At 33.8% G+C, this 72,089-nt stretch overlaps 2 protein-coding genes across 7 annotated transcripts in view; both read right to left on the reverse strand.

Moving 5' to 3' along the window:
- Positions 1-1,037, reverse strand: part of LOC106868190 (transmembrane protein 70 homolog, mitochondrial) — a 2,620-nt gene extending 1,583 nt beyond the window's left edge. Inside the window, exon 1 of the mRNA XM_014913351.3 lies at positions 880-1,037. Coding sequence (XP_014768837.1) covers positions 880-1,002 — 123 coding nt within the window. The 5' untranslated portion in view covers positions 1,003-1,037. The remainder of the gene's footprint in view (positions 1-879) is intronic.
- Positions 1,038-39,128: 38,091 nt separating this feature from the next.
- LOC106868191 (uncharacterized) lies at positions 39,129-58,675 on the reverse strand. 6 transcript variants are annotated; one of them, XM_089351150.1, is made up of 4 exons: positions 58,576-58,675; positions 56,260-56,342; positions 53,405-53,527; positions 39,676-42,055 (listed from the first exon to the last, which is right to left on the reverse strand). In XM_089351150.1, exon 4 carries the CDS (start codon positions 41,995-41,997, stop codon positions 40,156-40,158), a length of 1,842 nt encoding a protein of 613 aa, XP_089207276.1. In that variant the 5' UTR covers positions 41,998-42,055; positions 53,405-53,527; positions 56,260-56,342; positions 58,576-58,675; the 3' UTR covers positions 39,676-40,155. The 6 variants fall into 6 exon arrangements, with proteins under 6 accessions (XP_014768839.1, XP_089207276.1, XP_014768840.1 ...); XM_014913354.3 differs by lacking the exon at positions 53,405-53,527 and adding an exon at positions 55,351-55,421; XM_014913355.3 differs by lacking the exon at positions 56,260-56,342.
- Positions 58,676-72,089: the final 13,414 nt, after the last annotated feature.

A 72,089-nucleotide genomic window follows, 5' to 3' on the forward strand; every position in this document is an offset into this window, starting at 1 on the left:
ATCTTTACATTTTCTTAGCTAAGGGCTCTTTGATATTATCAGGTTGAATAAAAAGTAAGCAACGTTTTGAAACATGAAATTCATCGCAATATGTTTCAACAATGCAGAAATTTTATTCATCAAAGTAAGTACCATTACTATCAAGACATTTTTGCCAACGAGTTACAAGTTTGTTTATTCTAGTAACATAAAAATCTGGAGTTCTGGAACTGATGAACTCCTTGAACGCACTTTCAGTATCGGTTTAATTTTTGAACTCCCGCTCTCGCAGGAAACCATCAAGGTGCTTGAAAAGTGGTAGTTGGTAGGAGAAAGGTCTGGGGAATAAGCTGGGTGGGGAAGAACTTTGTAGCCAACTTCCCTCAACTTCTGGAGCGTCATTAAAGTAACGTGTGGTCGAGCATTGGAATGAAGAATGATTGGCCCTCTTGCGTTGACCAGTCCGGGATGGAGGTGTAGTAGTTGTGATACTCACAGACCATGTATGTATGCGATTAAAAAAAAAATTTTTTTTAAGAATCGGATCCTCCATAACCAGAAACGTGGGATTCCGTTTAAAAAAATCAATATATATCCATTTTACCCGAAGTTATGACGGAAAAATTGGATCTTGTGAATTTTCCGAAAGTTCCCTCTCCACCCCCAGGGTCGTCAGCGTGCATTTTTTTCATATTCGTTTTCCATACACTTGTTAACACCCACCAGGCTGGTTATTATTATTTTTTTTTGTTCGGAGGTGAAGGTCTTTATATTAACCCCCAAAACAATGTTTCAAGTGTATTAGCATTCTCAATTGAAAAGTGATTTGGTTTCACTACAAAGTGGTTTGTACACTATAACTGAGAAATAAACTAAATATATATATATATATATACTTACAAATATGTTACAGCCACTAGTTGTTAGAATTCTATTCAAAAAGGTTGGCGCCGTATTCAAGCGAAGCCTGACCATCAACATTTTGTCCTCTACACGAAGTCGAACAACCGGTGAAAGTTTCATAAAAAATATTATACCGGGATTAAGTAATCTAGCTTCAAATATTCACAGGAAACTAATTAGAAACGAGAAATACATTTGTCGAAATGTGTAAAAAAAACATAACGTAATCTCTAGAAACAGTATAATGTTTTTCGGTGTGTATTAAAGTCATTTTTTCCTTTTAAACGTGGTGTATATTAATGTATCATAAGTTACGTAAGGAACTGAAAACTGTTTCAAAGGTTATTCAAAACAACTAAGAACGTAATGTTTTGATTTCTTGAGTATGATGTACTGCATTAGTTACTACAAGTTTAGTGGAGTGTAAAATCATCAAATGTGATAGGGATACATTGGAGAGCTAAATTATTCATACAAGTGCAAAAATATTTTCAAAAATGTATTTTGCTTCATAATATTTAACAGTTGCTCGTCTGCATAACTTTGACGTTTGTTATGGAGCATGGATAATGGATAGTTAACCGAAAACACATCTATATTCGTTTAGTGCTGCATTCACTTACTACTACGAATTGAATTTTAAAAGAATAGAATAAATTTTTTTAAATCTCAACCTCTCAGTTAATCTCTTTCGGTATTAATATTTCTAAGACAATAAAATATTTATTTCGGAATGGAAAAAATATGAATAAAAGGAAATCAGATGAGGCAGGCACGCTACCTCAGTTACTCATGATGCCAGGAAAAACTGATGTTCCTCTCCTTAAATTTTTGAGACAAGTGAAAATACTGATGATATTAAAGCAGGAGTTTGTGAAGATGAGGCGCTGGAGCAGTTATGGTCAGCGAGGCAGAACACAAACGAAGTCAAAAGCACTTCATGGTCAACTGCTCAGAACCGACCAATATCTCAAAAGACTGCCTGAAAATTTTTTAAATTACATTTTTGGCAATGGAATATTTAAAAAAAAAAAAACAATATCACATTTTCACGGCTGTTACGGCTTACTTTCGGTTTGTGATCACAAAGGGAAAGTGGAAAATCTACCCGGTTATGTCCAGGCGGACGTGTCGAATAAGAACATCCCTCCCATTAACCTTTCTTTCTCCAAAATTTTTTTACGGATTTCTTTATTTTCAACCATGAAGATAAAGATTGCGAATTTTTAATCCTTGGCCCCTATCCAATTTTTTTCGTGATTTTTTTTTCTTTTGTTTTTTTTTTTGTTTTTTTCTAAGTCAGGAGGATCCCACATTTAAAGAGACAAAGATCGGTTAATGTTTACAATATTACCCAGAAACGAAATTTTAAAAAATTGTGCAACGGGTGTAAAAAAAAAACGTGTAGGTAACGAATATGAAAACAAAAAAGCGTGGAAAGCAATGGGGGAGGGGGAAAGAACTTCGGAAAATTCACAAGATCCGAGTTTTCCCTCAGAACTTTTAGGAAAATGGGGATTTTTTTTAGTGAAATTTTATATAAATACCTTTCAAACGGCATAGATTACGATTATAAAGACATTTGTGAGTAAAATCTTTTCCGAGGGGGTGGGGAGAGAACTTCGGAAAATTCACAAGATCCGATTTTTTCCTTCGTAACTTTAAAGAAAACGGATATCTTTTAATGAAATTGTATATAAATACCTTTCAAACAACATGCATCACGGTTGCCTAATGTGCCATAAACACCTTATTTTGTTTGGAAAAAAAAAGGTGGGGGAACCCCAAAAAATGCATTTTTGAAGAAGTGCAAAACTGCATTAGCCCCTTTTCTTTACCCATATTTTAGGATAACATTTTGAAGAAATACGTTTTCTAGAGTGTGGATTACATTACATTGAAAATTCAAAGAAGTTTGAAAAGAATAATAAATGAAAATACTGAAGTTATAAAAATTAGTGGTAACAAAGTCAGGACAGGTGGGAAAAAGAATGATACAAAATCCTTACAAAAACCACATTAGTGTTTGTGTGTTTGAGAAACAAGTAAAAGTATAAAATTAAAACAAAATATCTTTTCCATACCTCTTAAAAATCACTGGATATATTAATCCCAGATTGCAGATTGTGACACTGTAATTCATTCATCAAAAAAGAGAAAAACATTTTCCAATAATTCTGGTTACTCCCCACCCCATTTTTCCGAACAAAAATAAGGGGTTTGCGGCACATTAGGCATCTGTAAAGCATGCTGTTTGAAAGGTATATATATATATATATATATATATATATATATATATATATATATATATATATATATATATATATAATAATAATAATAATAATAATAGGGACAAAATCGAAAATTACAGGTAAAAACTCAATTAAAATCAATTTATAAAAAATTAAAATTAAATTGAGCTTTATAGATAAAATATATATAAAATATATAGTTTTAGGGAAAATAACCAAGTTTCAAGAACTCATCGATGAAAATCCACTATCACATATAGAAAAATTAATAATTAAATGCACAATAAATGAGTATAATATAAAGTAAAGTAAATATCATAAGATAAATATAATATTATATTATATTACTTTACTTTATATTATACTCATTTATTGTGCATTTAATTATTAATTTTTCTATATGTGATAGTGGATTTTCATCGATGAGTTCTTGAAACTTGGTTATTTTCCCTAAAACTATATATATATATATATATATATATATATATATATATATATATCATCATCATCATTTAACGTCCGCTTTCCATGCTAGCATGGGTTGGACGACTTGACTGAGGACTGGTGAAACCGGATGGCAACACCAGGCGCCAATCTAAATTTGGCAGAGTTTCTACAGCTGGATGTCCTTCCTAACGCCAACCACTCAGAGAGTGTAGTAGGTGCTTTTACGTGTTACCTGCACGAAGGCCAGTCAGGCGATACTGGCAACGGCCACGCTCGAAATGGTGTCTTTTATGTGCCACCCGCACAAGCCAGTCCAGGGGCACTGGCAACGATCTCGCTCGAAAATCCTACGGAAGCCAGTCAGGCAGTACTGGCAACAGCCACGCTCAAAATGGTGCATCTTATGTGCCACCCGCACAAGAGCCAGTCCAGGGGCACTGGCAACGATCTTACTTGGCTTGCCGGGTCTTCTCACGCACAGCACATTTCCAAAGGTCTCGGTCAGTAGTCATCGCCTCGGTGAGGCCCAATGTACGAAGGTCTTGCCTCACCACCTCAGCCCAGATCTTCCTGGGTCTACCTCTTCCTAGGGTTCCCTCAACTGTTAGAGTACGTGTACCTTTCCTACATTGGACACTAAACTTCGCTTGCAAAGACTTGTTGAGGCAAGTGAAATCGAACTAAATTCGACGACTGGCACCCGTGCCAACGTCGTCTCCTTCATTGGACACGAAACTCAGCTTGCGAAGACTTATTGGGGCAAGTGAAAGCGAAATCGGGATAGCACCTGTGTCCAGCGTCGCCTTTCTGGCACTTGTGCCCATGACATGTGTAAGGATTTTCGAGCGAGATCGTTGCCAGTGCCCCTGGACTGGCTCTTGTGTGGTGGCACATAAAATACACCATTTTGAGCGTGGCCATTGCCAGTACCATCTGACTAGCCTTCGTAGGATTTTCGAGCGAGATCGTCGCCAATGCCCCTGGACTGGCTCTTGTGCGGGTGGCACATAAAATACACCATTCTGAGCATGGCCGTTGCCAGTACCGCCTGACTGGCCTTCGTGCGGGTGACACGTAAAAGCACCCACTACACTCTCTGAGTGGTTGGCGTTAGGAAGGGCATCCAGCTGTAGAAACTCTGCCAAATCAGATTGGAGCCTGGTGTTGCCATCCGGTTTCACCAGTCCACAGTCAAATCGTCCAACCCATGCTAGCATGGAAAGCGGACGTTAAACGATGATGATGATATATATGTATATAGGGTCATTCTTTATGTTATTTGTCTTATTTGTCTTGTTTTCTATTTGTGTCTTTCATTGTTCAAAAAAATAATTCGTATTCCATGTACTCATGCTTCATATTTTCTTGTTGTACACGTTTCATGCCCACATATGCATATATATATATATATATATTATTTATATTATTATATGATTGAACGCCACGCATCCTCTTCCAAGTAAGTTTTATCTTAATAATTCTGATGCGCACTCTATACAATCTTTTTACTCTTTCATTTTTCTCTCTTTCTCTCTCTTATTCTTTTATCTCCTCTTCTCCCACTATTCTATCCCATTACTCTGTCACTCTCTCTCCCTCACTCTTCCTCCCTTGCTCACATGGCTCCCACGTGACCATCAGCCATCTTTCTTTCTTGTCTAAAATTGTTTCTTTCTCTCCATTGTAGCTGGAATAAGGAAGACGTGTTCTTGTCTGTCTCCTGTCCGAGCTTGATTTACGCGTTCGCCACCACAACCTCATTTAGGCTTAGCAGCCCTTCCTGTTTGTTTTCACTGTCCTGTTTGTGTTATCAATTTTGACCCTCCGCAAAATCCCAAATTTTATTTAATTTGCTTTGCGGGAGCAACTGTTTTATTGAAAGCGCATATTGTTGTTAAATGCTCGAAATATGAGAGTAGAAAAACAGCCAACAACTGATGAAAGGTCGTTCTTTATGTTGTCTTGTTTTCCATTTGTGTCTTTCGTTGTTCAAAAAGATAGTTCATATTCCATGTACTTGCACTTCCTATTTTTTTATTGTACACATTTCGTGACATCCTATGCCCACATATGGATATATATATATATATGTATAGATGTAAGTATGTACATATACGTATGTATATATGCATATATATATATATAGATATATATATTTCATTAAAGATATTCATTTTCCTTAAAGTTACGAGGACAAAAATTAGATCTTGTGAATTTTCCGAAGTCCTCTCCCCACCACCTTTACCCATTGCTTTCCGCACATTTTTGTTTTCATATTCGTTTCCCGCACATTTTTTTACACTTGTTGCACTATTTTTTTTTTTTTTTCGTTTCCGGGTAATATTGTAAACATTAACCCAAAGACTTTTTTTTAATTTCTCTTTTTTCCAAACCATCAATGTTATTTGCCTGTGACAATTTTTCCGCTTTCAATTTGTGACCATGACCCAAAAGAATTCTACTGAGAGTTTTTTTTAATCATATTCAGCAAGTTGCCAAGTATGAATTGTTTGAACTAATTCTACCTCCCAGAACTCATGAATAGAAGATATAAACAAAGTCTGGTATACTTACAGTACTTGTGTAACAATAAATTAAATATAATTCTCTTTTATTTTCTGCTTAGCACCAGAAGAATAAATCTCTACCAGCATAAAGGATACAAATGATCTATGTTGAAAAGTGGTTCTCTCAATCTTTCATCAAATGGCATTTTACAAGCAGCTCCTCTTTCACCAAATGACATTTTACAAACAACTCCTCTTGTTTTGCAAAGAAAAATACATCATCATCATCATCATTGTTTAAATTCTTTGCTTGTCCTGTGTATCACATGTGACACACAGAATCTATACCACTGGCATCCATGCATGATACCTAATAAACATTAGCAATTTTTTTTCAACCACCAGAATAACTTGGGATTTATGAAAGGGAAGCTTTATATTACTCAGAATATATGAAACAGGGCTAACTAAAAGTCCAAAAACAAGCAAGGATGTTTAGCACAAATTTATGAAAATGCTTTGTTCAGGCAAAGGGTTAGTGCTTGCAAGGGTTGGATGGGGTTTACTGAGGCAGATTTTCTACTGCCAGATGCTCTTCCTGTAGTGAACCCCCTCATCTGTTTCCAAGGAAGATAATACTTCCTCCATGGCGTCTTCAAGGAGTGCTTCTCCAAAGATATTATGAATCGTATTTGCAAAGGGAGATTTGCAAAGGGAGATTTGTAATTTACTTTGTCTGTTGAGGATCTTTACAAGTATTTTGGAATTCTTCTTTTGTCAAGCTATAATAAACTACTCTGAAAAGCTATAATAAACTACCTTACTACAAATTTCATACTTGACAACTTAATAAATGGTTGTTTGAATCAGATCTAGCCTCCCAGTACATGTATATGTTACAATTATAGTTTGCATCATATATTTGGGAAGGGAGAATAGATTAAGGAGTACTTTGTGCCACACACGTTTTTTTGTTTAATCCTTATTTTGGTATATTTATGTGTGTATACATATGAATGTATATTATATAATAAAAATTTACATTCAAATATATAAGTTTTACTGTGAATGATATACAGATGCAATGAAAATGGATTGAAAGCCTCATTATAAAGAAACAAGTGACATAGAAAGTAGAAACATTTAGGATGTTCCTTATTCTTGGTATAATTTTCAGTTAACAAGTTAGCTTTAACAAATGTTTCAAATATCATCTTTGTCCAACTTTTGTAATATTCACCTATGCTATTCACAGAAGAAAAAGTGTATTCCAATTTTCAAAAACATCCATTTTCTGCCTGTTATTAAAGGAAAGGTAATATCTAATGGAATAATGATTTCATACATTGTTTTGCACTTGTGTTAAGGTACAAAATAATAGTTTCAGATTTTGGCACAACGCCGGCAATTTGAAGTGGTAGGAGTTAGTCAAGTACGTTATCCCCAGTGCTCAACTGGTACTTATTTTATTGGTCTGGAAAAGATGACAGGCAAAGTCAACTTTGGCAAAATTCAAACTCAGAACATAAAGAGCCAGAAGAAATTCTACTAAGCATTCTGTCTCACATATTGATAATTCTGTGAGTTTGCCACCTTAATACCATCAGCTTTCTACCTTTAATGAAATTGTTTTTTATGATAGATTTAATTCAACATTTAATGGTGCACATTTCAGTATTTAAACTTCTTGTGTCTTTGTGTGTGGGATGGGGGTCACTTTATGCATACATTTACTGTAATATAGTATTTTCTATAAGTTCATTTTTGTCAGGTCCCATGAGTGCCAGATTAATGTGTTTCTACTGGATGTGAATGTGATTTTTTTCTAAAATAATGTACTGAAAATGGAAAATCAGTTGAACTTTTCAAGTCAATAACTTGGCAGAATCGTCTTTAATGAATCATTTTTGTGAAAGTGTCTATATCTTTTCACCATCTCTTTTAAATAAGCTAGTTGCCCTGCTAAATACTTGACTGTCAAATAGAAATTGTTACTCATGTAATTGATATAGATTGATATTCTAGCATCATAAACATTGGTACCCACAGGCTTATCAGCTATGAATTGGATCCAACTTGAATTTTGTTGTGGGCAAGATAATGGCCACATATTTTTAAAAACTTATTTAGACCCTCTGACACATGAGTTTCATTCCAACCCGTAGTTAAGTATTGTAAAACAATTCTTCTGTACCCTTTTATAGCTTGTATCCTTTTCCACTAAACGATATTTTACAAATGTCCTCTCCCCTTGTTTTGCCAAAAAGAAAAAAATACAAGATTATTTTAATCAAAGAGAAATTGATTTACAGTGTTTTTTTTTCTACTATTCCATCCAGCATGTGTCTCTTCTTTTAGATATTTGCCTGGATAATTGCCTCCATGTTAAAATATTTATGGAAATTATTAAAGGTGAGGATTTATATAATGAAATCATAATAGATCTTGCGTACTATCAGTCATGTTTCAACTCACTTATAATACAATGTCCACCTCATTTTAATCCCAACAAAGATTGTTTTGAAAATGTGTTTAGAATATAAATATATGACTTGGTTTGTTCCTAATTTTATTCCTAAAATGTTCATGACCCCTCTAAACAATCAGCAGCATAACTACAGATGTGTAAGCCCCCATATTTGTTGCTCATAACTTCCAGAAAAATGGATACATTTTAACGAAATTTTCAACAAATACCACTTAGATGCTGTGGATCCAAAGTATAGAGGGATTTATGGCAAAGAATTTTCCGAGAGGGTAGGGAGAGGAGTTTCAGAAAATTCACACAAACTGACTTTTTCCCCTCGTAACTTTCAGGAAAATGGGTATCTTTTAATGAAATTTTAAACAAAAACCTTTCAAACAGCATAGGTTACGATTATAAAAAAAATTTGTGGAGAAATGTTTCCTGAGGGGGTGAGGAGAGGAGTTTCGAAAAAACAGAGTTTTGGATCAGGAAGATCAAATAAGTTTTGACAGGGATCTTTCCCATTTGTTTTTAAACCACAGCCTTCGAAATTTTTTCTACAACTTCCCCCACCCTCATCATCCCACTCCAGACCAATTATGATCAATTTTTTTTGCACCATGGGAGAAACCTTTTCAGTAAAAAATACAAAAAAATTGTAAATATTTTCAGAGGAAAAAGTGAATGATTTAAGGGAGATTTGGCTGTCGTTTCTGGCACATCCTAAGACAACCCTCCTCGTTTCTTTCTCACTCTTGAATATATTGATGTTTTCCAATATTTTCTCCACATAAATACATTTATATGCTAGAAAAAAAAAATTTGAAAAATTATGATTTTTTTTTCAACCTCACTTCCTGCCCACGATTCTTTATGGTTTTCATCACTGTTTACAATTTTGTTCCAATTGCTTTCAAATTTGGTGTATGGATTAAGTTTTGTACACTAATTATGAAAATAAAATTCACTTTCTCTATAAATCCATAATTAAAAAGTTATTAGCCTTTAAAATTTGCAAAATTTGGATATTTTAGTGAACCAGAAGGGAGTATTTTACACATCACCATGGCAAAGAAGTGTTTCCATAGTAACCAAAGATGCTGCGCATGTGCATAAGGAGGAGAAGAAGATAACAGAAAGATAATTTATTTTATAAAATCCTAGAGTGTATTCCAAACTTTCATTCTTGAATTTTTTTCAACTAATAAATGTCTCTTTTAAACAATGTGTTGACTGTTATTTCTAGCAACTCTTGTTGGTTTGTTTGTAGCTTTTAAATATTTAATTTGCTCACGAATATTTTCATGTTAACTTTGTTTGTGTATATTTTAATGTTTTGACTGTTATTTCTAGCAACTTCTGTTGGTTTGATCCTAACTTTTAAATATTTAATTTGCTCGCAAAAGCTTTCATGTTTTTCACTGTTTACTGTAGCTAGTTTAATGTTTTGACATGCTGATGCCCCCACCCACCCCATCCCCTTGATGATAGAAGTGGGAGCGAACGCACTGTTTTCTGATTGGCTGGAAATTCTGAAAATTATCAAACTTTGAACACCTGTAACATTTTTGCAAAATTTTTCTGGAATAAATAAATAACAAATTCAGATTCAGCATTAAAAAATTACATCTATATGATACATTAAAAAATGTTTTTAAAGATAATTGTAAACAATGATGAAAACCACAAAGATCCGAGGTATGTAAATGATAATTCATTTTAAGAGCATACTTTTCTGTTAGAAAATGTTTTTTTCTTACACACACACACACACACACTCACACACACACACAGAGCTTCCCTTGGTTGAGGTGGGGGCAAAATGGACCATGCGTGTGTTACTTCGGCATCATCATTCCAGAAAATGTGTTTAATGGGAGAAAAATATTCTTTTCTACTCTAGGCACAAGGCCCGAAATTTTGGGGGAGAGGGCTAGTCGATTAGATCGATCCCAGTACGTAACTGGTACTTAATTTATTGACCCCCGAAAGGATGAAAAGCAAAGTCGACCTCAGCGGAATTTGAACGCAGAACGTAAAGACAGACGAAATTTTGACAGGCGTGCTAACGCTTCTGCCAGCTCGCCGACTTAATGGAAGAAAAATATTGAAAAAACATCAATATATGTGAGAGTGAAAATAGAGGGTGGTTTGGGATGTGTTAGAAACAACAGCCAAATCTCCCTTGAATCTGAATACACCTTTCCCTCTGAAAATATTAACAATTTCTTTTTTTCTACCCCGAAGGCTCCTCCTATGGTTTTTAAGTTAAAAACAATTGGCTAAAATTGGTCCGGAGTGGGATGGGGGGTGGTGATGAAAAAATTTCAAAACTCATTTTCATAAAAAGATGCGCTCCATCATTTCGAAGGCCGTGGTGAAATAAAAAATGGAGAAAATCCCCGTCAAAATGGAGTAGTTCCAACTTATTTGGTCTTCCTGATCCGAAACTCTGTTTTTTCGAAACTCCTCTCCCCACCCCCTCAGAAAAAATTTCTCAACAAATTTCTTTATAATCATGATCTATACCATTTGAAAGATATTTGTATAAAATTTCATTAAAAGATATACATTATGAGGGGGGAAAATCAGATCGTATGAATTTTCCGAAACTCGTCTCCCTTCCCTGTCGGGAAAATTCTTTGCCATAAATTCCTATATAGTTTGAATCTACAGCATCTAAGCGGTATTTGTTGAAAATTTCGTTAAAAAGTATCCGTTTTTATAGAAGTTATGAGGCAACAAAGTTGATGGGGTACACATCTGTACTTATGGCCAATCAGTGTCACCACTGCTCGTCAATTCAAAACGCTCCAAAGGGAAGTGCCACCTAAGCTAGGGACCAAATGGTCTGACTGAAACATTGCACCATTCATGGCGGTAGTTTTAAATTATAAAGACGAGAACAATTATTGTACAAAAAACAGTTTTAAAACTAGGCCTAGTAATGATAGTTTATATCTTGTTCTGAGACATTCATTTGAAATTCGGGTTTCTAATAGAAGTTCAAGGCTACAAATGAAGAGAACTTTTAAATTGTGTAAATTGTGACATTCACAACTTTCTCAAGGGAATTAGTAACCGCAGTGAAGTAGAATGACTGTTCTTGAAAGCTACTATCTGTTGCTATTTCAATGTAGCATATGAGGAAAACGTTTATGGCTTGAGCTTCTATTGTATGATCATACTAGCTGCTAGAAACAGCTACAAAAAATCTCTCTCAAATCACCGCCCACCCCTCAAAGGAAGGCTATATTAAATAATGGGAAATCTTTCAGTATTAGTAGACGACGTCATTAATCTTCTATGATATGACGTCGTCTACTAATACTGAAAGACTGCCAAATAATATTTGTTCTAGATATAGTATACCTGGATATATTAACCAACCTGGAAAAGACGAAATGATCATGCCTGGAACACCTTTTAACATAGATTTGCATGGTCCCAGTGGACTTAAGGATAAACAACCTCCCGTCCATAAAATCTATTTTTTCAGAAGCGTGTGTTGTTATTGAGAGTGCCCAGGTATTTGTCGATAATTTTATGGGAATATGTATGTAAACGTAAATTATATACGAGGAAAGGCTATAATATTGATGATGTTAACTAATAATTTAATAAAATATCAAACGGAGACCTTCTAACAATGCGAAAAGGACTTTTTCCGTTTCGCATTGCTAAGTCTACTTAGTTATTAGTTATATTACTTCTGTATTAAAATGTTTCAAGCAAACTACTGTGTTCTCCAATTATTTAATACAGATTATTAACAACTATATATATTTTAATAAATGTTCGTACGACTTTCGACAAGATACTTTTCATTTTCGAAATCGTAGCTTATCATTATTAAATTGTAACTTGAAGTACACAACAAATTCAATAGAGTAAAATATGCAAGTATTCACACAAATGCGTGAAATAACCACATTGACACCTATGCATTTACATTCTTCGATTTCGTTTTTGTTTCACTTAAATACCCATTCTAAATATATACATTTGAGTGAAGAGAAATGTTACGTTTAGATACTACATCGACGGTATGTCAGTGTGAAGGCAGTAGCTAGCTTTAATCTAACATCAATTAAATACGTTCTTTCAGCGTGACTCAACTAATTTTTCTTTGTCATTCATTCTTTGAAGATAAAATCTAAATCAACGTGTTGCTTGAGATATATTTACTTCTTGAGAGTGACGACTGATGTAGAGACAGCGATGAACTTCCCAGTTAGCGAAGTCCATCACACAATCTCCTTTCTCGTCTGAAAAGTGGCAGTCATTAAAGCCTTAAAATTTATGGTATTTGTTCCGACTCACTATGCACTGAGTTCAAATCAAATTGAACTTTACTTTGTTGTTCATTCTTTTAGAGTTAATAGCATAAAGGAGTAATCCGATATAGCGGTGAGGTTGTTGGATTGTCGCACGAGAGGATTCTTTATTATTTGAGTCTTTGGGAGAGTTAATCGCCTTGCTCGGTACAACATCCTTGCCAAGCACTGTGGGTGCTTTTAGCAGGCTTCTTTCTCTGACAAACATTCGTATCAGCTCTCTGGGAAAAAGTTCATTTCTCCCGAACAAAACGTCTTTCTTTCATATATATATATATATATATACATACATACATGCATGCGTGCGCGCATACTCACACATGCATACGCGCGCGCACACATACTCATACATACACACACGAGACTTTATTCCAATGGAACACACCTTTAACAGTTATTTGGTTAATTATGGCTCCACAGGCTGGAATCCAGGAAATTGCACCATTTCTATGTTTTATAAATATATCACTGCAAGTAAAAGTCGTTCTATATGAGGACTAAAACCAACGTGGAGACAAGAAAATTACCTCCATTCTGTCACATTTCTTGTTAATAACTGGGGGTGGGGGAGACATGAGTTTAAAACTTCAGATGTGTTTATGCCGTACATGCCTTTCCCGAGGCAATAGTTTCGATAGTGAAAATGAATCAGGAATTTGTTCTGTTTCTCTAGTTTTCACCATTCAACAGAATTAGCACAAGCACATAGATGAGTCCCAGATGGGCCCTGAACAAGTTTTCCGGCTATGACCACGCCGTCTTGCTTTCGGGAATAGCGCATCAAGGACTACGATATTTAACGTACCCTCCCTTTTTCCTTTACAATTGTAGTGTGTGATTTGGTTGCTATTACTAGCAAGTCGAGCAACGTTGGCTCGTTCCATATGGAACAATGTATAAGGAATAGGGAAATCGGTTAAATCTATCCTCAAATATATCAAGAATTTATTGTACTGAGAAGGAAAGATAAAAGGGGATGTCGACTCCTGTAGAATTGGAAATGGCGTCATTGACATCTATCTATCTATCTATCTATCTATCTATCTATCTATCTATCTATCTATCTATCTATCTGTCTGTCTGTCTGTCTGTCTGTCTGGTTGTCTATCTATCTATCTAAGGTTTAAACCTTAAAACTTTAAAACTTCGTAACTCTGAAGCCTTCAAAATATTTTGAGATTCTTTGGGACTTCTCTGAGAATTTTTGATATTTTATGCATTGTTCCAGAAACTCTTTTTTTTTTCCGAGGGTTTTTTGAATTTTGAGTAGTCTATTAAAATCCTTTCACACTTTTTCGTTTTCTCAATTTTTTCAAATTTTACCCTTTTTTTCATTTTCCACTTATTTTTTTTTTTACCTTCTCTTGTCTTGTTCATAAATACTTTTAACTTCCTCTGATTTATTCAGATACAATATTTCACCCTCTTTTACCTTCCTAACCTCTCCTACTAACGGCGTTATCCTGTTGTCTTTCTATACTATATGACACCATCGAGTTTAAACACCATACATCTATATATATAAAAATGAGAATGTGTGTCTGTCTGTCTGTCTCTCTGTCTGTGTGAATCCCTAAAACTCGAGAACTACGCAACCAATTTCATTCAAATTTTACACATGCCTTACTTAGGGTTCCAGTTGTGTTTTAGTCAAAAAAAAATATTAACTTCTTGCAGAGTTCGAGCACACGGCAACATAATATCTCCTCTACTATTTAAGTATTACGTGTCAAAAGTGAAACAAAAACACTCATGTCAAATACTTTCACTTTAAAAATGAAACTATTCCACTAACTGAAACAATCACATTTCGATACTGTAGTGACAGATACTTTCACAGAGAGAGAAGAGAGAGAGAGAGAGAGAGAGAGAGAGAGAGAGAGAGATGTATATGTATACATATAGATGTACACGTATATGTATATATATATAGATCTATACATACATGTATATGTATACATATGTGTAGATGTATATATATAGATGTACATGTAATATGTACGCATATATACATATATACATGCATACAGATATCTATACATATATACACCCATCACACACACATACACATGCACACAAACACACACATTAGTCATTTGTTTTCTTATCCAAAACTACGTCAAAAGTACTGAATGGATCTTTATGAAATTTGGAAATTATATTCTTTGCATAACGGCCATAACTCCCATGAAAATTCATATATTTTTGATGTTGATGAAATTTTAACCCGAACATAACAGATGAGCATTATTTAGAAAATGATGTCACACGTTATCGAGGCTACCATTCTTTCTGGATGTGCAAAAGGGGATGACGTCTTTATTCCAAGAATTCCTCTTACTCCATCAGGAGCAGACATTCCTTTTACATTCAGAAGACTACAATTCCCCCTTCGTGTGACTTTTGCCATGTCCATAAACAAATATCAGGGTCAAACACTGTCTGTAGCTGGTCTTCTCTTGGAAGAGCCCTGCTTCTCACATGGACAACCGTATGTTGGCTGCTCAAGAGTGGGCAGCAACAAAAAACCTATTTGTATATGCTCCACAAGGGAAAACAAGGAACATAGTTTACAATGAGGTGTTATAATCACAACAGCAAGAAAGTATGTACATGATCACCTTCTTTTACGAAACTTCATTGACTTTCATATATTTATATTGATATACATATATATACGTGTGTTTGGGTGCGTGTGTGTATATACATCTCTATATATAAAGATGATGCGTAGTCTAGACGGCGTTTTTAGATTTCATTATTCTCTTTAACCCGGGCAACGCCGGGTATTTCTGCTAGTATATTATATTTGAAGAACCCTAACTTTAAGACTTCGCTCGAATTAACAGAAACATTTTTATCCATATATAAACAAAACACTCATATAAGAGCAATGTAGTTCGCTTGAAGCATTGTAATATCAAAGAAGGTTTAAAAAAAGAGAGAAAATAGAAAGCTTCTGACAATGCGGCAAGTTTTATAAAACCTTTATATTTCAGGCGCAAAGGCCCATCTTCAGAAGAAACACAATCTGGAAAATGTCCAGTTATGCAGGTTCCGTTAACCCATTCAAATTCCATGAGGATTTCCCAGACTGTTTTTATTCTGAAGAAGGGCCTTTGCGCCTGAAATATAAAGATTTTACAAAACTTCCCCGCGTCGTCAGAAGCTTTCTAAAACACCTATATGTATAAAGTTTTAAAATGCATGCTACGTTAGTGTATAATTTAACTCGTATATATAGATATGCATGTATGTGTTTGACACCTGCTCCTAGTAGTTGAAGCACAAGACAGAGAGAGAGAGAGAGAGAAGTGAGAATGTATGAAAGAAAAAGTTAAGTGAATGCAAATGTATATTGTGAAACATTTGTCTTAAAATCATAATGCTGTTGGGTATGGGTTCCTGTTACATCTCAAACGAATCTCTAGAAGAGAAGGATTAAAACCCAGGGTATTTATAAGTACCTCTTAATAATCATATGATAATTAACAATATATCTGTGTTCGTGGTCACACTATAGGGAAAGACTCATGCAATAAATGGAGAAGTAGTGAGTGGTGGTCAGAGACGTTAAATATAGATGAGGGGAAAATGAAAGAATTATAACGACAGTATTATAATGAGAAGTTTTGCAATAGCTGGAGTAGCAGATATTCTAATAAGTATGAAACTAAATTTTTGTCCGAAATTTTACGAGAAATACATCTTCGTATAATTTCATTGTCAGTATTCAAAAAGAAAAAGAAAACAATCAAAAATAATTGAAAACAAAAATGCTACATGTTAATTTTCCTGCCTCCACTAAAATCTGTGCACGTATAGGAATAGGCTGAACTGTAGAGAGGATGTATTATGGTCAGAATATCACACTGTACCTCTTACGACTCACCACTGCGTGACTCACTGTGCATTATTGGTCTCAGGCTACGCAGAAACATTGCATAACTGAGATGGATACGTAAGATATATCCGGTTGCTCTACTTGCATGCCATAGAACTAGAACTATACAGTCAAAGCTGACACAGGACTACATAACAAAGAGAGACCGTTGTGGAATGGATAAAGACAAAGCGAGAACCTATGTAAGAGACATAAAAAGTTTGTTGCAGAAGAATGTTAGCAGTTCAACAAAAGTGACTGAGAGAATAAGTATCAGACTATAAAAAAAAGGTACTGGAGTCGATTCGTTTGGTTAAAACTCTTCCAGGTGGTGCCCCTGCGTGGCCACAATCCAGTAACTGAAACAAGTAAAAAATAAAGGATATATTGGAAGGGACATTTCATCTAGACATGTGACTTGCGAGTACACTTCATTGACAAGGTTGAAAAAGGCTGAAATGCATCTGACATTCTCATTAATCACTACCGAGACGATCATTCATCTTGCTCTACTATATATGTATTTTTAACACAGTATATCTAGGAATATTACTTTCTCAATGGTTTGTCTTTCTTAGGCAGAAGATGCTTAGAATGTATTTGTGTGATATAATTCACAATTCATCGAATGCGAAGCAAATATTTTATTCACTTAACCATAATGGCACATGAACAACATAGACGTTGTTCGTACTTCTACAAAATTTGGAACGTAATTTCTGATAGTGCAATGACATTATGGGATATTTCACAACAAAAGAATAAAAACGTCCTACATGTGGACAATCACTGCATTTCATTTTATTCTCGCATATTTAGTCATATCTCTTAAACAAACAACACGTGTTAATTATTAATAATTTTCTCAATGGAATACAAACTGGAAAAACAGGGTATATAAAAATGAATTCTCTGGCAAGATGACAATGTTTAGCAATATGTGAATGGTTTTGTCAAATAAATATGGCAGGACAACTTATGAATAATTAGGCATCTCTTTTTTTTTTATCGTTTTCTCTTTTTGTTGTTTGTTTGTTTAGAAAACTATGCCAGTTTATGGCTGCGTGGGAAACATATATATATTTATTACAGAGCAACCTGTATTTTTTAACAAAAATAGTTCTCATAAAATCATTTTTATTATTATTATTTTCCAATTGATATCTCTCTTCAAACCTATCTTTAGTCATGCATAACACAAAATAAGAATGATTGGATGTACTGGTGAGCGCTGTGAACCCACATACCTGTGGTTGCATGGTGCTATAAGCTTCTCCAATTTATGTGTATATATATATATCGGCCTTCGCCATGATTGACCGCTAGCTACTAAAGCTTTTTCTTTTTTTATTCTCTCTCTGTTTATTTTCTCGTGTTCCTTTCTGTTGAAGAGCGTAGGCTCGAAATGTAAAAGACTTTCTCACCTTCCTGAGCGTTAAACTAATACACCTGTTTGTTGTTTACACACCTGTCTTCGTCTTTTGTAAATTCCAACTATATATATATATATATATATATATATATATATATATATATATATATATATATATATATATATATATATATATATATATATATATATATAGTGACCGCGTGGCATCGTTGGCGATTTTCTTTCTCCGTTTTCCCTTCTTTGGACTTTTCCTATATTTCTGATGAAGAGCTCCGCTCGAAACGTGAAATCCTCTTTCTTTTCTTTTCTTTCCTGAGCGTCCAATAACACTGTACTTATTCCACATCCTCGCGTTGTTGTTTTTTCGTGTTTTTTCTTGCTTGCTCATGTTTGGATTGACTATATATATATGTGTGTGTGTGTGTGTGTGTGTGTGTGTTATATCCTTATAGATAAACGAATACACAGCAACAGTGTAATAGTATAATCGAAACAAACAGCAGTAACCGCACGGAACGTAACAATCTTTCAAGAACCAACAATCCAACACACTGACTCGAACTTTGAACCCAATGTACTCTCGCACAACATCTCTCCTTTTGAGATTTCGACTTCCAAAAGAATAAAGAATTTATATATATATATTATTTTTTTATATATATTTCGTTTTGGGATTTGGTTTGCAAGATTCTTTATGTGAATTCATGTGTTGAAGCATATTCTGTTGTATCTGGAGAGAGTCATTCTCTTTTAGTGCCTTATAATTTAACCCACTCACCGGTAAAATTTCCACTCATTTACTTATTTATTTTTCTAAAATTTTCGTTGCGTCTTGCAACCTTTTCAATAGTTATTGACTCTGTCCGTTATCCGAGCTGCGTTCTTTTTGCTTGTTTGTGCGCATGTGTGTGGGTCAGTGTGTGTGCGCATACACATGTGTTTGTATGTATGTATGCATATATATATATATGTGTATGCATGCATGTGTGCATGATTAAATGTATGTGTGTGTGTGCGTATATATATATATATATGTATTTATGTGTGTACGTTTGTATGTATGTATTCTGCATGTTCATGTGTTAGTATGTTTTGTGTGTTTTTATGCGCGCGTGTGTGTGTGTTTGCATGTGTTTGTGTATGTTTGCATGTGTGTGTGTGTGTGTGTGTACTTCTGTCTTCTTGTGTGTGCATGTCTGAGTGTGCCGGTGTGTGTGTTGGGTGGGGTGGGGTGTGTGACTGTGTACTGTGTCTGTAATATGAACAGACAAGCACACATACACAAATGAAGACTCAAACACATGACCATACATACACACACACTTCACACAAGGACACATATGGAGACACACGTCCACACATATGGAGATACACATCCATACATATAGACACAGTACACAGTCACAACCTCCCCCCACACACACACTGACACACTCAAACATGCACTTTATCCGTCTGTATGTCTATGTTTACTTTCATATCCATATGCCTACATACATGTGCACGCACACACACACACATACATCTATCTACGTAACAGCCCACTAACTACTCTACCTGTATATAAATATAAGCTGTGGGTATGGGGGTATGGTTATCTACTACGTGTATTTCCTATTTAGTACTGGGGATGTTTCATTTATGAGGGCGTACTCCTGTATTTGTCTGAGTGTTGGGTCCTTCGGGCGTTTGGATAAAATGCGGATGTTAAGTTGACCTAGGTTGCCTCCTCTTTTCGAGTCCGTCCAACTGTTCATTTAGGGTCTCAATTGTCGAGAACCGTACTTTTCTGTTTGCTTTAAATTCAGGTTTTCACTTACTTGGAAATAGGCTTCCGTCTTTCTACATAGACCTAAATGCACTGATAACACTTGCGGGAGTATTTTTTTCAATTTTTTCTTTAGTTCTTTCGAAGACTTGTTTTTAACGAGACAAACATTTATGTTATTGCAATAAAGATTTATGGGGGGAGGTACCATAAATCGAATAGTTCTAACCAATCTGTGCCAGATTAATTGTATTATCCACAACAAATAATTTTGCTTCACATGTCTCTCCTTGAAATGTGATGTCGATACGTTTTGCCCATAGAATGTAATTTATCGCCCGTTACACCACGCGCTATTTTCGCTGCTTTACGTAATCTCGGTTTACCAATTTTTTCCCAAGTAACCGCATTTATAATCAAGATGTCACTACCTGTGTCTGACTGTAATTTGGTATTCACATTATTTACTGTCACTATATATTGTCCAATATGGTTGTGTTTTTTTTTTTTTAAGATATTAAAGATCAGGTTGCTATATCTAGCATGTTGAGCAACCACATTGAGAGGCAACGAGCTGGCAGAATCGTTAGCATGCCAGGCAAAATGTTTAGCAGCGTTTCGTCCGTCCTTATGTTCTGAGTTTAAATTCTGCCGAGAACGACTTTCCGTTGCAATCACTCTTCATTGAAAACACATTAGAACTTTTTGTTTGAGCCTCGTAGTCTTGTTCTACAATGAGAACTCCTATCCCAGCTTCTAACAACGTTAGCACTTTTTGTTTTTAAACGGACAATCCTTTTTATAGTATAGGCCTCCACTATCATAACACGGATTGAATTTTTGCAGATATTTATCCCCCTAAGGGATCTGTAGGAGACTTCCGACGTCTTAATTCCATTGCAGTTGCGGACAGGTATCCAATACTCAACCTACATATTCGAGCACCGCTTGGCACTTTCAAACAATCAGACGCCCGTTTCAACACGTCCATATCGACCTAGTCGGTCCTTGGCCTGTCAGCAATAGATTGATTCACTTACATCCTCACAAGTATAGACCGCTTTACGCGCTGGCCAAGGCTGTTCCTTTACGTGATATTGCAGCAGAGTCTGTCACCCAAGCTCTCATAGCCAGTTGGATTTCTCGTTTCGGAACCATGTGGTTGGGAAGCAAACTTTTTATCACACAGTCACACCTGTGCCTATACATATGTGTGTGTGCGCGCGCGCGTTTGTGCATGTTTGTGTGTGTGTATGTATATATATATATATATATATATATATATATATATATATATATATATATATATATATATTATTTGAAAAATATAGTATTAAATAGCCATCACGGCTGATCTGACGATATAGAGGGTGTTATGCAACATTAAGGTTCAGACACGTGACCTCATCTCTTCCTCTTTTCTGCACTGATACGCAAGCTGTGAGGACGCAACTTGACTGGCTCTTTCTTATACCACAAGCCAGTTTGCAGATAGGAGCAGAGCAGAGCACAGAAGACCATGGCCTATACACATCAACCATTTTATTTATTATTCCATTGTGTATATGCGTGTGGCCACAATAAATGTGTTTAAAGTTACAACCTTGCTTGTATATGTTCATCCAGGTTTACTACCAAACGTGATCACAGCCTTCTGAGAGTCATATTAGGTGGCTCAACAACGACCTATACCATCTATAAACTCAACAGAAAAATATCGAGGGATTTTGTGTGGGTGGGACACACAGCGCTTCTAGAGATCAGTTTCGCTGACATGGGTGAATCTTCTCAAGAGCATCATATCACCAGGACACACAGATGATGATGATGATAAGTCAAGCAACTGAGAAGATAAACAGGTAAAAACAAGAGATTTCGTTAAAAAAAAATAGCAAAAGACAAACACAAACGAAAGGCTATAGAAGCACGTGTGATTACAATGAGATCAAACTCGAACCACATTATTGAAAAACGAACCTGTTATCCACACATCTTCCATGCTCCTGTAATTCATGGCCATTAAAACCTAAGTATATTAACTTCCTGGCAGCTGCTCCATTGAATAACATCATCTGTGATGGCTCTAATCGATCTTCAGAAATCCCAACACTTGAACTAAGAAGATTATTGAATAAATATGAGGGAATCCCACTGATAACTCTCGATTAGACTTTGATAAGCCATCTGCACATAAATACCATTGATTAACATAAGTATTAAAAACTCTAACGATCAAAATATTTTCTTTAATGGGGACAAACATACAAAGATCTCTCAAACATATTTCAAGAAGTAGCATTTACAAGAAGTAGACAAACTTCCATTATGATTTAAATGTCATGGTTTACTTTTTCTTTTCTTTTTTCCTCCTTTCTCTGTTATTCACTTTCCATAGGTATGACTAGAGATTGGGGGATGGAAGTAGTGAATAGTGAACAAGTGTGGTGAAGTGGTTGACGATACATATAAGATGGAGAAAGTTAAGGAAGCATTGATGATGACTAACAGTACAGAAGAGAGTGAGAAGTAGTGGAGTAGAAATAATATAGTAGACCAAGAGAAGAATGGGAGAGAGGGAGATGACATGTGGATAGGTAGCATGAAAGTAAAGGGAAAGGTAGACAAAGTGCTGGGGAGAGTGAGAAATGTATGGTGGCTGGGGGAAATTTGTTTGCACAGAAGGGTGATCAGGGTAAAATGTGAGAGGAGAGGGAGAATATTAAGAATTAATGATGGATGATAAGGGAAGTGGTTCTAAGAAGTGAGAATGATAACTGGCATCACAGAAAAGATAATGAAATCTGCAGTTCTGCTCTCATCTAATTACAGAAGCAAAATATTGCAGTTATGATGGTAATGGAAGTGTCAGTGAGAGATGTGATGGGGAACACCTGAGGAAATTTGGCCAGGAGTACAGTTGCATATATATGTATGTATGCATGTGTGTATACACACAGATATATACATTTATTCTTTTATATGTCTCAGTTCAAAGGCTGGGGCACTGCCAGTTACATACACACACACACATATCAACATCACCATTTAACGTCTGCCTTCCATGCTGGCATGAGTGGCACGGTTTGACAAGTGCCGCCCAGGCAGAAGCCTGCACCAGACTTCTGTGACTGTTTTGATAGGATTTTTACAGCTGGGTGCCTTCCCTAACACCAACCAACCAGCAGCGTAGACTTAGTGCTTTTTACGTGGCACAAGCACATGCAAGGTGAGTTTTGGCAAGATTTTTACTGCTGGATGCCCTTCCAAACGCCAACCACTTTACAGTGTGGACTGGATGCTTTCTAAGTGGCACTTGCACTGACAGGATCACTAAATAACTTACAAGGCAAAAATCTTTTGAGAATGGAGGGGGCATTGGAGGAGGTGATCATACGTCAGAAGATGAAAGGTTATAGTGAGACAGAAACAGGTGTCTTGCTGTAGAGGAAGTACAAGGTTACCTGGCTGGGGAGAGAGAGAGAGATCAGGAATGAGGACAGAAACAGGTGTGCTGTTGCAAAGGAGATACATGGCTACCCAACCTGAGGGAAGCACAGGAGAAGAGAGAGTGGGAGACAGCAGAATAGGGATGGTGGCAGTGTGCCAGGCATGCTCACAAGGGACAGTGATCAGTATATAAATGGGACGGTCGAGTAAAGGCAGAGAGAGATATAGATGATGGCAAGTGCCGGAGCATACCCTTGAGGTTCAAAGGTCATAATATGAGGTAGGATATTGCCAAAGAAGCATAATCAGAGAGTAGAGAGGGGATGTGAGTAGTGAAAACCTGGGTATATAGAGTGGCGGGGACTACTGGATAGCAATGATACAGAGAAATAGGGCCATGTGGACAGGATTGGGGATAGGCATAGTGCATGAAGGAGGAAATGGGAGGAAGAGAAGAGATGTAGTTTGGTTTGTTGTGGTAGGGTATGTGAGAAGTTTTCTTATGTGTGGGTAGAACACAACACTTCTAGAGCTCAGTTTCACTGACATGGGTGGATCTTCTCAAGAGCATTATATCACCAGACATCTCGGTCCGTTGTCCTTTCCCCATGAGGACCAACATCGTGATATATATATATATGCACATACATACACATACACACACATATATATACATTTATATATATATAGAAAGCTAAATTACAACAGGTATATAGTCCATATTTTGTATTATAGTGCATTGTTGTACCATTCAAAACTTTTTATTCTTTACAAACAATACACAATGCTTCAAGCGAACTACAATACTCTCCTATATATATATATATATATATATATATACATACATACATACATACACATGTATATACACACACTGTGTTTCCAGAATTTCAGTTTTGCCATGATGGGCAGGTCTTCTTGAGCACTGCATACTCCCAGTCATCCTGCTCCTTTGTCCTCTCCTTCATGGGGTTCAAAGTCCTGAGATCAACCTTGAACATATTTTTGGACTAATTTTGTAGGCAATCCATTTCACATATATTATTCATAAAATAATTTACTGATAAATTATGAAATCAAAGCCTTAATCCGTTATTGACTGTCAGCATTCATATTCTTCATAAAACATTTGAATCATAATCATCATCATCACTTAATGTTTGTTTTCTACACTGGCATGGGTTGGACGGTTTGACAGGAGCTGTACCAAGCTACATTGTCTGTTTTGATATGGTTTCTACAGCTGGGTGCCTTTCCTATCATCAAACACTTTACAGTGTACTTTTTACATGGCACCAGCACCAGTGCTTTTTATGTGGCACCATCACCAGCAGAATCACCAAGTATCTTGCAAGACAAAAACCCTTTGACTGGGAGAGTGGGGTAGTATTGAGGAGGGGTAGTTTTGCACCAGTTGAGAGAATAAAGGTATAGAGAGAGGAGAGATAGGTATCTTTATATACATGGAACCTTAGTTGGAAAAGAAAAATGTGTGAGTTAAAGAGTAAGATAAGGAGAGTGATAGTGAGAGGGATGATGGCAAAGATGTGTCAGGACATTTCCTTGAGGGATACTGAAGGTGGTGAGAACAGGTAAACTGAGTGAGTGGGTAGAATAGAGGTGACTCTAGCAAATGATGGAGAAAAACCTAGGTGTGGCTTGGGGGGTGGAGGTTGCTGTAGATATGTGAGGGCATTGAGGGTGATAGTAGAAATGCAAGGTGTTAATGATGGAGAACAGCAATAGTGGGGAGAAGGTGCAGAAAAGAGGTGATCGGTGGAGACAGTGGGTGGGGGAGGATAATGGGAAATGGAAGTGGTTTGGGTTGGGGAAGAAAGGTAACTGAGAAATGTAGTATGTGCCTATTCTGCTCTCAGGTGATAGAAGTGATGGGTGCTAGGGAATAAAATGTGAGGGAGAAGGTTGACAGGACAGAAAGGATGGAGGTAAGCATTACCAAGGTGGTTTTAGGATATCAATTCTGCTGCAGTGGATGAATCTTGTTGAGTACAGCAAGGCACCAGATAACTCGATTCTTTGTCATTTCCTTCATAAGGCTCAACATCTTGAGATTTGCCTTCAATACTTCATTCCATGCCCTCTTCGGTCTCCCTCCTCCACAAGTTACATCCACTTTAAGTGATCGGCACTTCTTTATGCAACTATCCTCACCCATATGCATCACATGAGCAAATTAGCAGAGTCTTTTCTGAATGATAAATATTTAAAATTGTGATCTATATATTTCTGATAACTATTTTTTTAGAATCCAAAGCTTGGTGGGGCAGTTACTGTACCTTGTTTATAGGGACTGTGGGTTCAAATCCAACCAAATGCATATTTCTTTGATTTGGAAATATGAATGTAATATACAGCATATTAAGATTTGTTAAAACATTATTAATGTAGCTGTACCATAGCATCATAATACAAATGTCTTTAATATAATTTCAAAGTTAGAATTGTTTAAAGCATTTGCTATATACATTGTTCTTTAAAGGGAATCATGGATAAATTGTTTCTCTTTCTGGAGTACATTCACTTCTTAGCAACTCTCAAAGTAAAAGAAGTTGACAAAGTGTATAACAAAGAATATAATTTTCAAAGATGGATTTTTTTTTAAAGACTGCATCTTCAGTACTATCTCTGTGAAAATTACCTGTCTATAGAATCAAATACTTTAAAAAAATTTTAGTGAAATTGTATTTCATAGTTTTCTATAAACTTCCAACAGGCTTTTAGTAGTTTTTAAAATAACCATAGAATTTCCAGTATCTTACAATTATAGCTCATAAATATGAAGACAAATCCAAATAAGAATTTGTTGTTTAGCTCCAAGACAAAAGATCAATGATCAAAGGTATTCCAGCCATTTTTTTTATCAGTCGGCATTATTCAATGTCTTGATTTTTATCTTGGAGATATAGTTTGGCAGAAACATTTTGCTGCAGAATATAAATAACAGGCTTAAATGGGAGTTTTAACCAAGGTTGAATAAGGTTCAGTAATATTGTAAAAAAGTGATCAGAATAAGCTCCTATCAGTGTGGCACCATATTAAAATATTGGATTGCCTCACCTAAGAAATTTTGCATATGGCCAATATTGTGGCATTGTAAACATGTCACAAAATAAGAATCCACATACACATACAAATATAATGTTGGTAAGAAACATTAATATGAAAGAAAGTTGCTGGAAAGGGAAGGTAATTAGATTTGCAGTATCATCAAAATTATTGGAATTTTATTATCTAAGGAATTTTCTGCTGGTTTCTTTGTCATTGAGATATAGCTTAATAACATATTTGATATTATAGTTAGCCTGCTAAGATATAGTATCTATAGAAAGAGGACACTGAAGTGAATTCCTTCTTTGGGTAAACAGGAAAACTAACATCTTAAGAAGAGGAAACAAACTGTTGCTTGTTCCTTTCCAATAAATACAATTTTGTTTATGTGAAATGGCAGCAAGTGAGAACCTGAACTTGGTCAAAGTATAATATTATTGTTGTAATTAATTTCAACCAACTTGAAAATGATTTGATCTCATTACTCAAATGAAATCCTTCTGAAATATCTTGCAGTGACCTTACTGCTGTGTGGTATGTACAATAATTCAATGTTGAAAGAATTGAGAATTGTTAATGAACAGAAATAACAGACTAGATGACTCAAAATGTTTTTATAATGTTTGGTGTATTGCTTAAATAATCTTCTTTATAGTAACTGAACTTTAAATATACTGCTGCAGTGATTGTATATATGTAAAATGGTGAAGTACTGAGAAAATAGAAGTGAAATGATAAGGAGTTTGAATTCTGCCAGTGTTGACTTTACTTGTCACTCTGAGTTTCAATAAAAATAAGCACCAGTAATTATAAAAATATAAGGATAATTATCACCTTTACTAATTAAAGAGTGTTAATTACATAAGATTTTCTGATCAAAGGCTTTCATTAAGTGATCAGCTCTGTTTATCTTCATGGAAGATTGGATTTATGGTGTTCATGCCTTTCCCAAAGGTATCAAATATAAGTAATGAAGTTAATTCCAGGCTTAATTTCTGGTTGTAACTGATTCACTAATATCTTTTCTACTATAGGCACAAGGCCTGAAATTTGGTGGGGAGGGAGATAGTTGATTACATCAATTTCAGTGCACAACTGGTACTCATTTCATTGACCCCAAAAAGATTAAATGCAAATTTGACTGACAGAATTTGAACTCAGAACATAAGATACAAATAACAGGCTTAAATGGGAGTTTTAACCAAGGTTGAATAAGATTCAGTAATATTGTAAAAAAAAGTGATCAGAACAAGCTCCTATCAGTGTAGCACCATATTAAAATATTGGATTGCCTAAGAAATTTTGTTTATGGCCAATATTGTGGCATTGTAAACATGTCACAAAATAAGAATCCACATACACATAAATGTAGTCTTGGTAAGAAACATAAGGGCTGTTAAGCATTTTGTCCAGATTACTAATAACTCTACCAAGTTCACAGCCTTAACTGACTCAGTAATATCAACATTTTAACATCCACTGTTCCATGTTTGCATGGGTCAGATGGAATTTGTTATATTAGATTTTCTATAGCTAGAGGGCCTCACCTGTTTCCAAGTAATATTTCCCAATGGCCAGGCGTTTTCACAAGATTGCAAACAAAAGCAACTGCATATATTACAGTGACATTCATTTTCATCTATCATGTGATGTCAAGACAAGGACAGACTACCATACATATACAATGAGCTTCTTTCCAAATCCACTCACAAGGCTTTATTCAGCCCAGCATTGAACCCAAAACCATGTGGTTGGAAAGCAAACTTTTTAAACACACAGCCATACCAGTGTTGTCTATTTTGTGTACAAAAAAATTGGCCTCCAGCTTGAGAAATCAATAATTGAGACAACTTATATTTAGCAGCAAAATTACTTAATGCTATATTAAAACCCCTTTTAGTTAGATCAATATATAGGGAATGACTACACAGGTCTAAGCATGTAACTAGTCTATTTTTCAACTAACACTAATAGTTATCTTATTTCCTATATAAATATTTCCTCACTTTCAAGTGATTTATCTTTTTATTTTACTTTTTTTCCCAACTCCTCAAATTTAATGTTGCTTGTTGAAAAGCCAATCCACATTTTGTCACTGGTAAGGCATGGCACTGCAACTGTTCTTCGATATCATCAGCTTGTAAAGAAGGAACACCATCACCGCAAAAACTGACAGCATTGTAAAAGTGATGAGTGTTCTTTTGGTTAGCAGTGTTAAATTCAGCTCCTGTCACTAGAGACTTGAAAAGGTCAAGTCTCAGTTAGTTGAGCTTCCTTTAAATATACTCCTTAAAGATTTACATGTCAATATTACCCAAACAACATAAAATAAAACACAGGAGTGGGTGTGTGGTAAGTAGTTTGCTTACCAACCACATGGCTCCGGTTTCAGTCCCACTGCGTGGCACCTTGGACATGTCTTCTACTGTAGCCTCGGGCCAACCAAAGCCTTGTGAGTGGATTTGGTAGATGGAAACTGAAGGAAGCCTGTCATATATATATATATGTATGTATGTATATATTTGTGTGTCTGTGTTTGTTCTCCCAACATCGCTTGACAACCGATGCTGGTGTTTACGTCCCAGTCACTTAGCCGTTCGGCAAGAGAAACCAATAGAATAAGTACTAGGCTTACAAAGAATAAGTCCTGGAGTCGATAGGTTCGAGTAAAGACGGTGCTCCAGCATGGTCGCAAATGACTGAAACAAATAAAAGAAATTACGTCCAAGTTTTTAGCTTTAATACTTTGGACTTACAATAAAAGAAAGTAAATCCTATTTGTATTTGTAAATTTTATTAAAAACATTGAGATTCAATGAAGGAAGAATGGTTTATGTCTTCCAATTACTATTCCTAACACTGTAATTCTCATCAAATAAACTCTGAACACATCTCGAGCGTTATACAACTGATTTTTAAAGATTGTCAATGTTGAGTCATCCCCTCTAAGTAAATGAAGTGAAATGAAATCACTTCATCAAGAGTGAAACTGTGTTATAGTCTCAATGTTCACTACTTTTTTAGTGAAATCATTATCATCGTTGTTTTAATATCCACTTTTCATCTGATTTGTTTGCATGGGTCAAACAAAATTCGTTGAGGCAGATTTTCTGTGGCTAGATGCCCTTCTTGTTGCCAAACCTAATGTATTTCTAAGCAAGGTAAAATTTTCCCTTGGCTGGACATTTTTTCATGGAAATGAACTGCTTCTATGACAGTAACACTCATGACTATCACAAGGTGCTAAGACAAGAAAATACACATACACATTTTAATGTTTTTATTTTTCTCTGTTGGATTTTTTTTTTCTTCGTGATCCTGTTAAAAGTTTAATCTCAACAAGTTGGGAATTGTTAGGTTAAAACTAAGCCACTGGCAGCAACATATTTGAATCTAGCACTGCACGCTGAAGAAAATCATTAACTGTGGCAGAGTGTTTTTACTTCAAACTACAGTAAATTAAAGGAATTTATTAGACCTGGGTAAAATGAACTTTAGATACCTGGGTAAAATGAACTTTAGAGACCTTGGTAATAGACACAGAACAATGCCACTGATGGGAATTTGAAAAGTGGGCCTTCAAATCAAACTGTTCAACACCCTAGTCAATAGCAAGTTGTGGCTCTCATTATTTGCTCAAGATTTCTATTTTTAACAAAAATAAAATGAAAGTATCTTTCAAGTTGATATTTTTATGCCAATTGTACTAAGCTATACATACATTTGTACAATTACTGTTGATGTTGTTTCTATGGTGCTTTAAGTTAGTAACAAGACTAGTGTAATAAAATCACATTAAATTTGAAAAAATATCTTACACAAATTTAAACTGGACTCCTACTTTTAAACATTTGTTTCTTCAAGTCTCTAATTACATAAAAATCATTGATGCTTGACATTAAAAAAATGTAAATTTAATTCTGCTTTCTATCTTCTCTCTCGTTTCAGTCATTGGATTGCAACCATGCTGGGGCACCTCTTTGAAGGGTTTAGTCAAACAAATTAACATGTCTCTTTTGCCAAACTGCTAATTTAAAGGGATGTAAACAAAACACTGGTTGTCAAATGATGGTAGTGGGGAGACAAACATAACACAAATATTTATATATACACACACAGAAAAGGCTCTTTTCAGTTTCCACCTACAAAATTCCATTCACAAGGTTCTGGTCAGTCCAGTGCTATAGCAGAAAATACCCAAGGTGCCATGCAGTATGGCTAAGCATTACATCACCTTAAGCATGTTTTATTGTCTTTTTTTTTTTTAATGAAAGCATTGGTGGGTGACCTTTTACAATGAATATTTTGATGAAGTGATTTCACTCTCCTTATACTGCAAATACATTAGGTAAAGGCATGAACATAAAAAAAATAAATGAAAATACCATTTCCACCTCTTCATCAATATATGACACTGAACCTAATCTAGTCAAAGAGAAAAATTAAGACTGTTGTAATATTGAGCATGGTTCTGATAAGAGTTGATTGCCTTTAAACATTTTGAAATTGTAGAAATAATTACTAGCAACACCGTGCTCATTTTGTTACAGTGGAAGAAATCAGTGATAGAACAGGTTTGACAAATGTTTTTCTCATTCTTACTCTGTGGTATGCACATAGGAAGGTTTGGAGGAAAACAGCAAGCTAATCTAACATGTCATTGCATGTTAAGAACTGTCTAGTGTGGAACCATCTATACAGATGGTTGGGTTAACATGTTTAAAGTTAAAGGGAAACACGTGGAAGAAATATGTACACAAAGCAATAATTCCAGCATGAGGGCTCTTTTTCAAGTTTTCAATCATAGGTGGGTGGATCATTGGATAAGAAAAGGAGTATGTGGATCATGAAGGACATGGGATGGAAACCTATTGCATTAAGGACATGATAATTTTAAAATTAAGCACAATTTCAACCTAACTGGGTTCTTTCAACTTTGTGCTAAAGTAATGTGTAGTTTGCTCAGGCTTCAAATATCTACTTTATGACCATAATTAATACATTTGTTTAATATATTATGCAAATACTGTAAAGGGAAATTGAATGGAAATAGTTATTTGTTTTTGACTGAGATAAAGAGGCACTACTACAGCAGCAATCTTTGATAGTTATAGTGAATAATCATTTCATCAACTCAGAAAACAGTCTGAGCCAATTAGGACTAATTATCAACTGACTTCAGTCATTATATTTTAACACATTTCAGCCTCATCAAACCTTTGAATTCCCTTTCTTTAATTATTTCATAGATTCACTATGCCTCAAAATCCTTCAGTTCTACATCAAATATTGAAAATTTTAGTGTAATACAGGACTGTTGTGCAGGTACACCCTAAACCATATTGCCATAACTTAACGGTATCTATTACTTTAAATCTCATCTACAATCTTTCATGTGGCACTGATATAAGCACTGAATTTTGCTCAAACAAAGAATAACGAAAAACAACCTGTGGTTAAAAATTTACAATAGACACATAGTTACAATACCTGTACACTGTTTCAATAGACACTAAACATTATGACATCATCATTGGTTAATGTCCATGTCCTATGCTGGTTTGAGTAAGCTGACTTAACAGGATCTGACATGTCTTAAGAGTGCATCATACCCCAATATCTGCTTTGGCATACTTTTCGTGACTGGGTGCACTTCCTAATGCTAACCACTTTACAATGTTTATTGCAAAGTGATTGACATCGAGATTTTCCTAAAATTTGGTATCTGATGTACCTGATACCAAATTCAGAAAAATTTTAGAAGTATGTTAAGGTATTGACCCTATGGTTTGGGCTTCCTATGGCTTCAGTCTTGAGGAGAAAGATAGAGAGGCTGCACAGTCTACTCAATTAAGAAAGGTGCCTCACGTGAAAATAGAGTGAAAAGTCTTTAAAAATGGCATCCACTCTAAAATATGTGCTCCGATAATTCATGCATCTAAACTCAAGCCGTCCTTGTAATGGTGGAATGAAGAAAAAAAAAAGTGTCTTGAAGTGAATGAAAATGTGTAAGGACCAAGAAAAAATTTTTTAATTTAATGAGAGCTACTATCAACATCTAGACACTAAAAAGCAATTTTCTTTGTTAATGTAAATGCTGTAATCTGAAAGTCTGAAGTTCAAATTTGGTAATATTTCAAACTGAAAGATAGCATGTAGCTATGAAAAGTTTTTTTTGTTTCCCCCCCCCCCCCCTTCTTTCCAGTGAAAAGCAATTAAAGCAAGCAAACTTTGGTTGCACTGAAAATATCAAAATAAGTGGAACAAAGAAAAAAAAAAAAAAAAGAACAAACAAGACAAAATTAGGCAGATATATTTAGTACATGCAAATATTACATATCACAGACCCGAAAATTTTTAAAACATGCACAGTAACATGTAGCGAAACCAAAGCATCATTTGGTCGAAAGACTAAATCTTTCATTTTTCAAATCCCAGTACTTTATTATGTTTCATTATTATACCTGTGGTAAAACAAATCAGTTTGGTTTAACAAATAAAACTACTTTAAATAAATATGATACATCCCCAAGTATAATAGATTCTGATTAAGAAATAAAAATGCATGAGAGATATAAAAATGTTTGGTGCTGCGATGAAATATATTTTTTTAAATAAATATATTTGGTAAGGCAATATAGTGTGTGGGGGTGGGAAGACAGGCTCTGAATTAAAAAATACATAGCAAATCTATGATGCAAAATAGAATGCATATGGGCAAATTAGAAAGCCAGAAATGAATTGGAAATTAAAAAAAAAATAATAATAATAAATAAATAAGCATATAGTTCATGAAAAAGGTATATAAAAACAAATTCAGATCTCTTAATGTTGATGATATTCTCTGAGAACGCAAAATAAGATTTAAACACATTTTAACTAATCCTAATATAAAACTAAGTAAACAGCTGTAATGTGTAATTTCTATCTGTTAAAAAAAAATTTTTTAACTGTACATCTATGAAAATAATTGCAAATTATCTAAATTCAACAAACAAAAAGTGAAAGAAAAGATTTCTTATAGATCTCAACTAGTTTAATATCTATTTTTGGAAAGAAAACAAGGAATTTAACTATTATCACTACAATTTAATATTAACCCTATGAATTCTAATCTAAGTACTTATAATATACCTGAAATGTTTGTAATTAGAATTACTTCCTCATCAACAAAATAAATCAGTTAGCCACAGCAATAAAAGACCAATCCAATGGATATTAAAAGTGGATGACAATTTTTGAAATTGGTGGGCAGGTGGAGCTCCATATATTTTAGTGCTAACAGAATAATCTAGAAATGTTATGAAACACACACACACACACATATATAAAAGCCAAGTAGCCGAAAGAGTCACTTGTTCATATTCTATCAATAATAGGAAAAATTCAACTTGTATTACACATACAACCTAAACAGACACTATAAGAGACAATTCAATATTGCAAGCAGTGGGAGCACTATATGATTAACAAGTGTTTTGTCAGTTTTCATTGGTGGACTTCAATCCAGCCTTATGTTGTGCTTCACTAAGACAACCCGTGGATCCACTAAATAAAACCTAACATCGTGGCACACTTCAATCATCCAAATGATACAACATACTTGGGCATTTATTCCATACAGTAGGCTTTTCATTTTCTATTTAGTTTGAGAGTTTCAAGTTGGTGACAGACTCTCCCAGAAAATATCAAATTGCTTTATAGGCCATAGCTAGACACACATATGTAGAAATACACACACACACACACACACACATGCACATATATATATAAACACACAATACATATATATTTATGCATAGGCATAAATATATATAATACATCATACATACATCATATATATAAATGTACATTACAATGTGTGTACATATATACACATTTTATGTATATATACAAATTATATACTTTACACATACAGTATATATAACTTATATATAGAGGATATAATAAACATATTTACATATACACAGTATATAATAAACATGTATATATACATGTGTGTGTGTATATATATATATATATATATATATATATATATATATATATATATCATACAATAATATATATTCTATTTATATATTTATGTATATAAATATGTAAAACACACATTACCACGTGCAAAATATATACATAATATATATTATTTATACATTATATATATATATATATATATATATATATACATACATACTCACAAATATATATATTGTCTACACATTTTACCTATATACATAATCATATATATATATACATTGTCTATACATTTTATCTATATACATACATATATTGTCTATACAGTTTATCTATAGACATACATATATATACACATACATATATAGTCTACACATTTTATCTATATACATATAATCATATATATATATACATATAGTTGTCTGTACTATTCTATTATCTTGACACTCTATGTATTTAATATATATAATTGTTATATACCATATGCCCACACACACAATGGACATATATATATATATATATATATAGCCTTTATATGATTCATTTATATAAACACATCCATATTATCTCTCTCTCTCTCTCTCTCGTACACACCTGTTCAGTATTTGGGCAGCCACTAACAAGATTTGATACAGCCAAAAAACAAAACAAAAAAATGTTTGTAGTGTTATATACTACATTCCAGGAACTTATGTAAAAAAAATTCTAATAAAACATTATTTACCAAAGTAACTGGATTATTATTATATTGCATAGCAATATCTATTTCTGGTCATTTTAATTTTCTGGGATTAATACAAATATCATCCTCATATTTGATCAATTTTGACTTAACACAGGAAAGGATCTTTATGGCTAACTTATTTCCATACCAAAAAAAAAAAGGAAAAAAAAACAGCAAATAAAAGCCAAAGATAAAAAAAAAACTAATTTAAAAAAAAATTCAATAACCTTTTCATAAATATGAATTTGTTGCAAATTTTTAAATATTATTTGCTCACTTCACACCAAGACAGCCAAACATAGCTGCTGTGTGAAATAGTGAAATCATTTCAACTGCCAGCCTTAAGTAGCCATAATTTTAATTGCTTACAACATGTAATTTATTGTATAGATTTAAATGGTTTTTGATAGAAGGTATAGGGAAAAAGCAATCAAAACAGTGATAAAAGCAATCTAATTCAATAATCAAGATGAAAAGGGGGATACAGTATTGCTACATGACAATGGGCACTGAAAATATGTAAATTCACATCAATAATTTATTTTTTAAATGCGAAATCTGGGAAAAAGAAAAAAAACAAAAACAAAACTCAATTTTCATAAGAGGCCTGGCTAAGATTTTAACATGTAACCAAACCTTATTTGAGAGTTCAGGAAATTAAATAAAGAAATACCGAGTCTCAAAATTTAGAGATAAAAACAAAACTAAACTAAAAACTTCCTGAACACACAGCTTCAAATCACCTAATAAATTGTTTCATTGAAAAGAAAACTGTAGTAACTGTAACATTAGAGCCAATGTGAAGTTTAGGGACAACCAGTCATATATACTATAATTATACTTGAACAGAGAAAAGAATATTTGCATATATCAAATTTTAACATCAAAATGACAAATACAATGTACCAAACTGCAATGATTAAAAGAAAATTTATAAATAGGAGTTAGGCACTTAAAAGAACCTTAAGAATTACTTTTCAAAAATTCTTTAAGAAACAAGAGTAAAAATTAAGGTCTAATGTTTATGTAAAAATTTACACTGATATTTTAGACCAAGGCCTAAAGTGTACAAATCAGTGTATTTGTATGTGTACATGCATATGTGCATATATATGTATACACATACACATATGTATATATGTCTGAATGAGATGAGGGCATGCAGAAATGTTTAATAAGAACCACACCAAGGGTCCCCCCCTCACATTATAAACAGGATGGGCCTGAAACCAAAACATTTTGGTTCGGCAATAATCATTTCATTTAAGTTTAAAAGAATTTTAGTGGTCATTAAAGAGACAAAAAAGTGGTTGCAGCTAGCAGCAATTCATTAGCTAGGAAATCAAATGCAATTCTTTTACATCCACTTTGACATTTCAAATATAAAATGCTGAATACCAATGATAATGGCAGTGTTTTGATTTTGATGCTCTTAAATTAAATAGTATACATCTTAAGGAACAACCAGCCCAGCAAAGGTTAAATATTTCACTTGAAAAACAGAAGATGGAGAACTGAATTTCCTGTCCAGTCTTTTCTGAATAAATGATGCATACAATTGAGTAAAGGATTTTTTTTAATTTTTTTTTTTTTTTTTGTAAGAAAAGAAGAAAATTATGATGGCACCAACATAGTTTGATGAAAGCCCTGAAGATATAGATCATCCTCATTTGTCAAGATATTGCACACTTGGTCAGATTCCTTGCAAGATTCAATCATTCAATTTTCTTCTTATCCAAGTTTACTAAAGAACTTTAAAAATAAAATCAGGAGAAAGGCAAAGTGATAAAGCCAAGTGACACTTGGTAAATTCCAAGTAATGCCTAACAGAAGTAATGCATTCAGAAGGAAAAAAAAAAAAAAAGATTGAAAAGTCAGACTCAATCTCACTTCAAGAGAAAAACATAGTAAACTGCTGAAAAACTATGTGCACTGTATTTCACAATGCTTCTTGTTTTAGTAGAGCATAGAAACCTAAGTTAATATATTTTAACCTTTGTCATTTTAATGATTATAGTCTTTAGAAAAAATAAATAAATACATGAATTTTATAAGTTTATAAATTTCAAACATTTACTCTTGGTATTAAAGAAAGACTAAGTGAGCAGCAACTCATAGCATTTGCCATAATCCTTGGAATAAGAAAGCAAGAAAGAGAATAGAAATTCCCCTTATTTCAGGTTCCTTACATACAAGTCAAGTTAGAAAATAAGGCTTAAAACCATTTTAGAAAATATAGCCAGCTTCTAAATCCTAAATGCTTTCATAAAATTATTCGATACAATACAAAGTAATTTTCAGAGCTTAAAAAAATGCCAGCAAGTCAAAATAATCTAAATTCCAAAGAAAATTATCTAAGCAGTGTATTAAGAATAAATTTTTGGCTAAAACCTGAAAATTGACATAACACTAAAGGAACATTTTCTATAAAGTTAGAACTAAATTCAAATGTTACTTAGCATTAAAATATATAAACACTTGTCTTGTATTGCAAATATAAACCTACTTCTATTCTAGAGAATTGTAATTAGAAATAACTCACTAATTCAAGAAAATATCTTAATAAAACATTTATGTCCTAAAAAAAAAATAGAAAAACATAACTTCACGAAAATAACTGACGTGACAAAAAAAAAAAGTAAAGAAAAACATTCCACAACTAAGAAATGGGAATACCACAAAAGATAGTAATAGGGGTCAATTTCTTTTTTCTTGGGGTGTTTTTCCCCCAATACTATTTAATGAATATTGCACTAAGCGAAACTTCTTTCAAATCATAATAGCGAAAATAAGAAACTTTGTAAAAATAAACAAAACTAGAATTGCAAAGTAAATTATATAGCAGAAGCTGCATTAACTAAGATTGTGAATCTTAATACAATTTTAAAATTACATTTATGGTATACACGTTTTACTAACTCTGTGCAAATACATAAAATGCATTACGTATATATATATATATATATATATATATATATATATATATATATATACACACACAAAGCACGTATATACATAACACACACACACATGAGTATCAATACATATGTATAGATATCAGATACACACATAGTTATGTGTATATTTTATATACATACACATTTATATACACATGCATGCATATATATATATATATATATATATACATACATACACACACACACACATATATATATATATATATATACACACACACACACAAACATGTATACACATATTCATATACCTACAGATACACGTGCAGACACACATACATATATAAACATACATACATTTATGTATATAAATACACACATATATATATACACATAAACATACATTTATTATATATGTATATTATATGTAACAACTATTATCTACATATATTTAATATAAATATATATATACATAATACATGTATATTCAATACATATGTTGTATCATATGTATTAAAACTATTATCTATATATATATATATATATATATATACACACACACACACACACACACAGCTCTCAGTAAATTATATATACATATATACATGCATTATATCATTTATATAACACACCTGTGTATGTGTGTATGATCATCCCCTTTCAGACAAGTGCCTGAAGGTTTCATCAGCATGGATTACAATAAATACTTAAGTTGTATTATTTCTATTTGAAGTTTAGAAAATCTTTACAAGAAACTTTTTCTAGAGAAAAAAAAAAAAAAAAAAAAACTATTTGAAAGAAAGAGTCTAAAACCTCATCTCCAAATGAAATTATGCCAAATGCACCTTCATAAAATGCCTGAGGATGCCTCTAGCCTGTCAATGGAAAACAGTTCACCGACTAACACTAAAGTATAAACAAGATGTTAATTTCTTAGTAAGAAGAATATAAGGTAAGAAGAAATATAGATTTCTGTTAAAAATTTGTCTACTAACAATATTTACATAATTTTTAGAATGGGAGAAGGGAAGGATATTTGAAAGCAATAAAAAATAAACCCCAATAATTTGGCAAATGCGAAAATATTTTCATTGAGATTCATTTAGATTGTGAACAACCGAAATTAAACTGTCTAAGATGTAGACAGGCAAGAATAGTGAAGTTTGAAAATTCGATGAGATTAAGATATCAACATATTGGTGAATTCTGCTAATGTGGTGTTTCCTTTTACAATGTCAATGCTGGCTCTTTTTCAAACAAGAAGACCATCATGAAATATAGTCAACTTTAAAAATTCTTGACAGTTGAAAGAAGTCTTTTTTTTTTTTTCCTCTTGAAGAAGATTCTACAAAATCAGTAATTTTGATTGTTGGAATTAACTTTTGCAGGCTATTTCAGGTCTTTTTTTTTTTTTTTCTTGTGTGTATGTGTATGTGTGTAACAGTGTTCAGGGAGTATTCTTTCGAATACTTTCGCAACAAACTTTATTTCCTCAATTCACTAAATGAAAAAATTGTTCATTTGGGATAAAATCTTAAATACAAATTTTGAAATTCGAAACATTTTCATTTCAAAATTGCTAATCAAAGTGTTATTTTGTGCATAAAGTTTACTTTTTTAATTTTTTTTTTTGGCTTTAATAGTTCAAAAATTTTATTTTTTAAATTTTTTTTTTGTTTCTTTTGTTTTCATAAAGAAAAATGTAATAGTTGTTAACAAGCATACGAGATGATTTTTGTCTTTAGAAGGCACATGAAACCAAAAAGGCAGGTAAACATCAGCCATACCTTCACAGATACAATGGTAAACATTGGAAAGAGGCCAAATCTTAGAGTATTTCAAGAGTATGTATGTCTTATGTACTAGCTCAGACGCAGGGAAGAAATTGGATTAAAAACTATAGCTTTAAAAGAAAAAAAAAATGAAAACAGATTTAAGAGGAAGATAACAAAAAATGACAAAATTAAATAATGATATAAATTAAATGTCATAAAGTTATCTAAGTAAGGAGTTTAGAAACTGAATATAGAAAATGTACATAGCCTCCCTGCTGCTTCACTTAACTCCTATAGCTAATACAGAACAACTAAGAGCTAAATACCTTCATGAAAGAATTGTGTTGCAAGAATATCCCCAGTGACAATTGTCTGGCACGATGCATCAATTTGCTTTGTACAGCAATTATTATTGTTACCATTAGTTTGTTCGTTGCTCAAGTCAACATCAGCACCGTATTTATCAGCAGATTGCCCATTTAACATATCTCCATTCTCAAGTATTGTATTGGTGTTGCTGCTCAGTCCATTCATGAAAGGTTCTTTTTCACCATTATGGCATCTGGAATCACGAGGACTGTCGCCAAGAACAGACTGATTCATATAATATCGTTCAGCTACCATAGAAGGATTCTGTGCATCACCACCAGCCTCATCACTTAGATCAAGATCATCTATGTCTTTCATTCCTTCTAATTCCACAGATTTGAAGTTCCAAACTGGCACTACACCGGCACCACTAGGCGCTGCATCAAAGAAAGCATACCTCAAACCTCCCACAGTGACTGGTGAATTGAGGATGTTGTTGTCGTTTAAGTCAGGAATTACTTTCTTCAGTTCATCGTCTATGTTGCCGAGAGGAGTGCCAGGATCTCTGGATCTTCCATCCAAAGGCAAATGGAGTCTTTCAGCAAGACGGTCAATCATATCTTCAATAGATTCGTTTTCCTTCCATACTCGAGTGGCACGCCACCTAGCTCGACTGCCCTTTGGAGCTGGGATAGCATCAAAGCAAACAGTTTCACCAACAGACAAAAGTCTATTCAAATCATCTATATGGCGGCCAAAGATGCAACGGTCAATAAAAACATGTTCATGCCTTCCTAAATCAATGATACCCCAAAGTTTAGCAACATGATATATCTTCCCTTTTCTATTGGTAATCGTTGGTTTATTTGGACATGCTGGTTTACTGCCAGTGATTACAACATTTAATCGAGTATTTTTAATCACTGACACCGTCTCATCTTCAGATATTGCAAAGATGTTTGAGTGCTGCCTCAAGAATTTTTCCAGTTCAGTTTTACTCCATCCAATTGTATTCCTCAAACTCTCTGGTGCTTGACTAAAATGGCCACTAAGACTGTTAAGCTTTATGTCACCTTTCTTCTCAATAATATTTTTCAGAAACATAACAGCTTTGTATTCATTAGCAGTCATTGTCATAGGCCCAGACTTGGAACTCAATATGCCAGGTGACTTCAATGGCTTGGCATCCATTATATTTAAGCTGCGAGGTCTATTTTTTAATTTAGGTGTCAATGGCATAGAAAGCATACCAGGGTCCCCTGCAAACTGTCTACCGTCATCATCAGTCTGGTCTGATTCTGACTTTAAGGGACTACAAGCCATATTGTCCTTAAGACAAACAATATCCCCTTTCACTTCAAAAATTAAAGGATGTTTATGCAACCAGTCTTCAAATTCATTCTGTGGACCAACACACTCACGGATTTCTGCAGAAGCCTGAGATAGATGACCAGCTAGACTTTTGGTAGCCATCCATTTTTCGCCCTTTTTAAGAAATTTGCTACGAAAATATTGAACAGCTTCTGTTTCAATGGATACTTCAGGAAGACTGAAACTTGAGGAAGATGATGCTGGACTACTATCACGAACATTGTTATTTACTGAACTACTCCAACAAGTGCCATCTGTTAAACATACAAGATTACCATTTACAGTGAAAAGAGAAGGATATTTAAGCAGGAATTTTTTTAACCCAGCCTCATTGCCACCTGCAGCATGCCGCATTTCAGATGTAAAATTTCGACTGCCAAAGCGACCAGCCAACTGGCTAATACTGAGTGGTGAAGGGCTATGGTTCATCAACACCTCAAGGAAATATAACATAGCTTTGTGACCTGGATCCTCCGCCATTATTTTAGGTTGGTAAGAGCCAAATGAGGAATCAAGATAAGTGTCTTGAAAAGAATCCCTAAAAATAGAAAAATAAAATTATATTTGAAGTATTAAAAAACAAATTGGAACAAAATATAAAATTAGTATAATTATAACTAATATAACTATTTTTGAAGCTTTTTTTAAAATTTAATTTAGTATTTGAAAAATCTTGCCAAAATCTGAGTAAAATGAATGATTAGCAAAATGCTTGAAACAGAATGGAATCAACGTACACAAAGATTATATTTGAAAAACATTTTAAAATTTAATTTTCTTAAAAAAGATTTTACAAAGATCAATTTCATATATTTCCAAGGAGAATAAAAACTTGAAGATGGCAAATGGATAATAACTATCAAACCTAAACACACAGAATATAATTTGTGACAATAGTACATGGCAACAAAATTATTGGGGTGGGACTAATTTATTGAATCAACCTTTGTACTCAAATGGCACTTAGGTTTTCAACCCCAATGGAATGAAAGGTGAAGTCAATCCCAGCAGAATCCCTAAACCCAGAACATCAACATTTTTTCCTTCACCACAAAATCATAGTATCTACTAAGAAAAAGTCAATGACAAGATTCTTTTAAATAATTTTTTATATCTAAAAACTTTTATATTGTGAGTGGAGTGATGGTCTGTAGCAGAAACAGTTTTTATCTAGATCAGTGCTTCTCAACCATTTTTTACCTATGGACCCTTCTGACTCCCATTTTATTCTATTAGTCACTCAGAGCCATGCAATGTTTAAAAAATTGTATCATATTTTTATGATTAAATATTATTAAAACAGAATTGCTAAAATATTTTGTGAACTGTAAAAGTATAAACAATTTCTTGCGCATATACTTTAACAAAAAAGTTTTATATGGATCCCCAAGGGCTATATGGACCCTAGTTGAGAACCACTGATCTAAACAGTAAAATAAATAGACTATTTAAAAAATGTTAGTTCAGAGTTCTAAGCTGATCAATACCTATTTTTACCTTTTTTTTTTTTTTCAGAGGAAGGGAAGACAGTGCCACAATCATTTACAGGGACTATGAGATTAAAAGGAGAAAGGTATCCTCAAACTGTCAAACTGGAAATCTGGCCTGAATTCTTTCAACACAGTGGACTCCACTCAAGTAGGCCTAACCAGATTTAAACTATGAACACAAAGAGCTAGAACTACCACAAAGGCACCAGGTTCAAAATTCTTACAGTTCTGCCAATCTACTACTTTGGACTGGTACTTTTGTACAATGTACTACTAACATGGTCAAATCACTGCTTAAAACCAGAAGAACTTAGAATGAGAACTAATACTGAAAAACAAATGAATATATAAGGACTTAAACAAGAGTTCATATTCCTGTTTACTGGCTTCAGTCACTGGATTGTGGCCACGCTGGAGTTTTAGTCAATTAGATCAGATCCCATTTGGGTACTCATTTTATTGAATGCCTAAGTTTACCTTGAGTTATGTCCTTTAAACTTTAAATACCACATACAATTTACACTGATGTATACAAATCCCAGCCACTTGGAGATATATACAATGTCCATCAGCAGTTTCCATTTGACATTATCTTCTGTACATAGAACCCCATGTTGTACATGAGACCAAACCAAAAATCATGCTGCTGTGAAATGAACTTCTTAAAAACGCAGCTTGCCTGCATCCAAACTTCAAACATTTTATATTAGGGAGATTCTGATAAACATTGTAAAAATTAATGCAATAAGGAAAAATGCTGGAATGGTTTGGCAGGACCCAATATACCTGAGGATTACATTTAATTGAACGTGTGCACCATTTTTGAGGAGGGGGGGAATGTGTGTAAATGTACACACACACACACACACATATTTGATGTGGGGTTTTTTTCTTGCTTTGTTCTCAGCTGTCTGGTGCACCCTGTATATTTTAGTAAAATTTCTTTGATTTCCTGTCTACCTATATTAAATAGATGGCATCTAAAAACCTGCTGCAAAGAGATCTCAGTGGGATTTAAATTCAGAAAATAAAGGCAATAAATACTTTAACCCATTTTATTTAGAATTATTTATATATAATGAAAACACAAGTGGTCAAGTGAACATGTTATAAGATAATCAATTGACAAGTTAATACTTATCAGCACTATATTGTATTCCAACCAACATACCTCTCAATAAATGAGAGCCCACCTAACTCTAAACAAGTACTTTAAGATGGTGTAGTTCACAGCTGGAAAGAGTTACAAAAATTAAATACTAATTTATTCTTCGTGCAGGAAAAAGTTACCTATCTAACTAGTGAAAGGTTTGGCTCATTTGCTTACTGCTATAAAATGAGAGAAAAGCAACAGTCAAACAGATCAAGGAGATTTTCAATAAAATAATAGTTTTACAGAATAAATCCAAGAAAATATTTAAACATACAATAAAATGTTCTTGGTAGTTGCTCATTCATAAAACATTACTAAAAAGAGTTTTCTTACTGGTCTTCTTGTAGTCACTTTGGTATATCCAAAACTGAATTATCTATATTCATCTATTTTTAAGATGGAAGAATGTTTGAAAGTAGTATTGTTTGTACACCTTAGTGTACAAACAATACACTTGATCCATCATGAATTATGCCAGTCCTTCCAGAGAACCCAGTCTCTCCACAAACCAAAAATAGCTTTGCCATTAATTAGATCACTAGCTTCAAAGCTTAACACCAATTATAAAAGCAGAGGAGGGACAGCAGCTGTTATGTTCAGACAGAGGCCACCCTGCTTGCCTCCACTGCTACCAGCACTAGAATCTAACAAGTTAACCAAAGCCAATGAGGGAACTTCAACGTGGTCAGTTAACCTTCTAGAAAAGCAACCACATCTCATTCAAATCACACTCCCTCTTACAAACCATTTGTCAGGGCCATGAAATGTGTGTACGACTTTGTATAAATACTCCAACTTTCAATGCTCAGAAATGTTTTTGTACCTCACATATTTGTAATTCTATGTATTCAATTCATTGTAGAAAATTGTAAGAAATTTACAAAAGTTTCAGGCAAGTGAATTGAGAAAAACATTTTTTTAATATTTGCAGTAATGTATTTAAATTTACTAATAAGCAAGAATTTCCATGTAAAGAATTAACACCAATTTTAAGAATTTTTTGTTTTAAAATATAAGACACAACAATGAATTTTTTTTGCTTTAGATCTATCAGAAAATAAGCTATCATCAGCATTAGGCCAATTTAGCAGTATTTGATTTATGTTAAATGATCTTGCAGTGCCAGCTAACATCTAAAGAAGCCTCTACACAATCTCTCAACTTTAAAAACAAATAGTAGTCAAATATCCCTCAAATCATCACCTAATATCTTTAAAAAAAAAAATACACAATGTAGTCATAGAAACTCTAAGGGTTAAAAAAAGAAAAAGCATAATCACAGCTGGAACGCCTTTAAGTATAGGACCTGCATGATCAGGGTCTTGCAGACTAGATAATAATATAACTTAAGTCAATGAGGGAATCTTTAGAGTTAACATACTAGAAATAGCAGCCAAATCTTTGTCAAATGACACCATAGCATTTTAAAATATGAAACTGGATACTGTAATATAGAATATAGTAGGTTTGAAAGAAAAAGAAAGTCACAGCTGTAATAATACTTTTGATGTGTATAGTTCGTTTCATGACAGTTAACTTAAAGGTTAAATAATAACACAACCAGATGTATCTATTATACCACCAGTATTAAAGACATCATCTTTTCAGGTTGATATAAAGAGGAAATGACTTTTAGGAGTTTGGTTGGGTCCATCAGATTTAAATATCTGAGTGCATCCAAAAATTGTCCATTCAGCTGAATGCCATGAAGTTGCTTGTCAACACTCCCAACTTCTGACTCACAGACATGATTCTTCACTACTTTTCTTATGCTAGCATAGTGCTTGTCAAAAAAACAGCAGGTCTTGTGTATCCCCCCCCCATTCAGACTCTTCTGACTTGCTCATCTCTCCTCTTCCTGCCACTTACATTATGCACTCTTTTCAGGAATTCAGGCTTAGCATTAACCACTTTCACTAGCCCATCCTTTGCCAAATGTCAACCCTCTCAAAGACCCTCCAAGCCCATGTTTTTGCTGCCACTGTTCAACAGAAACATTAACTGTGTCAATCTCACTGGTCTCAAGTGACCTGTGAAAGATATGGCCACAACTGCACCATATGGATATGAGACTTGGGGACTTTACATAGCTGACTTGGCAAAAGTAAATGCATTCTAGATACAGAATCTAAAAAGAAAGTTTCAAATTCTTTGAATGTTTACAATTTTTGCTTGAGTACAATGTGACAATTTCTGCAAGGCAGTTTACACAGAAGATATGGTAATCTCCAGAAGTGAAAAAGATGTAATAAGGTTTTGAATGGTAAGTGTTTGATATGATACCAACAAGCAGAAGCAGCAGAGAGGAAAATAGAAAGTTAAAAGAAACCATAAGTTTCAAGTTATCAGAGAGAAGAAATCTACAATTGAAACAGTTGCAGAAGCTGTGCAGAACTTCAATGAACTAAGAGAAATTCAAATTACAGAACAATAAGATAAACAAAAGAAAACAGAGGTATCGAGTTACTTGAAAGAAGCAGTGTATGATGCTATAGAGGAGAGATAGTTTTAGTAATTGGAAGACATAGATATGAAATAGAGTTTGATTCTATGAAAGTAAAACGCTAGCAGATCTCTAATTTACAAAGCACAACATTTCTTTTTCCTACAAAATAAATAAATAAATAAAATTGATAAAAATCAAAATATTAAAAACACTAAACAATTGTGATTTTAAATACACTTATTTTGAGGAAATATATTTCGTCGTGTTTAATTATTTTGGAGAGATATTACTTTTTGCTTAATATTTTCTGTCAGTTATAAATTTAAATGCAAAATTAGCTTTCTTACTAATTAGAATGACAAATATAAGGTCCTTTATAATTTCATATAAATGCAACAACCTCTGTAAAGAAAATGTCTTGTTATTCAGTTTCACACACTCAACAAAATACTTAAAACAACAGAAGGAAAACCATTTTCTAAGAACCAAATCAAGAGATTGATTTATTTGCCAGTAAAAGACAACTGACAGTAGTGAAGAAAGAGTGATCCTAAGATAGATCCTAAGTTCAGAGAACCCACTTCTCTTTACAGTCTGTCCAAACAATCAATTATTCACACATTACATTGCTATAAAACTAATGAAGATTCATACCAAACAACTCTGATGAGTCACTGTTAAGACAATTTTCACCTTGCTCCAAAACATGTTTATTTCTATGATGAGATTTTCTTTCAGACAAAAACCACAGCATCATGCCTTTCAATGGTGTATATGCATTAAGTATGATGCACAGATGTCTGAGCAGAATTACATTTAACTGTAATAAGTCATCTGAAAACAAAACTTAGGGAGATATTCATTACCATTTTAAAATTTTTATTGTTCTTATTCAGAACATTTAATGGCCACCCTAATTTGTCATTTTGTTTTTATAAACTTTACCAATTTTTAGTAATGGAATAGCATTAATTAGGTATAAAGTAATACAGCAAACTCAAATTGTTTTTAGGGTTAATAATATTACATAGAAATTTTGGAAAAATTTATAATTTCAGAATTATCCTGATAGCATAAAGAACTTCACTGCAATAATCTACACTGATTTCATGTCACCTAATTAATTTGACTCATCAAGACATTATCCAAATGTTCCCTAATCTCAAAACTGCAACTAACATGTTCTTTAAAAGCTGCACAAGCTTTCAATTCACCATTCCCAAAATAGCATCTCTCTGGAACTTCCTGCCCACCAAGCCTCTCTACTGAACTGAATATAGTTAATATAAGAGAATGTGAAAACAAAAGGGTTCCTTTCTTTGATACGATAACCAAGGACTAATGACCACCTTTTCATATTATTTGCATTCAAATTAACAAATTTGTTTTACAATAACCAAACCATAACACTTGCAGTGGAAGTTTCTTGTCCGATAACTAAATTACAGGATGTGCCAATGTGGCCTTTACTGACCCACATTCTATTCATTTGATTTTAACTTGGAGTCCTTCACACACTGTCTCCTCATTAACAATGTGCTAGTATTACTTCTAAACCACACATAAACACACATTTTTTAAAGCACATACAAAACACAAAGGATAGGCTTTTTCTTTAAAGATAGAAAATAGCTCAACTATAAATAGCAGCTGACCTTCTTTACAAGTGTCTTGAGAGACTAGAATGAAGATGAGTTAGTTAAAGATTTCACAAAACCATCTATTATTTTACACTATCATAGTTTACTGTTCAAATTGACATAAAACATTGGTAGTAATTTGAAATAACCATTAAATATGGAAGATATATGGAAAAATTTTCAACTCCATCCTCTCTGCTCCATCAACCTTTCTTCCACATACATTTCATCCCCTAAACACCCATCACTTGTTACCTGAGAGAAGAATAGGCACATACTACATCCCCACCCTGACTTTCTCAGTTATCTTTCTTTCCCAACCTCAAACCACTTCCCTTTGTCTTTCCTTGCTTACTGTCTCCACCAATCATCTAGCATCTGCACCGTCTCTACCCTGTGCTGTTCTCCATTATTAACACCTCACTTACCTGCTACCACCCTCAAAACCCTCACATATCAACTGCAACACTTGTCCCCAAGACTCTCCTATGTTTCTCTCCCATCATTTGCTAGTCACATAAATCTTGCCCACTCACCCAGTCCAAACCTCTGTATCACCTCACTTATTCTCACCACCCCGAATATCATTCAAGGTCATGTCCCAACATCTTCACCATCATCCCTATAGCTTTCTTTATCTTACTCTCTAGTTCACTGTCCTTTTTCCCCCCAACAGGGATATTCATGTATCTACTCTATAGCAAGACACCAATCTGTCCCTCTTTAAACCATTAATCTCTCAACTGGCACTCAATACAACTCTCTGCTCCCAGTTGAGGAGGTTTTGTCTTGCAAAGTACTTGGTAACTCTGTCAGTGCTGGTGCCACATAAAAAAACATCCAGTACACTCTGTAAAGTGGTTTGCATTAGGAAGGGCATCCAGCTGTAGAAACCATGCCAAAACAGACACTGGAGCCTGGTGTTGTTCTCAGCCGTGCCAGCTCCATGTCAAACCATCCAAACCATGCCAGCATAGAAAACCGATATTAAATGACAATAATGATGATGAGTACACTTGAGCTGAATTTTTATTACAGCTTCCAAGTCTGCTGGGCTTGAATGATTAAAACAAACTAACAAAATATCCTTACAGCTGCTAGTATGCACTGAAATTTATTCAGCAACCCCTTAATAAAGTAACTTTAAAACTATAAACATTGCACTGTTTAACTACTTGGATACTAGACAGACAACTAATTAATCTGACCATCTCCAACAGTCAATGAGTACATTAAAATATAAAAGATGCTTCAAGTAGAGCAACATGGTTAAACTTAAAATTTGTAAACGAACAATGTAGATGAATTGAATTGATATTACATATGTTAACCAATATTTGCAGGACAATCTCCTTTACTCTGAATAGAAAATATGAAAGAACATATAAGTGAAAACTAGTAGTGTGCCCAAAAAAGACATGAGAATTAAGATTAGATCTCAGATTGTGTGGTCTACATATAAGATGACACTGAATCAAAAGGTATGTTAATATACTGCACTGTAAACTATGCCATATTAAGAAAAAATAAATAAATAAAACCAACCTTCATAACAATGGTGACTAACTAGAATACTATTACTAATATACTAATCAGGTAGATTTATGACTAATTGCAAGGATCTATTCTTCACATTAGGAAAGTATTTCCTTTACAATGACATGAAAGACAATGGTTTTTCATTATTACTGCCTCATCTTAGCTATACAGACTAGATTTCAATAATTATAAAGACAATGTTGAATATTCAACTATTTTTAATTACTAATAGCCGTAGTGCTGAGATTCTAACACAGATCATATATCTTCAGGCACTTGGTACAAATTTTAAAATATTCCAAATCATGTGTTACATATCAGTTATGTACCTCAAGGGTCCACCCCAACACTCAACACTACTATTTTTATCTCTTTCCAGCTCTACCCCAGTTACTCCCACATTCCGTTCTGAAATGTGAGTAACCATGTAGCTTCTCTGCAGCAAGAAACTTCTTCAGGTTTGGCTTCTTCTCTCATACTTTAACCCTTCACTTTCTAGCAGAGAGTTCTCTCTCAAGGTTAATGGTCTTGCAAGCTGCAAAGTAGCCTAACTAGTGTTGTGGCATGAAAAAAGTACCCAGTACCTGCTGCTAAGTGGTTGGCATTAGGAAGGGCATATCCAGCTGTAGAAACCATGTCAAAGAAGACAGTGGAGCACCATGCAGCCCTTGGTGCCCATCAAATCTTGTCAAACTTTGTAACCCATGTATGGAACATGGACATTAAATTATAATTTTGAAATCAGGCACACACAATAACCAACAAAGGAGCATAAACATGGCCACTCAAACTGCCAAATATAGCACACTGGTATCAATCAAATCACATACCCTAACATTTTAAATAAGAACACATTGTATAATGTGGTGCTTAATTGGAAAAAGAAGACAAGCTGGTCGCCTCCAACACATTTTCACCATAGTTAAATCAGAACTATGTGGGGAGAGATGTAGCAACAACAGTTATGCTATTTAAATCAACTTTAACTTAAAGGGAACCAAGTCTCTATAAGGGCAGTTGACATTTACAAATATATCTAAGTGCAGGCATGGCTGTACAGTTGAGAAGATTGCTCCCCAAACATATGGTCTTCAGTTCCACGTGGAACATAGGACATCTATTATAGCCCCAGGTTGACTAAAGCTTTGTGCATAGATTCTGTAGAGACAAAAAGAAAGCCCATCATGCATGCATGTATGTATGTATGTATATCCAAGTCTTGATAGCATGATAGTTATAAATAAGCATTACCATCATAGAACTGATGTTTGTTTCCTGTCTTCCGTGAAAAACATGTCTAGCCATAGGAAATATATGATCCTCAATTGTTTCTAACAGGTGAGGGTTGGCAACAGGAAGTATGTCTACCTTAGAAAATGTGCCTTGACAAATTCCAGCCAACTAATGCAAGTATGGAAAAATCGACTTTAAATGAGTATTTGTACAAAATTTTAAATTTTATATTGCAATTAGTAAATATTACTACAATAGTTAGACTTCCAAGAGGGGCTAATCACTGATTTGCAGCATCTCTGATGGTGAGAGTGACAAGAGAATTTCTCAGTGCTGAACAAATATCAGAAAGAACTTCATTTATATAGTTTTTTATATAGTTTTTTTTTTAGTTTTTTTTATTTTATAGTTTTCTCATGTTTACATACTTTACCAGATATACTAATATACACATACACAACAGGCTTCTGCAAACCAAATTCCAGTTATTGCAAAAACATACTTGTTAACCTTAAAGTCATGCCTGCTACATTATCCATCTAAGAGTCCAAGTAGTAGACAAACATCCTTCCTTACTTCCATTAGGCACAAACAAAAATCTGTTCTTTACTATGCATGATACTAAATTATCAAGACATTGTTTCTATAAATCTTGTAATAATTACTTATAAAATAAAGAAGATATATAAATTCATCCTCAAAATATATCTTCATTTAACAGAAGAGAGTTACATTTAAATACATTGAAGTGAATTAGGCTGACAACAAACAACAATAGAGAAAAGTCCTAAAAACTCCTACTTTCACAAAGTAACACCTGATCTTTGTAATCAGGTTTCAACTTACTAAAAATTGAAACTAGTCCATCAGAAAAATAACATTGAATGAAAAAATAAAATGACAAGTATAGATTTATGATTTAATAGGAAAGTTTCTACAAGTAGGTGAATGGAGTATTCAGAGCAAGAAGGATTTTATGGTTTTAGCTGACAACAGACCCAACACAGAACAAATTAAAACAGATTATGCAACTTATGTAAGCATGGAAAAATTATTGGTTCTCAACATTGAATTTTGATAGTTCATATTGTTTTTCTCTACGTTACACAGATGCACTTCCTGCTGTCAACCCTAATCAGTTTTGCAAGTAAGGGATCTCTCATTCTACACGGCTTTGACGGTGCAAAGCCAGTGGATGATTTGTTGACAGGAAAACTAACATCACTGCTCATATACTGCTACTTTCATAAAAGCAAGCACACACACATCCTTCAATTTGGATCACCTTTTTTACTCAACAGTTAGCCTCTTTATGCATAACATGTCCACACAACCTCTACACTATATCTAAATTCCTTTCATATTCAGTTTTCTCTCATATTCGCCAACACTTACAAATCCAGTAGAATATGTTTGCCTCAGTTTTTTCCTGTTTTCATATAGCTCATTTCATTCCTTCACCAACAACATTTTGTGTCCAGTTTCCCATGCTTGCATATACTTAATAAGGTAGATTTTCTACCAAATGCACTCACAAGGTTTTGGTTATCCTGGGGCTATAGTAGACACTTCATCAAGGTTCCACACAGTGGAGTTGAACCCAAGACCATATGGTTAGTAAGCAAACTTTTAAACCACATAGTATACCTGCACCTATTATATATACCTCATTTCTTCCCAGCTTTCATATATTTTCCACATTCACTGATATGTTCCACCACCAAGCAAAATTGCATTTCACACATAAGGCACCATATACTATCAGTTATTAGCAAAGGTAATAGCTTGCTGAACTTTTCCTAACTATTCTTATTCTAACTAGTATGCTTTGGAACACACTACTCAAGTGTCACTTAGGTCACCTAGTTAACATAAAATATCAACTACTACTAGGGAGCCCTCTGAACATTTAGGAAAAATAATTCTATGAGTCCCTTATTGCTAACTACTCATGCACACCTAAATGCTTCTCTATCAGCCTGCCTATGATCCCACTGCATCTCTTGTGTACCCATATTTTACACTGAATACATTATGTTGCATTCCTACCAACTACTTTTTTCTATGAATTACATCATTGTTATAGAGATCTCACAGATATTTTAAACTCCTGAAACAGGAGTAGAGTGATTATAATAAAAGTTTCGTTTTATTGCCCTTTCTAATATTGACAAGAGAGATGGAGAGAGAACTGAGAGATAATGTTAAAATAATACATAAAATAATTCACACACACATATATAGTTCAAATTTAAGCTTACTAAGAAGCTAAACAATCCATGAAGGAAGTAAAAAGCCATAACAAAGCTAGTTGAGACTACAAACAACAAGAATTTGAGTTTTTAGGACAAATGCAATATTCCAGTAAGAAAGAACAAACAACTACCTTCATTTGTTGAGCAAGGAAATGCTTTGAATAATGACCCACAATCTGCAGTCTGGTGGTCAATGGAATGGCTAAATATGGACAACTGACTTGTAAAAACATTTCAGACATTGTAGAAGGAATCTAAAATTAGAGTCGGGATAAGTAATATGCAATTTAAGATACAAATGGGTGTATCAAACAACTTGGTTTCTCATCAAGTCATCAGCTCAGAAGCTGTGTAGGAAATTTGCAACAAAAAAAGCTCAAAGAAAAATAACTGAAATAGTGACCATGACAAAATATTAAAAACTAATAGCAGGTGCAGCTAAAAGAAACTATGACAAAATATAAGAAACTGGTTAATAACAGGAGCACCTAAAACGTAGAACTCAATGTGACAATTAAATGTCATTAACATATAAGGATTAACAATAAACCTAGAAATAAACATATTACACTGATATTGGTCCCTGTGAATTAATAGACAAACCCTGTTACTAAACTGATAATTATGAAGATGGAGTTTGTGATAAAATGGTCCCTAAATTTTGAAGTGTCAGAAAGTTTCAAGAATTGCTGTGCCATTAGTAATGAAAAAGCAGATTATATAGAATTGTGTTAATGTATGACCATTTCACACAAAGGGATGAATTCAACCGGGGAGGAATAAGCATGATGTGAACTTGAGGGAACAGTTAATAAAGCAGCAGAGTAACTAAAGCATTGGCTAATATAACAGAGACAACTATTGTATTATGTGAATGGATGACACATGTTAGGTGAAAATGATGTCAGTACATGTGATATAGAAAGGATGAAGACAAAATAATTATAAAGGAGCTAATAGATTAGAACTCTTTGATGAAATGAGATATGGTAAAAATATATAGCAACTCATTGAATCAATACAGCTCAGAAAATCTTCAGGTTACTAAAGTAGAAAAGAGTAAAATATCAATAGTAATAGTTTGAGTGTTCTAGAACCAGTTAACCAAAAGGTAGATAAAAAAAAGTAACAGAATTGAGTAGTTAGAAATAACTCCAAAAATATGGCATCTTTAAAGAATAATAAGCATTCAAAAATATAGTTTTTCAACTAGTAAAATATAAAAATTACAATAGTCGATCACTTGAAGTGTAATAACTGACTTGAATATGATAATTAAAAAAAAAGTGAAGCTAGTTAAACTGCTTTAGTAATGGAAGAAAAATTACTATTACAAAGGGGAAAACAGACCAACTGAAATTACAACAGCTCTCAATAGGTTGGTAAATTTTCTCAGAAGTACAAAATTTCATGTTAAAATTATTCCTAGCACAAAAGGATAATGAAAAGATTATTTGGTATATAAAATTCAAGAATATGAAAAATAAAAATCAATTGACAATCATTTTAACTAATTACACAGTATAAGACAAAATACAACAGCAATACAAAGAAAAGAGAATCTTTAAATGTCCATTATTATAAATTAGTATGTCTAAATGCCATCCAGTAAACCCACCACTCTATTCACTTCTTAAGCCGAGCTATTTTTATCAAATATTTATACAGAGTGTGCTAATACCTTCGTCCACCTTTTCTGCACTATTTATGTATAAATATACTGTCATTCAAACATATGGTATTTAGTCTATGAAATGATGTACATGTTTAACTTATATTTCCTTCACCCCTACATACAGGGATCCACTTGTGTTGAGTGCTGAATATCAAAGCTATAAAATGAACAGAGTTTAGTTCCACAAAATAAATATCTTAATAGATGATTGCCTAATTTTTAGCACAAATAAAACCAATATAAAAAAAAAGGTTCAGAAAGCAACATTTTCATTATAATACAAAATTTTTGTTTGCTACAAGAACAAAAAAGAAAAAAATTAAGTATTCCATGCAAATAATAGCTTTCACTTGAAACAAAAACTAAAACCTGTTGCTTAAAGACAACTATTAAATGACTAACCTTAAGCTAAATGACCTCCAGCACAAGTCATTTAGTTGGATATTTTTATGACTTGGTGTGAAACTTGTTTACTGAAATAGCATAAAAATCACCTCATGAGGCTTATATAGACTTAGTGTGTGGAAAAGTTACAGATTTTATTTGAATTTCAGGAAAACAACCTGAAGACTCCTCTATTTAGAAATATGTTGAAAAAATAAAATTTTAGGAAAAGTAGTTCACAATTACAAAAGAAACAAGACTATTGAAGGAAAAATTACCAAATGATCATTAAAAGTTAAATGAACAGAGATTGTTCATAGAAATTTATATTTCAAGGTGTAATAATTCAGCTGAATGGGTTTAACAAATTTGTGGTTTCAAACAAGATTCTAATTCATGAATGGGCTATCATAATATACACATAAATAACTATACAATTTATGGAAAGAATTTTTCTTTAATTACGTCTATAAAAACACACATAAATCTAAACTATGATGTTTTTAAGTGTGTACAGAGAAGATATTTGAAAGTTCTCTTGTTCAACAGCCGTTTACGAAGTAAACCCCCTTCGACGGTCCTCCCTCAAATTCCTGACTTTAGAAATGTATTTTCAAGCAAAAACAAAACAAATGAAAGTAGATATTGAGGGAGAAACAGAGCATAAACTGATAAAGGACACAACACTCCCAAATTACTTTCAAATTCTTAAGAGTATCGACGCTAGAAAACCAGGCTTTTTTAGTTTGCTTTTTTTTTTCTTTTATATATATTTGCTGCTTCTATTATTTAATGTTTGGTAAGGAAACAGAAAGAAAACAGAGGACAACGAAGAAACGCAAACAGATTAAAGACAAAACTAAAGAATTGAAAACTTGGATTGCATAACACCAGAGAACCTAATCGATAAAGTAAAAGTTCGATTACCTCAGGGAATAGAAACTAGACTAACTCGGGATTTAGTCTTCAATAAACAGCGTGTAGAAGAAACGTCGGGTAAGAAAATGGTGCTGCAACAGACATTTCAGAGAGAAAGAAAGAGAGAATGAGCTGCGTTCACAATAAAAGAAACGCGTTGGAAAAATTGAGAAACCAATTCTACCGTTAGAAGAATTTGAGAGCATGATTACATAAGCAAAAAAAAAAAGATCGGTAAGATTGAGACACGCTCTAGAGCTAATACGACAATCTTCATAAAAGAGAAAGATAGAAAGATGAAGTGAGGTTGGGTTAAAAATAAAGAGAGGAAGAATAAATGGAGGTGGGCGGAGAGAGAAGGGGGGGCAAACGGAAGAAATCAGAGAGAGAGAGGAAAGACAAAAGACGCAAATAGAGGTTTAATTAGTATTTAAAAAATACTGAGTCATACTAAAAAGAGGCTTAGTTCGTAGAAGTGCAAAAAAAAAGTGTTTTAGTTAAAAGACTGTCCAGTATGGTGTGTAAACCTGAGAAAACGTGGTGAGCATTTTTGGTAAGTGAAACACACTGATAAATAGATAGATCACTCAATAAAGAGGATGGGTGTGTGTGTGTGTGTATTTATGATGAAATAAACCCTATTGTCACTGGTCCAATGAAGTGCTTTTCACTAGTATCTCCACGTAACACAAGAACGGTGCTTATGGTGTAGAACCAACCATTTAATATCCATCCATCCATCCATCACTCTGGAGATCTGAGAAGGATAAAAACAAAATCTCGCAGATAATGGATAAACGACACGTAAAAGTAAAATATCCAACCACATACATCATCATCATCATCTGTGCATTCCAACGAAAGTCTAGCCTTAAATATATAATTATTAGTCATCAATGAACAAGGTTCAGTAAATACAAAACTAAGAAACCTCGGTTATTTGCCAGTTAAAAACAAGATGAATTTACATAACATTTTACAAAAAAAGAAAAGTTTTCTTTTACAAGATTTACGAAAGTTAAGTTTAAAAACAGTAAAATGAGGATTAATAATTATGGATTATAACCAAATAGACAGGGTAAATGTCAACTTTTACAAAGAAAGTATTTATAGACAGTTAGGTGAGGGTGGGATTGTTTTAACATGTGACTATTTACATGAGGTGGAATTATTTGGTAAAATTATTTATTATTTGCAGTACAGATCTGTAAACTGAACAAAACACGAGCGAATGCCATCAAATCGTATTAGTTTTCAAGGATATACATGATACTGTCTACTAAAAACAATGTACATAGAGTTTGTTTATAGACATTTAAGAATTAGGCAGTTCACGGTAAGTTGTCAGATATTTTCTTCTACGAAATTAAAGGGACTAATTTAAATATATATATATATATATATATATATATATATATATATATATATAAGACAAAACTGATTGTGTCAATCCCATTTCGTGTGTATCGAGGTAGAGAATACAAACAATGTGTGTGTGTGTGTGTACACACAGCCAACTGCGACCTAGTAGTCCGATGAACTATCTATCCTACAGAGAGCTGCATTACATTTTACTTTTTGTAATTAGGGGTGTGTGTTGGTGAGAGAATGTTTGTTGGTGAGACTATGTGCATGTGTATGGATGGAAGAGTGCGTCAAAATAAAGAGGTGTCACTGTGTGTAATATTGTCAGCATGTGGATTGCTGCAAGTGAAGAAGACTAAGGAATGGTAACATTCTACAAAAGTATTAAGAACCAATAAAATAAGCAGGACGAAAAACGATATAAATAGTATGAATTGCTACGGCTAAAGAAATCTTAAACTTTTTCATATACATTTATTATACAATAAATTATGATTTAAAAAAAAATTAAACCGTGAATATAATGAATAAGAAATAAACAAATGGGGCAGCTGGTTGATTTACAAATGTTGAAGTTGAAGTAATAATAAAGTCAATGTCAAAAAACACACATCCAAGTGTGACAGACATTCGTCTGCATTTCCAATGTTAGTATCATAGAAGTTAAAGGTAAAACAAAAACAAAACTTAGGAATAAGAAAGAAGAAATGAGAAATACAAAACTTAACAGCCATACATTGTTTATCGACTGTTCAATAAATTCACTGTCTCCAATATCAGCACACACTTAAACATACAGATATAAATAGATATATATACACATTAGGATATATATATATATTTTGATCTTCGTGTAGTCGCACCAAGTTTGTGTGTTTTGTTATGAAGTATGAAATAAAGACAAAACCAAACAGAGCTGATATACGTTCAATTATGAGTGTACGCACGTGTTGGACCCACCTTTTTATAACAAATGTATACGAATAAAGTACCAACAGCTTTCTTTAACCCAAGCTCTTCTCGATTTAGTCATGATCTGCCATTTTGGAAGTGCGGCGGCAGATTCTCTGTTACTCCCAGCATGCACTCGGATGAAAGACAAGCCCAACTGAGCATGCGTGGATTCTTTCTAATTCTTCTTAACTCATTTCCTAAATTACCTGACAGCTATTTGTGCGGTTATCAATATTGACCCAACTTAACCTTTCATCTACCTTTCTTTCTTACATAATTTCCTCTGTCAGCTAGCTTCGGCATTTTTTTATTTTAAAGAAAGTAGCCTCCATTTTTTTAATAATCTTTTCATTCAGATTCTTTTTTAAAGATATCTTCTTTTTTCTATTTAATCTTCTTGAAATAACCTTTTGTGTAACCAAATCGCTATCCATATTGTTAACGAGAAATCGATTTTAGAATTCTGTTGATGTTTTACATTGACTGTGAAAAAATAAAGTAAACCACCATGCTTTAGAAAAACAGTGAGTTTGTTGATCCGCTGTTTTAGATATTCCAAAGTTTTCTTCAAATTGGAAAACTGAATGGAGAAAAAGCATAGCTAGAGTTGAAGTACCTAAAAATTTTTTTTTAAATGTAGTGTCATCAGATGGAGGTAGAAAGACTGTACAACTTGTTTCATATAATGAAATTTTCTGAGCAGTCAATTGTCAAATCACTTTAGCTACGGTTTGAAAAAAATGTTTGAAGTAAATTATAATGCTTCTAAAAAAAAGTAAAGGTTAGTTGTAAGGCAATTGTATTTTTTCTTTTCATACTTTTTTTGTCCATTATTATCAGAGTTTCAGCTTGCAGTTTCATAGTTTATTTAATTTGAAACTTGCTACCAAGTGACAAAAATGCAAATTCAGATAAGAACATAACAAAACATTACTAGATGTGTATGCATATGAATGAGAGGAGAGTTTGCTTCAAATTATGTCAAGTATTCATGCATGATTGCTGTTTTCCAGGTTATAACATAGCTTATTGTTAGTGTGCAAATCTTTCCCTAATATTAGTGTTCATCGAAACAAAACCAAAGAAAGAAATCTTTAGTTTTCAAACTCTATAAAATAACTCAGTGGTTGAACATGTGAAAGTTGAGGTTTTTAATATCTGAACCTTAAAATGAATAAATTAATATCATCGGGAAACTAGCTACCTGTCTTTGCAGTTATTTAAGTTCCATTTTGTTCTGTATAATCTAAGAAAAGAAAATAATTCTGTTTTACAGGTCTTCTAAGTCTAGGAATTGAATTAACTGGGAGCACTAACCACTCCCATCATCATTATCATAATATAATGGGCATTAAAGATGGAAGTAGTTAGTACTACTAAATATTATGTTGCAACTCTTGGAACTAAAATATGAAGGTTGGTTTGGGCATTTAGAATGGATTCTGGAAAGTGAGTTTGAAATAAGAATGACCTTTGAAGATTAAAGCTGTTTAATAATTTGATCAGGAGAGAAAGGATTGTACTCAAAATTGATGTGGTTAATATTCATCTTGAACATCTACAGGCAAACATGGGTGAGGAAGAAAAGACCATGTCTGGGCTGTGTACTTGCAACTGAGTGAACTCTACAACCACCCAAGGTTCAGGTGATGGACTTGGGCTGGATGTAAATATTTGCAATAAATTAAATATCTAGACAAAATATTAAATTTCCTGTCAGTTTATGTACTTTTTTAATTAGTTTGGTCTGGAAGGAGAAGCTGTGCCCATAGCTTTTGCAAATCCTCTGGGACTGGTGAGATCAATACTGTTAAGTTTCCACTTGAACTGTGCAAGAAAATACAGATCTAGAATTCCAGACAACCAATCTCTTGTGAAGGAAAGATTGGACATAATGTTTAGTGTGGGGTTGGGTAGGAATACAAGGAAGTGCAGGTGATATGGATGAGTTAAGAATGCTTGAGTGGAAGTGATGTGGGACCTGCCAGCTATGAGGTGCAAAGTTCATTGTAGTAGTGGCAAAAGAAGAAAGACGGAGAAAAAACAAGAAGTCTGTGAGCTGGAGTGTTTTGTGAGTGATTTCATACCAATTGATAAACTAGGTTTCTTTGCTTGTGGTCTAGAAAATCTTTGCATATAGCAGCAGCACTGTTCTTGATATGAAAACAATGCCTCCATTGTAGACCTCACCTGAGTTTTGTAAGAAGTTTGTAGTTATTGGATCTGAAGTAGTTTTGCTGCATGTAAATCAGGTAAATGAATATATTTTAAAAGAAAACACGTAGGATAAATAAATGGAATTATATAGAATTAATTATGTAGAATTAATTAGTCATTGCTCTTTATTTTATTGGTAGCTGCACTTAAGTTAAGTGTTAATGCAAAAAAAATGAAAATAATATAATAAAATAAAAACCATATAAATGAAGTTAGTGCCATCATATGATTGATGGGTGAGGAATCAAATTAATACTTATGTGGTGAAGAGAAGAAAACGTTAGTTCAATGACAAATATTTTAATTACTACTTAATTTGGTGGGGGCCATGTTGGTGAATTGAAAGAGTTGTTAGAATGTTGAATAAAATGCTCTGAGTTCAAATCCTGCTGAGATCAATTTTGTCAGGGTAATGGATTAGCAGAATTGTTAGATGGTGGGAAAGGATGTTTTGTTGTATTTATTCCAGCTCTGTGTATTCTGAGTATAAATCCCACCCTGTCAACAAAAAATTGTAATACTTCTGTCAGGAATTGTGACTAACACATAAAATCAACGATTTGAAAAATCAAAGTGAGCATCATAGTTTCCTTGGTTCAGTTGGAAGATTGACTGGCACCACCACCAGGATGCATAAGAGTTGGGTGGTCTTCAGCCAGTACATCTATCCAGGACCCATAGATCCAAGAAAAGAAAACTTGAATTTCAGATGGGTGAAGGTCCCACTCTCTTCCAAGATAGGGGCCTGGAAAAAAAAACCTTTCTCTTGCAGGCCCTAGCCACTACCACCACCAACAACACTATGATGACAGTAATATAACCCTTTTTTTTTTTTGTTTGTTCATCAGGTGTCTCTGAGAAATTTCTCTCAATCATTTAATTTTTGATGCCTACAGCAATATAGCAATTTTCTTATTAATAACTTAGCAAGTACAAAGGCGATCCTTCACCAACGAGAACCTATAAGCTTGAAACATGTCTGAAGTTGAGCTGTCACTTGTAATTTGCCACAATCAGATTAAAATAACATTAATCATTGAACTAATTTTTCTCTTCTCATTACCATATAAGAATTATTAATTAATCATATTGTGTTTTTTTTCTCCCTCAGTGCATCAAGTATGATGTCCCAATTTCAATTGTATTTTTCATATGAATAACCTCTGCATAATCTATCTCCAGTTATTATGAAAAAAATACAACAAATATGAGGCTTTTCAAGGCCTCAAATATTGAATTAGTTATTATTCAATATTAAGTTATTCAATATAAAACTAAAATATAAAACTATGATTCATGGATTTGGAAATAAAATATTTCCCTTGACTGCAATTGGTTGCGCCACCATAATGCAAAACTTTTCACAAATTGACACTAAAATCTAAACCTGGTTACACAAGTGACTTAGATCATCTTATTTTATTAATAATGACTTCTAACTCAAATACAAGGAGTGAGGGAACTGATTGTCTCGATTCCAGCATTTGTTACTTGATATTTATTTTATTGAACCCTAGAGGATGAAAGGTAAAATATACCTTGGTAGGATTTTAACTCAGAATGCATAATAATAATAATAATAATCCTTTCTACTATAGACACAAGACTCCTGAAATTTTGGGAAAGTGGATGAGTCAGTTACATCAACCCAAGAGCTTGACTGGTAATTATTTTGTTGACTCCCCAAAAAATGAAAGGTGAAGTTGACTCTGGTGGAATTTCAACTCAGAAAGTATAGCCTGACGAAATGCTGCTAAGCATTTGATTGACATGCTAATGATTCTGCCATCTTACTGATTTAATAATAATAATAATAATGGTTTCAAATTTTGACACACGGGCAGCAATTTGGTGGGAGGGGATGAGTCGATTATATTGATCCCAGTGTTCAACTGGTACTTATTTTATTGACCCTGAAAGGATGAAAGGTAAAGTCGACCTCAGCAGAATTTGCACTCAGAACGTAGCAACAGGCGAAATACTGCTAAGCATTTCGTTCGGCACGTCAACGTCTCTGCCAGTTCACCACCTTAATAATAAAATGTCCTGATGCACTACCAGGCACTGGCTCTCATGGCTTCTGATCTTAATTGATTGGAATTGTTATCATGTACATGTTTTGTCTTGGTATAAAAGATGGGCTACAGCAAATATTCTGCTCAATACCACAGATTTTCTTGTTAGTTGTTTGACCATAACCAGTTGAGTATGTCCCTTGGTGGTTAACGAAATGTGCATCTCTATTCATGAGCAGAAGTAGTTGGGGAGCATCATAGCCATGTGTTGAGAGGAATCTTTGGGGTTTGAATAATTCACCTCAGGGAGCATGGATGTTTTGTTCAACATCCTTAAACAATCCTTATTCAGGGACCTTTTGAGCGGGATCGGCTACTCGACCTGAAGAAAATTCTAACTGGGCCCCACCTGCAAGGTCATGCGCTGTTTATCTTGATATGAGATCACCATTCAGTTCTATATTTCAGGGATGACAAATTATGTACATTATTTACATTTGACGGATATTTGTCCTCATCTTGTTTGTTGTTAACACAATGTTTCAGCATATGGCATAGTGGTTAAGAGCACAGGCTACTAACCCCAAGATCCTGAGTTTGATTCCAGGCAGTGACCTAAATAATAATAATAATAATAATAATAACAACAACATCGAAAAATACCTTAGGAATGAGAACCCAGGTTCGAAATTTCCCCAAGACACCTGATGAAGGCTGGAGGGTATATCAGCCGAAACGTTGTGTTAACAACAAACAAGATGAGGACAAGTATCTGTCAAATGTAAATAATGTATGAAATCACCATGTTGTGCACATATGGTTGTGATGCATGTGCCTGGTGTACCCTTATCAAACGGGTAGTCACAATGAGTATACTGGGCTTTGTACATTTTACCCCGGTGTCACTTTGATGACATGCACTGCTCTCTCACTCAGTAATAATAATAATAATAATAATAATAATAATTTCTACCTAAGGCACAAGGCCTGAAATTTTAGGGGAGGGGACTAGTCAAATACATGAACCCCAATATTTCACTAGTACTTAATTTATCAACTCCGAAAGGATGAAATGTAAAGTCACTATGGTGGAATTTGAACTCAGAATGTAAAGACGGATTAAATGTAGCTAAATGTTTTGCCTGATTTGCTAACAACTCTGCCAGCTCACCGCCCTACATAATAGTAATAAATACTCTTATGCAATTCACAACAGTGGCTCTCATAGCTTCTGATCTTAACAGATTGGAAGTGTTAACATGTACATGTTTTATTTTGGTGTAAAAGATGGGCTACAGCAAATTTTCTGCTCCATACCACAAATATTTTTTTCAGTTGCTTGACCTTAACCAGCTGAACATGTCCCTTGGTGGCTAACGATGTGTGCATCTCTGATCACAAGTAGAAACAGTGGAGAAGTATCATAGCCATGTGTTGAGAGGAATTCTTGCGGTTTGAATAATTAATCTCTGGAAACATGGGAGGTGTGTTCATCACCCTTAAACAACCCTTATTCAGGGATCTTTTGAATGGAATGGGCAACTCAACTTGAAGAAAATTCTGAGCTCCATCTGCAAGGTCATGTGCTATTTATTTTGATATGAGGTCACCATATAATGCACATGTAATGCATTGTACATGATAGGTATATTGGGCTTTGTATATTTTATCCCAGTGTCACTTTGATGGTTTGTGCTGCTCTCTCACTCAATAATAATAATAATATTAATAATAATTGATTCAAATTTTGGCATAAGGCTAGCAATTTTAGGGGAGGAGGTTACTTGAGTACATCAATCCCAGTAAGTAACTGGTACTTTCTTTAATCAACCTTCTAAGGAATGAAAGGCAAAGTTGACCTCAGTGGGATTTGAGCTCAAGAATACTGCTGAGCATTTTTTCTGACACTCTCACAATTGTACCAGCTCACTATCTTAATAATAATAATAAAATCAATGGGCAAAGAAATCAATCAACTGAGTGACCTAATTCTGTAAGTGTTCAGCCATTTGAATTTTGAAAACAACATAACTACTGTATATATGTTAGTGTGCCGTGTAAAAATTAGTAGGCTCTCAGATTGTAAGCTATGATTTAAAAAGCTAGCACATGAAATGCGGAAATGTTTTTCTCTGTAATGTATTAACACACACACACACACACATATATATATAATATATCTATCTATCTATCTGTGTGTATATATATATATATATATATATATATATATATATATATATATATATATATATATATATATTATATCTATTTATCTATCTATATATATATTATATCTATTTATCTATCTGTCTATGTATGTATATATATATATATATATATATATATATATATACATATATACACACACACATATATATATACATATATTAAAAGTCAGGGTACAATATGCACCTGTTTGAAGATAACGGTAACTTATTTGGATTCTGAATATATATATATATATATATATATATATATATATATATATATATATGTACACACCCAACAAGATTCTACACACCTTCTGTCTACCAAATTCACTCACAAAGCATTAATCGACTTGGGGCTAAGAAGAAGGTGCTTGTCCAAGGTGTTGCACTATGAGACTGAACCCAAAACCACATGAGCTCAAATTGGAAATACATATATCATTTGAATTTCTTTTTAAAAAATCACAAAGTTTCCATTTCTCTTCCCTGAATTAGTAAATACTTGTGTAACTTTCAAAAGGCCATCTCATCATTTTTGCTGTTGATTTTGCTTTTGTTTGTTTTGTTTTTCTTCACTGATTTGGTGAATCTCAGATTATATAATCTAATGTGTCTTTCCTTCTTTAAAATGGTAGAGTTTAATTTAAATAAGATTTGGCTGCTATTTTCTAGCAGGCTGAGCAACCACATGAAGGAATCTTTGTTGGCTGTTATATTTTCATGAAGGTAAGGGTAGTGACAACTGTAGCCTCCATAGTTAGGGGTTGCTCTTTGGTAAGGCATAGCACCTGTTCAACCATCCTGCCTGGGATACGATGAAGACATGGGACTGCAGCATGGAGGATTGTAAAGAGGTAGCAGAAGAGGTCAACTGAGCCAATAGTGCTTCTTATATTGATTCTGAGTGGGGGAATCCTAGAAGATCCACAGTCAGGATCACCAAGCTCTATCAAGAAAGTAACAGCAACACATCCATAGGGGAGGCGTCCATGGCTGTGTAATCAGTTAATGAAAGATTCATTGCAACTCAAGCTACAAATTCAAATAGAATTGGGTGGTGACAGAGAGTCACGGGAATCTGTACAACCAGCACAACTGAATAATAATAAGGGTAGTAAGGCAGCCAGCTGGCAAAATGCATTTTGTTAGTCTTCACATTCTGAATCAAAATTCTGCTGAGGTTGACTGTCCTTTATCCTTTTGGGGTCAATAGAATAAGTACCAGTTGAACACTGGGGTTGGAACTTGCTGACCTTGTGCCAAAATTTGAAACCAATAATAAGGGTAGCATCAATGAGACAGCACAAAAAAGCTTTCAATATATTTAGCTATGTCCCTTTGCACTGTGTGTTCAAATTCTGCCAAGTTTGAAAAGAATAAACAGCACCAATAACAATTGTATAGAACACATCCCTCTCTCCTTCTCTTTCCTTTTTCCTTCTGCTCACACACACACACATGCATGCAGACAGATACATAATTTTATGACCTTGTGAAGAAGTTAGAGATTTCGATTATGAAGCAGGGTCATAAAATAATTCATTTACGAACAATCAGACAATTTATTTAAGATAAAAGTATAAAAAAAAAGAAATAACAAAGACCATAAAGTTACTGACCTGGTTAAAGGTCAGGTGTTCATATCAAAGTTACAGACAATGATATATATATATATATATATATATATATATATATATATATATATATATATATATATATATATATATATATATACATGAATGTATCTACATATATATGTGTGTGCATGTATATATGTATATATATACATTATTTATATATATAGGGTGTCCACAAAGTCTGGGTACGTGGAGTAAATAAAATCAAGACATAAACAATTAAATATAAGAAATAATAATTTCTTAAAGTATGTGTTAATCCCCATGTACCCAGACTTTGTGGACACCCTGTGTATATATATATATATATATATATATATATATATATATATATATACACATACATATATACATACATATGTATATACTTATGTACATACACATGTGTGTGTATATACTAATAATATTTATACTGAATTTCTAACAAAGTAATTTTTTCTTTAATTAAAAAATATCAAGCCGCGTTTGTGTGTGTGTGTGTGTGTTCTGTACAGTGTTTCTAGTTCTACATTATAGACAATCGCTATTGTATATTAATCCTAAACACTTGAGAGTTACAGTTAATTTTAGGTCAGTTTGTTTACTTGCCCTTCTACCTCTTTTTACAAATAGAAAAGATCTAGACTTGTTTTCAGAAAATTTTCTGTCATTCATTCATTCATTCATTCATTCAGTTGTTCTTTCTCTGTTTCTTTCTTTCTTTCTTTCTTTCCATTATGAATTTAATATTTGGGAGAAGAAAGGAGTGACAGAAGAAAGATAGAAAGAAAGAACAAAAGCAGGTAAGAAAAAAATGAAGGAAGAAAGAAAGAAATGAAAGAAAAGAAAAAGATAGTAAAAAAAGCTAAAATAATAAAATCCAGTAGGTGTAATTTTCTGAACAGTTAACTCCATTATTAGAGAGTACATGTTTATAATATCTACTACATCTTGAATAATTTGAGGTGTCTCATTGAATAATTTCAGGTGATACAGATTGATCTGTATCTAAAGCTGGATAAAGAATTTGGAATAGCTATCTACAAATCAAGTTCATATTATTATATTTTAATGCAGTGAATATTTTTTTTAACAAATCAAATTAAAAATCAAATTAAAAATCAAAATTAGAAATAATTATACAAGGAAGAAAAGACATTAACCATTAAGGTTTAACAGTATTTTACTTATTCTGGGAAGCATGGGAGATAACTTTGGACATGTTTCATTTTTATTAGTTATTTTATACCCATTAACGAGGCAGACTTCAGTGTCCTTACCAAGATAGTGATAATAGAATTACTAAATAGATATACAATTTTGTATATAAGTAAACATAAAAATGAACATACATTAGGGAATAAATTACTGAGAGAAATTATTTGGTGTAATAATGTTATATCCACTCGGTCAGCTTATGCAATAGTGGTCTCTTTATTAAGAATATCATTACACTTAGTTTAGTCATAAAGGTTCTTCATTTGAATCTGATCTGAGATTCTTTATACAACCAGGAATAAGATACTTTATGTACATTCAGGAGATCAAACCAATCAAAATTTAGTCATTGTTGTTGTCGTCGTCATCATCATCATCACTTAATATTCACTTTTCCATGCTTACATGGGTTGGATGAAGTCTATTTGAGGCAGATTTTTAATGGCTAGACGCCCTTCTTGTTGCCAACCTTCACCTGTTTCCAAGCAAGGTATTATTTCCCAAAGCTAGACATGTTTTTGTTGAGTACTGGAAATAAATAACACTGCTTGTGTGACAGTGACACTCATTTACAACTATGTCAAGAAAAAAGGGACACAAACTCATACACACACACTTACACATATACATATATATATATATTAAACAGAATGAGATAACAAACCCAAGACTGTGAGGAGTTTTCAAGACATTTATAATGAAATAGTCTTGCGGCTGTTTCTGGGATATTATGGATATCCCTTCATCAGAGATGGTGTGAGAAAATATTTGAGTTCAAATTATTGTGGAAAAGGAGGAAATAGGGAATATAGAGGAAAATAAGAGAATGAAAGTAGAAATAAGATATTTAAAGATATTGTAGTTTCAGTTCCATCATTCAAGGAAAATGGTGTAGAGAAGTGGTAAACAAGTTTCCTGTACATGGTATGTAAGTTCCAATAGCAGTTCATGTTTAGTCATTTCAAAGTATGGAGCCATGGAATCAGTGTTGCTCATACGAAAAGGCTTTGTGGTATGTATGTATGTATGAATATATATATATATTCCATTACCTCTCTCTCACATTTCCCTGCCTTCTCTTCTTGCTCACTTTCCCTCCTCTTTTCACTTCACTGTGTCCCTATCATTTTTCTCACCCCTCCTTAATTCTTCTGTCCCTCTGCCTCTACCGGTGTTTGGCCAAGCCTGCTCTCACATTTCCCTACCTTCTCTTCTTGCTCACTCTCCCTCCTCTTTTCACTTCACTGTGTCCCTGTCATTTTTCTCGCCCCTCCTTAATTCTTCTGTCCCTCTGCTTCTACCTCGCTCTCTTCTCTCCCCCCACGTGACCGGTATTCAGCCAAGCCTGATCTTATTTTTCTTGGTTCGGCCATCATCCATGCAACATCTATATTCCTTCCTGTGTCTGTGAAATCTTCTATCCCTGCCATAAGGCTTTATTTCCACACACACCAGCTTAATTTAATTCGTCCTTAGTCAAAAGACACCTGTTGTTATGTCCTGTTATTTGTATTTGTGTAACATTCTCCGTTTTTTTCTGTCCTTGTTTTCGTATACATTCACTGATTTCTTCCAAGGAATCTAATGCTCTTAGCTTAGTTTTTCCTTGGGGCTGGCCAGATTGGAGTAAACTCAAGTATAACCAGCCGAAATTGCAAAGATAATCTGGAACTCGATTGAGGAAAGAGAAAAACTTGAAAGTCAGTGTAAGATCATAATATTTCATGTAAAATAAAGTTAATATAACAAATAATCCAGAATCCTTGTCCGGTACCAGATCGATCCCAAAATCTAATCAGTTCGTGCCAGTCCTTGAAAATTTCATCTGAATCCATCGAGTGGTTCTTGAGATATCTTGTCCACGGACAAACAAACATGACTGTAAACAATACCTCCACCTTCACTAAGATGGGGGTAATAATATCTTCAGCAAAGATATAGGCATGGAATTTGGCATAGATAAGCATGCAATATTAGTCATGAGAAGGCAACAGGTAGCCAACAGCAAAGGCATCCAATTACCAGATGGCCAGACATTAAAATCATTGAAAGGGGGAGAGAGTTATAAGTATCTAGGCATATTAAAATCTGACAGAGTACTAACTAAAGAAATGAAAACAAAAATTGAGAAGGAGTATATCAGAAGGGTGAGGAAGCTAATGAAGTTAAAGCTAAATGGTCCAAATCTAGTGAAGGCTGTAAATACTTGGACAGTATCATTAGATACTCAGCAGGCTGTAAATACTTGGACAGTATCATTAGATACTCAGCAGCTTTTGTAGATTGGACAAAAACTGAATTAGCAAAGTTAGACAGAAGAACTAGGAAGGAATTCAATATGCATGGAGGATTCCACTAAGAGCAGAAGTAGCAAGATTATACTTACCTAGAAAGGAAGGCAGAAGAGAGTTAATATCAGTAGAAGACTGCATGGAGTTAGCTAGAGTAGATATAGACTCCTACATAGGTAATAGTGAAGAAAGCTTATTACAAGCTGCTAGAGTCACAGCAAGACATAGGGAAACCAAAAACCCAAATGAAGTTAAAAACCAGAAAAAAGAACAGAAATTATCTGACTGGCAGGAAAAGGTGTTGCATGGTAGATTCCCAAAGACAGTTGCAGAAAATAGTAGTAGTGAGACGACATGGCTGTGGTTCAAGAAAGGAAAGCTGAAAAGGGAGAAAGAAAGTTTGTTAGCAGCTGCACAAGATCAAGCATTAAGGACTAATTGGATAGAAGCCAAGATAGACAAAAACCAAGTAGATTCCCAATGTAGGTTATGCAAATCAATAAGAGGAAAGTGTTACTCATATAGTAAGTGAATGTAGCATGCTGGCACAGAAAGAATACAAGAAAAGACACAAAAACCTAGGGAGAGTAATCCACTGGGAGTTATGTAGAAAGCTAGGATTTAAACATATTAATAAATGGTATGAACATTTAAACTAGTAAAGTACTAGAAAGTAAGAAATACAAGATGTTGTGGAACTTTAGCATTCAACCTGACAGAGTAATAGAAGTTAGAAGACCTGATTTAGTAGTAGTAGATAATGAGAATAGAAAATGCCAGATAATTGACTTTACAGTCCCAAATGATTAAAAAAATCAATATGAGAGGAATAGAAAAAATAGCAAAGTACCAGGACCTAGCCATTGAATTACAGACACTATAGAAAGTGCGGGTAAAATGTATCCCAGTAGTTATAGGTACATTGGGAACTGTCCCTAAAGATATGAACAGATGGATAGAAGAAATAGGCATAAAACCTAGTTTAGTACAGCTCCAGAAACCAGTTTTATTAGGGACAACTAGGATACTTAGGAGGGTTCTTCGCATCTAAGATTATTTGCTGTAGGAGTTTTTCTTTTCCAACAGTCTAATCTGTTGTGTGTATATGAAAATAATACTAATAATAACAAGAGCACTCAGAGAGCGCAAACCTCTGCCAAGGCAACACCAGCATCCTCTCAACAATTAGCCAGAGATAATTTTTTAAATGAGAATATCTGAAATAAACTCAACTGCTCTCACAAATGAGAATACTAAAAACAAACTTACCTGCTCTCAAAAATTAAGTAAAAAAACGGGAAAATAATCCAGAATCCTTGTCAGGTACCAGATCGATCCCAAAATCTAATTAGTTCATGCCAGTCATGAGGCCAAACATCCCTGAAAGTTTCATCCAAATCCATCCAGCAGATATTGAGATATCATGTCCACGGACAAACAGCCAAACAAACACAACTGAAAATAATATTTCCTTCACTAAGGTGGAGGTAATAATAATCCTTTCTACTAAAGTCACAAGGCATGAAATTTGTGGGGAGGGGACTAGTCGATTACATTGACCCCAGTGTTTCACTGGTACTTAATTTATCGACACCGAAGCGATGAAAGGCAAAGTTGACCATGGCAGTATTTGAACTTGGGGGGGGGGGAGTGAAATAGGACCAGTGTGTGTGTTATAATTGGTATAATGACCTTCACAGCATACAACAAAATCTGTTTCAACTAATAACTTCACACCAAGATTCTTGCAAACTAAATACAAAAATAACATACAAATATACAACATGGAAATCAATAGGAAAATAAGCTTTAGATTATGGAATTCCGCATAACAGCAAGATTTTTAAGGATATGGAATTAATTGATTGATTAATTAATAGATCAATTTGTTTCTCAAAGTTCACCCATCACAATGTCTGATGACAATATGCCCCTCCTACACCTTAGCACTAT

The sequence above is a fragment of the Octopus bimaculoides genome, chromosome 4, assembly GCF_046866305.1.
Source record: "Octopus bimaculoides isolate indiv1 chromosome 4, ASM4686630v1, whole genome shotgun sequence".
In the NCBI taxonomy this organism is placed as follows: Eukaryota; Metazoa; Mollusca; class Cephalopoda; order Octopoda; family Octopodidae; genus Octopus; species Octopus bimaculoides.